This window comes from Benincasa hispida, chromosome 7 (assembly GCF_027475165.1).
Source record: "Benincasa hispida cultivar pf3 chromosome 7, pf3_genome.v1.1, whole genome shotgun sequence".
In the NCBI taxonomy this organism is placed as follows: Eukaryota; Viridiplantae; Streptophyta; class Magnoliopsida; order Cucurbitales; family Cucurbitaceae; genus Benincasa; species Benincasa hispida.
This window is the reverse complement of record NC_143484.1, coordinates 43,487,550-43,559,638: the sequence shown is the minus strand read 5'-3', so window position 1 is coordinate 43,559,638 and position 72,089 is coordinate 43,487,550. Positions and strand designations below refer to the sequence as shown.

Here is a 72,089-nt window from a genome sequence, read left to right as displayed (position 1 = left end):
GCTAAGAAAACTTGTTGCACAATGCATTTCTCATCACCACAATTCCTTTCAAAAAACCACCACATAAAATAACGCATCAAGTTTTTGGCACCATTGCTGGGGACTTCAGAAATTCAGTGTGCTAACAGTAATTTTTCTGATTTCTTTGCAGCTCTCGATCTCTAGCGAATTACGACCCAGAGATTGAGAGGACATTTCAACAAAGACTGAGAGATAACCCCTAACAACAACCACCAGAGAAAGACAATATGGCAGAGCAGCTTGGAAATGGAGCACCAAACGAAAACAATGTCATGGCGAATCCAATCTTACTGGCAAACGATCGCAATAGGCCCATTCGAGACTATGCATCGCCCAACCTCTACGATTTCTCCTCAAGAATCATGAAGCCTGCTCTTGATGGATCTCGATTCGAAATGAAACCGGTGATGTTGTAGATGATTCAGACTGCTGGACAATTTAGAGGAAGACGTGGCAAGGACTCGCACACCTACCTTCGGAGCTTCATAGAAATCTACAACACTTTTGTGTTCCCGAATATCTCCACGAAGAAGTTCGACTAACGTTGTTTCCATTTTCTTTGTGTGATCAGGCACAAAAATGGGCGTACTCTCTCGAATCGGGGGAGATTACTTCTTGGGAACAAGTGGTAGAGAAGTTTATGAAGAAATATTTCTCACCAACTGAGAATGCCAGGAGAAGGAAATTAATAACCAATTTTGAACAGGACATGGACGAATCGCTCAGCGATGCTTGGGCGAGGTTTAAGAGGCTGGTAAAAGACTACCCGCACAACGGATTATCAGACTGCTTGCAAATGGAGATTTTTTATCACGGATTAAATCCCACTTCGCAGACCGCTACCAATGCGGCAGTCGCTGGAGGTCTGTTAGACAAAACGTATGATGAGGCCAAGAACATCCTTGATCGTATCTCTAAAAATCACGAGGACTGGAGAGAGAGCGATCGAAGATTGTAAATAAAGGATAATGATGCAAACAATGGTGCTATCACATCACTTCAGAGTCAGATGACTGCGATGATGAACTTGATATAAGGAATCGCAATCAACAGCCCAACAACGCAAAGTGGGCAAGTGAACGCAATCAACCAGACCATCGCAAGGTGTGTTACTTGCGGTAAATGACATGCAATGGAGGAATGCCCGCAAAACCTACAGTCTATTTATTTTGTGAAGAATAATCCATTCTCTAACACGTACAACCCTGGGTGGAGAAACCACCCCAACTTTGCATGAAAAAATCAGCAGCAAAATTTTCAATCAGTGGTGCAAAAAGAAGGGCCACCCGGATTTTTCCCACGAAATAACGATCAGGCGAGTAATCAAGCCAGCAGTTCGCAGGCGCCGCAATATTCCTCTTTGGAAAGTTTGTTCAAGCAATATATTAAGAAGAACGAAGTTGTGCTTTAAAACCAGGCGACGTCTATCCGCAACCTGGAACTACAAATGGGCCACATTGCGAGCGAGCTCAAGAACAGACTGCAAGGGGCCCTGCCGAGTTCAACGAAACTCCCACGCAACCCAAGGGGTACGGGTAAAAAGCAATGTCAAGTCATGACATTGCGAAGTGGCAAGACTGTGGTAGGGGAGAAGAAGAAGCCTAGCCGGACTGCTCCAATTGCGTTGGAGCCTGAGATTGCGGTGACTTGAGAAGAAGAAGAAGAAAAAAAAGCGATAGAGCCAAAGATTGCATCCACCTCAGAGCTAAAAGAATAGGGGACCGTGAAAGTACAGTTGCCACCTTTTCTACAGTGACTCAGAAAGAAGAAAAATGATGAGGTACAGTACCAACGCTTCATGACTATGTTAAAACAATTGCATATTAACATTCTATTCATTGAAGCAATTGAGGAGATGCCCGCATATGCGAAGTTTCTAAAGGATATGGTGACCAAAAAGAGAGGCACTGGTAAGTTTGCCACGGTGACTTTGACGTAGAGCTTAAAATTTATAATCCCACTGAAGATGTGCAATCCTGGGCGTTTTACTATACCTTGCTTCATTTGAGGATTGTACATCGAGCAGACGTTATGCGATCTTGGAGCCAGCATCAACTTGATGCCTCTATCAATTTTTAATTAGCTGAATGTGGGGCAACTTGTGCCCACGACAGTGACTCTCCAACTAGTCGATAGATCTCTGGTGCATCCAGAAGGAAAGGTGAAGGACGTGCTGGTCACAATCGACAAATTTATATTACCATTCGACTTTATCATCTTGGACTACGAAGCCGACAAGGATGTGCCCATCATTCTGAGGCGACCATTTTTATCAACCGGTCGTGCCTAGATTGATGTGCACAAAGGAGAGATCACCTTGAACGTGAATGGACAGAAGCTCAAGTTCGACATTATCCGTGCCATGAAATATCCTGATGAAGAAGAACTTAATGAATCTAACGATGAAAAGAGTTTGAATGAAGAAGAAAAGCTTGAAGATGAAAACGAAGATGAGGATGTGATCGCATCCATTGTTGCATGCAATACGATCATAGAAAAAACAAACAAGGAAGATGAGATGATCGCAACCCAAGAAGAAGAGCCGACAATAAATGAAGAAAGAAAAACAACGCAACCGTCCTTAAAATAACCACCAAAAATAGAGCTGAAGACCCTACCTAACCACCTAAAGAATGCGTTTCTGGGGCAGAATAAAAATCTACCGGTAATCATTTCCTTTGCACTTAACGAATACCAAAAGAATGTGTTGCTGAGCATTCTGAGAAAATATGTGAGAGTAATTGGCTGGACGCTCATAGACATACGAGGAATTAGCCCCGCATACTGTATGCATGGAATTCGTCTCGAAGAAAACCACAAAGGATTGATCGAACATTAGCGCAGACTCAACCCTGCGATGAAAGAGGTCATGAAGAAAGAGATAATCAAGTGGTTAGACGTAGGCATCAACTATCCCATAGCAGACAGCATGTGGGTCAGCCCCGTGTACTGCGTGCTGAAAAAAGGAGGGATGACGGTAGTCCTTAACGCAAATAATGAGCTGATACCATAAAGAACCATCACCAGGTGGTGGATTTGTATGGACTACCGCAAACTGAATGCGGCAATAAAGAAAGATCATTTCCCTTTACCTTTTATTGACCAAATGTTGGATCGCCTAGCTGAAAATGAATTCTACTACTTTTTAGATAGGTATGCCGATTATAATCAGATTATGATTGCCCCTGAAGATCAAGACAAGACCATATTCACCTGCCCATATGGAACTTTCGCTTTTCGCCGTATGTCGTTCGGCCTCTGCAATGCACCGAGCACTTTCCAAAGGTGCATGATGGCCATCTTTTCAGAATATCTCGAAGACTCTGTAGAAATATTCATGGATGACTTCTCTGTATATGGGCACACATACGAAGTCTGTCTTGCCAACTTAGAGAAGATATTGAAAAGATGTGTGGAGACGAACCTCGTGCTTAATTGGGAGAAATGCCATTTTTATGGTAAAGAAGGGCATTGTGCTGGGGCATAAGGTATCTAAGGACGAGTTGGAGGCGAACAAGGCAAAAATTGAAGCAATTGAGAAGCTCCCACCTCCAACAAGTGTAAAAGTTGTTAGGAGTTTTTTGGGACATGCCGGATTTTACAGATGTTTTGCCAAAGACCTTTCAAAAATAGCACAACCGCTGAGTGTGTTGATGGAGGCCGATAAAAAATTTGACTTTGATGAAAATTGCCTCAACGCATTCAGGATTTTAAAGAACGCATCGACAACCGCGCCCGTGTTGATCGCACCAGATTGGACACTTCCATTTGAATTAATGTGCGATGTGAGCGGGTATGTGATGGGAGCAGTGCTGGCACAGAAGATAAAAACAATATTACATCCCATCGTATATGTGAGTAAGACTTTGAATCCTACTCAAACTAAGTATACCACCACAGAAAAAGAGCTGCTTGCGATAATTTTTGCGTTGGAGAAATTTAGAGCATATTTGCTGGGAACAAAAGTACTCATCCACACTGACCACTCAGCGATAAAATATTTGATGACAAAGAAGGACGCGAAGTCGAGGTTGATTAAATGGGTTCTCCTCCTCTAGGAATTCGATATAGAAATAATTTATTGCAAGGGGATGGAGAACCAAGTTGTGGATCATTTATCCAGATTGGAAAACCCAAAGGTTGATCGTAATCAGTCAGAGGTGAGTGTGGTGCTCCCAGACGAGCAGATATTTCATATTGAAGAATTTTCATGGTACGCAAACGTGGTAAATTATCTAGTTTGCGAGAAATTTCCCGAAGATTACACCGACCACCAAAAGAGGCGGCTCAAGCATGAATGCATATCATATTTTTGGGATGATCCAAATCTGTATAAGAGGGGGGCAGACCAGATTCTGCGACTGTGTGTACCGAATGCTGCTCAACAATGCATATTATCGCAATGTCATGATTCACCATATGGCGGGCACTTTGGAGGCCAACACACCATAGCTAAAGTATTACAAAGTGGATACTATTGGCCAACACTATTTAAGGATGCAAATGACTATGCGAAGAAGTATGACCGGTGCCAGTGCACAGGTAATATTTCATGGAAACATGCGATGCCTATGAACACCATTTTGGAACTGGAGTTGTTCGATGTCTGGGGCATTGATTTCATGGGACCATTCCCACCATCGAATGGTAAAAATTATATTTTGTTAGCCGTCGACTACGTGTCCAAGTGGGTAGAAGCAGTGGCATGTGCCGCAAGTGATGTGGCGGTAGTCTCTAAATTCCTGAAAAAAAAACATTTTCACTCGTTTTGGCACTCCACGTGCCATAATAAGGGACAAAGGCTCCCACTTTGTCGATCACACTGTCAAAGAATGCGCAAATATAATATCCTCCATAAAATGGCCACTGCATACCATCCGCAGACGAATGGTCAAGCCGAAGTGCCCAACCGGGAGATCAAGCTGATACTGGAGAAGGTGGTAAAGCCTTCGCGAGAGGATTAGGTAACAAAGCTGGACGATGCATTGTGGGCATACCGGACTATTTATAAGACACCCATAGGCATGTCCTCGTATGTGTTGGTATTTGGTAAAGCATGTCATTTACCACTAGAGCTGGAGCACAAAGCGCTGTGGGTGGTGAAGAAGCTAAACTTTGACTTAAAGACAACAAGAGAAGCGAGAAAACTTCAATTGGTCGAGCTGGAGGAATGGAGAATTAACGCATACGAGAACGTAAAGATCTACAAGGAGCGCGCAAAGCGCTGGCACGACAAACAAATATGCGGCAAGAACCTCCAAGTCGGGCCAAAGGTCTTACTATTTAATTCGCGACTACGACTCTTCCCTGGGAAATTAAAGTCACGATGGTCCGGACCCTTCATAGTCAGAAAGGTATTCCCACATGGCGCGATCGAGTTATCTAATGATGACGGAACCAACATATTTAAAGTTAATGGGCAACGAGTGAAAGTGTATCGCGGAAAAGACTGGCATCACAAAGTCGACTCCGTGGACCTGAGAAACTCTGAATGAGAAAGAAGTGGGTGGTCCCTGCGCTATCAGGTGATTTAAATTCATCAGGGACGCAAGTTTTGTGAAGTATCCATTGAAATCCTGAATTCTTAAACTTATCTCTACTCCTTCTTAATATTATCATTTCACTATCTTTTTGCTTTAAAAAAATGCGATCGTGTTGAACGATTGCGGTAAGCGATTTTGTTAACTCTGTTTTTTAATATTATTTGACCCTTTCAATGTTTTCCTTGCAACGATCGAGGTGAACGATTGCGGAGACGCTACACGAAGATGCAACTACTTTATTCTGTCACCGTAATCAAAAGAAAGTAGATCGCCGCAAAGCAAGATGCGTCAATAAATAATGCGGGCGACAGTGAAAATTTGGGGGTTGTATCTTTCCTTGACTTTATTCCAAATTTCATTAGCACATCACATTTTAATTTTGAAAGTTTTTATCACCGCATCCTCTTTGGTTACCGCAATCATTTAACATTGATCAATTTAGTAAGTCACCGTATGATTTCTCTTTGCCAATTATGATTTCAATGATGAAACGCATGCTTCTATTTTTTCGTATACACTAGAGTCAACTTAATTTTAGGATAGTCACCTCATGAAATATTTCTAGAAGTTAGCGGTTCGCTAGCTTTCTTTCAAACTAACCATTTACGAAACTTCCTAAGAACATCGCATGACTTCTTTCAATCTATTGGCAATGAGGACATTGCCGCGTTTTAAATTTGGGGGTGCGATATTCATTTTTTGACCTTGCTATTGTTAGCCTTATAAAAGAAAATAATAATAACATTGCAATCGATACTACTCATAGTTGGATGTCCGCAAGACACATGTAGGGGCAAGCCAAAACGAAGGTAGGAATCGTGATCAACGCATAAAAAAAATGACTGCAACTCTGCTACCAGATGGGTATGAGTTTAGTCTGAGAAAGAGCGCCTTGCTCGTAGTTGGATGTCCGCATGACACACGTGGGGCAAGCCAAAATGAAGGCGAGGCACTTGGATCAGCGCAAGGTCAGAGAGAAAATATATATGTATATATAATAATAATAATGTCTAAAATAAGCAAGGATAAAAATCATTAAACACCCCAGTTAAAAAGTTTTTTTGAAAAAAATCATGCGATGTCCGGGAATCTAGTAAAGTCTTTTTGAAGGTTAAACTTGCAGTCCCTAAATTTTAGAAATATTTTAAGAAGAGATCTGAATAAGAATTAAGGAAATTTTGGTGTATAGGATTTGAATGAGGCATCCTTGAGAAATCTAGGAAAAGAGATTGCGGTCGACTTTCTAAAGGAATTCTTTAGCTTATGCTTGAGGACAAGCATTGTTTAAATTTGGGGGTGTGATAACGAGCAAAAATGCACGTTATTACAGTACTAAGTTATAAAACAATGCAGGTTTGTGTTGATAAAAATATACATTCTTGAGTCCAAAAGCATTAAGTTTACAATATTGTGGTTGCATGTATCCATCACATGAAAACAATTAACTTATGTATTTTTGTGCAGAATATGCGTTGACGCAAGGCGGAAAATGCGATCACAAGAGCGCATCAAAAGATTGCGTTACCGCAAGGCTATGAGGTGGTTTGCACTCACAAATATCTGCTCAAGAAGGTCGCCACATAGAGCCGGCGTAACTTGGTGGGCGCATCCGGGTGAAAAGCTTAATAAATTACGATGGGACAGAAAGCTGATGACGGTCGATTCCGAATTAAGTTGACAAGCCGATAACGAACCACTGTAGCAAGTACACTCAAATTTTCGGTGACAAATATTCGGGCCATCAAATAGAGAATTAATGCCATCTCATCAGTGCAATAATAAAAGAGAAGCAGCCTTTCACCCTGCAACTCTATAAATACCAGAGGCCACCTTCAGTGAAGGAGTTTGGACAGTTAGATAATTTTCCCTTAGATAGAAGTAGCCTTGTTCATAGTTTTTCTTTTACTTCGAAGGCGGAGCAAGAGAAGGGAAGAGATGCCGGAAGATCGCTCTGGTCAGCTCGAGAGAGAACCCAGAGGCATGGAAAAGCAGAGAGAGGGCCGACTCTCGCGAGAGTGAGACTATCTTTTGAGCAAAGTAGAGAAGAACGGTGTAAAAGCCTTAGGAAGCAAGAGATTGCTACCAGGCACTTTATTCTCATTTCGCATTCTTATTCTGTATTTCAATTCTATATCTATAAAATGGAACTTGCTTATCTACATCTGTTCACTCTCTTAAAAGCACGCATGAGTAGCTAAATCCATCGAATGGGTTGAGAAGAACTAAGCTAACATGACCTAGGATCCTCATTGTATACGATCATCTTGTCTTATGTTGCGTCCAACACCCCTTTAAAACTACGCGAGAGAGAGTCTAAAGAAAGAACCTAAGACTTGAGAGAGCTAGGTTAGAATCTAGACTCGAGAGAGCAAGATTAGATCTACATAAGCAAGAGATAGGGACTTAGAGATAAGCTCTATTTGCAAACATGCATCGCATGCACCCTAGAGATAGGTTATGATATTATGCGGTCACCTTGTTTGTGTGTGTGTCATTTTTCATCGCATAAACAAGAATAGAGGCTTATGTGTAGGTCCTATAGACTTTATCGCATATATCGCATGCATTCTAGAACTAGAAGCCGTAGCATTTGCGTTGAGAGATGATTTTTCATTGTATGTGTGTTGCATGATCGCATAACATGAACGCAATCCTAGGAAGTGTTAGCTGAACCCCTTCTCAACCTGTTCCCCGCATATTCATCGCATCTTCCGTATTATCAACTCTTGTCTTAACTCCGCTGAATACTTTTTATACCGCAAACAACAACCCAAAAACAACTCTTTGATTTAGTGGTTACCACAAAGTCTTCTTAAAAATAATTACCGCATACTGTTTTCCTTAGTCCCTGAGTTCGACCCTAGACTTACCAGGAAACTCAGTTGGATTTATATTTGAATTTTGCTGAGAAAACTTGTTGCATAACGCATTTCCCATCACCGCAATTCCTTTCATAAAACCACTGCATAAAATAACGCATCAGCATGTTCCTAAGTATTTATGGGGGGAAGTTGTACTCAAGGTTACCTATTTGATAAATATAATGTCCAGTAAAGTCTTGAATTTTAGAACCCCTCTTGAATGTCTTAAAACAATTTTTCTAACTTGTCGCATACATTCTGATTGCCCATAAAGTTTTTAGTTGCACTGCATACGTTCACATGCCTAGCCATTATATAATATCGTTAATAATAGAGACTTGCATTTTACCAGGATGACCATAGGTGACATGTCCTGAATCCTAAGTGAGTTGTGAATTCTTGTTTATGAAAGCAGTCCTTTGATTTCTATGGGTGAGAGTGGCCAGATTGCCAACTCAATATGCCTACCATTTTGGGGGTTCATCTGATTGGGGAGTTGGGAACACAGCTACACAAGATGGAATTCACGCTTTCCTTGAATGTCAGGGTAAGTAGATAAATTGCTCTCTTAAGAGTTGATTCTAGAGCTTGAACAATGTGGTCACACCCTCTCTTCGCCCGAGAGAGACTTGGTCATAGTTCGACTATGACTTATTGTTCATTAGAGGAATTAGTGGTACTTAAGGAGTTAGATGTAACTATAGGGGCAAAACGTAATTTTTGCCTGGTTGTACTTACAAGCAATTTGTGAAAGGACATCATAATATTGACTGGTTATATCCAATAGACACAGAAATATATCTGTAAAGCAAATAGTGCAGCTTCGGTCTTTAGTGGAATGACCGGCAATTAATGGAAGTTGGTTAATTTAATTAAAGAGTTTAATTAATTATCCAAGTACCATTGGAGCTTCAATTTACAGGTCTATAAGGTCCCCTCTATAGTTCAACAGGAATTTAATTGAGAATTAATTTTGGATTAATTTGAATTGTTCAAATTAATTGAGAAAAATTAATTATATATGATATAATTATTTAAATTAATTATATGTGATATAATTATTTAAATTAATTATATGTGATATAATGTATTAGATACAATATATAAAGTTTTTTAGAGAAATTTGAATATAATTCAAATACTGATTATATGAATGAGATTCATATAATTAAATTTAATATAAATATGATTTATGTTAAATATCATAAATAGTTGAGATGAATTAAATATTTTAATATGATTCCAATATTAATAAATCATTTAGAATAAATGTGATTTATATTAAATGTCATGCATAGTTGTGAGAAAATAAAACTATAGATTATATTGTTTATGTGTTATATTTGATATAACATATAGTATATATATATATATATAATAAGGTAGTTATTATTATTATTATTATTATTATTATTATTATTATTATTATTATTATTATTATTATTATTATTATTATTTTAATTAAAGGGAGGGAGTTACAACTCCCTCCCCATATTTTCTCTCAAAAAGTAGACGTGCAGTGTGGACAGTTTAATATGTTGAACGAATTCTCCATCTTCTTCCTCTGGATTACAGAGAAGAGAGCTCTCTGAGAAAAAAACTTCCCATCCTCTCATCCCTCTTCCAAAAATTGTGCAGAGCCCACTACTCATGCCCAATTCTCATCCAAAGAGAACACTGAGGGTTCTCATATGGTGGTGTCTTGATATGGAGATTGGATTGTGATCGTGGACCGAGGGTCGACGGAGAAGTTTGGCTTCAAGGGTAAGTATTACTTCTTCCCCTCTTCTTCTCCCTATAAAAACATGCTGTAAATTTTAAGTTTTGATGCATAATCTTCGTTGTTTTGATTATGTAATTTTATCAATTCTGTGAAACTAAAAATGGGACTAATCCCCGCTTCCATTGTGAAAGTTTTGATGGTTTCCCTTCAATTGGTATCAGAGTCAAGTTGTTTCAATTCCCAATTTTTTTTTATTCCAAAATTTAATTATAGAATTATGGTGGGTTGCATTCTATAAATTTCATGTTGATGAATGTTTTATGAATGTGGTTTGCAATTTAAGATGTTTTCGGGATTAGGCTTTTAGTTTTACCACTTTCTTTTTACAAATTTGATTTGTAAAGGCATGTTGTTTTGGGCGTTAAATGCTATGGAGTCTGTATTTCTTAAGTCTTGAGTCGATTGTGCTGTTCCCGACGACGTTCTGGTGAAATTGGGGATCAAATCAGACAAAATTCGAAGAAGATCAAATCTGTACAATAGGCGACTGTACAGTGATGTCGTGACGCTACGATGTGGTGGACGGAGTTCTTCTCCACACATCGCGACGTTAAGGCACAGTGTCGCGATGCTCCGAGACGGAGAAGAAGTGCACTTCAGCGTAGGTTCGCGCGTGATTCAGTTTGTAGCAAACGTATCTATAAGGGACCTTTTGTCTAAGGCTAGTTATGTCTAAGCTAGGGTATTTAAGTTGACGGAAACATAACACCCCTACCTGGGAACTGACATGGAAAGGTGAATTAGATAGATTTGCTACAAGCATGCAATTTTTTATTAAGGTTTGTTAATGAAAGGAAACCAGTGATGGTTTCTGTGTGGAAGCGAGGATCGATCCCATTTTTAATTTTCACAGAATTCAGAAATTACTTAATTTTGGATTAATTTGAATTGTTCAAATTAATTGAGAAAAATTAATTATATATGATATAATTATTTAAATTAATTATATGTGATATAATTATTTAAATTAATTATATGTGATATAATGTATTAGATACAATATATAAAGTTTTTTAGAGAAATTTGAATATAATTCAAATACTGATTATATGAATGAGATTCATATAATTAAATTTAATATAAATATGATTTATGTTAGATATCATAAATAGTTGAGATGAATTAAATATTTTAATATGATTCCAATATTAATAAATCATTTAGAATAAATGTGATTTATATTAAATGTCATGCATAGTTGTGAGAAAATAAAACTATAGATTATATTGTTTATGTGTTATATTTGATATAACATATAGTATATATATATATATATAATAAGGTAGTTATTATTATTATTATTATTATTATTATTATTATTATTATTATTATTATTATTATTATTATTATTATTATTTTAATTAAAGGGAGGGAGTTACAACTCCCTCCCCATATTTTCTCTAAAAAAGTAGACGTGCAGTGTGGACAGTTTAATATGTTGAACGAATTCTCCATCTTCTTCCTCTAGATTACAGAGAAGAGAGCTCTCTGAGAAAAAAACTTCTCATCCTCTCATCCCTCTTCCAAAAATTGTGCAGAGCCCACTACTCATGCCCAATTCTCATCCAAAGAGAACACTGAGGGTTCTCATATGGTGGTGTCTTGATATGGAGATTGGATTGTGATCGTGGACCGAGGGTCGACGGAGAAGTTTGGCTTCAAGGGTAAGTATTACTTCTTCCCCTCTTCTTCTCCCTATAAAAACATGCTGTAAATTTTAAGTTTTGATGCATAATCTTCGTTGTTTTGATTATGTAATTTTATCAATTCTGTGAAACTAAAAATGGGACTAATCCCCACTTCCATTGTGAAAGTTTTGATGGTTTCCCTTCAATTGGTATCAGAGTCAAGTTGTTTCAATTCCCAATTTTTTTTTATTCCAAAATTTAATTATAGAATTATGGTGGGTTGCATTCTATAAATTTCATGTTGATGAATGTTTTATGAATGTGGTTTGCAATTTAAGATGTTTTCGGGATTAGGCTTTTAGTTTTACCACTTTCTTTTTACAAATTTGATTTGTAAAGGCATGTTGTTTTGGGCGTTAAATGCTATCGAGTCTGTATTTCTTAAGTCTTGAGTCGATTGTGCTGTTCCCGACGACGTTCTGGTGAAATTGGGGATCAAATCAGACAAAATTCGAAGAAGATCAAATCTGTACAATAGGCGACTGTACAGTGATGTCGTGACGCTACGATGTGGTGGACGGAGTTCTTCTCCACACATCGCGACGTTAAGGCACAGTGTCGCGATGCTCCGAGACGGAGAAGAAGTGCACTTCAGCGTAGGTTCGCGCGTGATTCAGTTTGTAGCAAACGTATCTATAAGGGACCTTTTGTCTAAGGCTAGTTATGTCTAAGCTAGGGTATTTAAGTTGACGGAAACATAACACCCCTACCTGGGAACTGACATGGAAAGGTGAATTAGATAGATTTGCTACAAGCATGCAATTTTTTATTAAGGTTTGTTAATGAAAGGAAACTAGTGATGGTTTCTGTGTGGAAGCGAGGATCGATCCCATTTTTAATTTTCACAGAATTCAGAAATTACAGAATAACAAGAAGAAGATTATGCATTAATAAATCTAAATTTACAACATCCATTTGTATAAGAAATAGGGAAGAAATTGCTTACCTTTGAACCCAATTTCTTCACGTTTCCCTCAATCTAGATCAAGCTCTCTTCTCTGATCAGGACATTACCACAAACGAACCTTCTGTATTCTCTAGAGTTGAGAATTGGCAAGAATTGTGGGCTCTACCCTAAATTTGGAAGAAGGAGGAGAGATTGAGAGGGAGGAGAAGAACCTTTCTTCTCTGTCAATTTTTTGGGAGAGAAACTAAGAGAGTTTTTCAGTTCCTCAAAATGGTAGAAGAAGACGACTGAACTCCCAACCCACACACTGCACGTTTTTCCTAAGAGAGTTTAGGGGGAGGGGGTTAATTAAATTAAATATAAAATTAATTTAATTAATATATATATATATATATATATATACTATATACTATATGTTATATCAAATACAACATATAACCTATATCTATCAACAATGCATGGTATTTAATATAAATCATATTTATATTAAATTTAATTATATAAATCTCATTCATATAATTAGTATTTGAATAAAAAAAGTAGTCAATCCTAACTGGCTCCGTACTAAGCTAAGAAGGATCGCCTTTGATAGCTCGTTGCTCGGCTAAGTGCTCCGTTCTATTCTCCTTTCTTTACAGAAGCGGATTAGACATGAAAAGCTGCTTAAACAAAGTGTAAACGCACAATCAATGGAAGGTGTAGAAGAGCTCAGATTCCAAATGAATGAAAATGTGACTGAATTGGTCCCGGTCACTCTTCGAAACGGAATGGAAGAAGGGAGGAGATTCTCGAACGAGGAAAAGGATCCAATGACTTCGGTCACTGCTAACCGCTTTTGGTCTCAAATCTTTGGGGTTGCTTTTTCCAATAAATGTTGGTTACATTTTTTTTATGTTATTTGTACCAGTAACTGGTTTATGGATGAGTGCTCTTGGAGTAGTTGGTCTGGCCCTGAACCTACGTGCCTATGACTTCGTTTCTCAGGAAATCCGTGCAGCGGTATTTAATATAAATCATATTTATATTAAATTTAATTATATAAATCTCATTCATATAATTAGTATTTGAATCATATTCAAATACCTCTCAAAATACTTTATATTATAATGTATCAAATACATTATATTGATTATATTACATATACTTAATTTAATTAATTATATCGTATATAATTAATTCCCTCAATTAACTTGAACATTTCATATTAATCCAAAATTAATTCTCGATTAAATCTCTGTTGAGCTACAGAGGGGACCTTATGGACTCGTAGATTGAAGTTCTAATGGTGCTTGGATAATTAATTAAACTCTTTAATTAAATTACCCAACTTCCATTAACCTATTAGTCACTCCATTACAACATACCGACAGCGGCACTCTTTGCACTACAGATAAATTTCTGTATTCATTGGGTATAACCAACAAACAGCGCAATGACCCTTCACAAATTGCTCATAAATACGGTTGGACCAAAAATACCGTTTTGCCCCTATGATTACATCTAACTCCTAAGTATCATTGATTCCTCTAATGAACAATAAGTCATAGTTGGACTATGATCAAGTCCCTCTCAGGCCAAGAGATGGTGAGGCCACATTGTTCAATTTATCTACTTACCCCCGACATTAGGAAAAAAGTGAATTTCGTCTTGTGTAGTTGTGTTCCTAGCTCCCCAATCAAAAGAATCCCCAAAATGATAGGTTTATTGAGTCAGCAATCTTGCCATCTCACCCATACAAATTAAAGGACCGCCTTCATGAGAAGGTGTTCACAACTCACTCAGGATTCAGGTCATGTCACCTATGGTCATCTTGGTGAAATTTAAGTTTCTACTATTAACAGCGTTATATAATGAGACTAACCATTTCGTGGTCCGGTCTTATACAAACTCTTTGTATAGGATACCCCCCCATCCCACATGTCTCCACATGAATAATCAAGATCTGATCATTTGTAGCACTTTACAACACTTGCAACATCTACAAAGTAGGTCGTATCCGTAATGTCACAAGAATGGGGTACCTAACCTTATCCATCTACTACAGACCGTTTCGGTTATTATTTAAACAAGATCCACCTGTATGTCTCTTCATACTTGTTTAAATTAAATAAAATAACCTAGGATCATAGTTTATTGGATTGAGTGTATGCTCATAAAATAACAATTAGTTTATACAATGTTTACAAACTACGAGAATCCAAGAGATTTAGGACACCAATCCCAACAATCTTCCACTTGTCCTAATGCTTATGGAGCCTAATGTACAATAGAAATAAAGTACAAAATACAATAAACTAGGGAATACATTATACCCCAATAACATCTCCCACTTGCCCTAGACAATATGTCGCATATCCCATAGACCCAGATTTCTAGATGACCCTCGAACACTTTAGCCATGAGAGACTTTGTAAATGGATCAGCAATGTTGTGCTTCAAAGTAATCTTCATGACAATTACGTCACCTCGATGCACAATCTTCCGAATCAAGTGATATTTCCGTTCAATGTGTTTGCCTCTTCGATGTCTCCTAGGTTCCTTAGAATTTTCCACCGCACCACTGCTATCATAATAAAATGTGATGGGCAAAGACATATTTGGAACAGTTTCCAAATTATTAAGGAACTTCTTAAGCCAAACAGCCTCTTTAGCAGCTTCACAAAGAGATACGTATTCGGCTTCCATAGTGGAGTTTACAATGCATCCTTGCTTGATGCTTCGCCAAACTATAGCTCCTTCATTTAGAGTAAACACTGACCCTGATATGGATTTCTGAGAATCCCGATCAGTCTACAAGTCAGAGTCCGTGTATCCTTTAAGGATCAAATCCTTATCTCCATACACAAGTATAAGTCCCTCGTTCTCCGAAGATACTTGAGGATTGTTTTAACCACTGTCCAGTGATTTAATCCTAGATTGGATTGATATTGATTGGCAATCTCTACTGCATAGCAAATGTCAGGTCTCGTACATAGCATTGCATACATAAGGTTACCAACAGGCGATAGGGAATTCGTCTCATTGCCTCAACCTCTTAAGGAGTCTTAGGACTCTGTTCCTTAAACAATGCAATTCCATACCTGAAAGGAAATAAACCCTTCTGGAATTATACATCGAATATCGGACAAGCATCTTGTCAATATACGATGCTTGAGACAAGGCTAACCTTTTGTTCTTACGATCCCTGATAATCTGGATCCCTCGAACAAATTGCGCTTTTCCCAAATCTTTTATTTGGAATTTGGTGGCCGGCCATTTCTTTACATCAGTCAGAAAACCTATGTCATTCTCAATGAGTAGGATATCATCCACATACAACACAAGGAAAGCTTCTGAGTTGTTGATGATTTTCTTATAAACACAAGGCTCATCAACATTTTGATCAAAGCTATAAGATTTGATCGCAGCATCAAATCTTATATTCCAAGATCGAGATGCTTGTTTCAGTCCATAAATGGATCGACTAAGCTTGTAAACCTTTTGCTCTTGATCTTGTTTAATGAATCCTTCTAGTTGTTTCATGTAGATGGTCTCTTCACGATTACCATTTAGAAAGGCAGTCATGACGTCCATTTTCCATATTTCCTAGTCGTAATATGTGACTATGGACAAAATAATTCTGATAGATTTTACCATGACAACAGGTGCGAAAGCTTCTTCATAGTCCACTCCCTCAACCTGGGTATAACCCTTTGCCACAAGTCTAGCTTTAAAGATCTGTACCTTTCCATCTACACCTCTTTTTCTCTTGTAGATCCATTTACAACCTATAGGTTTTACCCCATTAGGTTGATCTACAAGCTCACAGACAATAGTAAAGTATATGGACTCCATTTCTTGATTCATGGCTTTAATCCATTCATCCCTTTCAACATTTTCTATTGCTTATTTATAAGACAATGGATCCTTAATTCCATCATCAGCTATGATGTCTTAGGCTTCTATTAAACCCATGTAACGTACAGGTGGGTTCATAAACCTCCCACTACATCAAGGCAACCTCAACTCTTGAGATGGATGTGTATGACTACACGAACATATATCAACAACTCTTGTTAATGTATCAGCCACTTCAACAACCCTTGTTGAAGTCTCGGTAGATTCATTAGAAATTTCACTTAAAACAATTTTTCTCAGTGGCTTATGATCCTGCATGTGGTCTTCTTCTAAGAAGGTAGCGTTTTTCGACACAAACAATTTATTTTCAGTTGGATCAAAGAAGTATCCACCTCTCATTTCTTTGGGGTAGCCTACAAATAGGCATACTTTTGAGCGAAATTCCAACTTTTTGGGGTTTGCCATTAGCATATGGGCTGGACATCCCAAATTTTGAAGTAGCGTCAACTACCTTTACGACCTCTCCACAACTCAAAAGGTGTTTCAGAAATACTCTTTGAAGGAACGTTGTTCAAAATATAAACCGCAGTCTCTACTGCATATCACTAAAACGAGTCAGGAATTAAGCATAGCTCATCATCAACCAAACCATGTCCAATAGGGTTCTATTTCTCCTTTCCAATACACCATTTTGTTGAGGTGTACCAGGGGCTGAGAATTAGAACGTAATTCCATGTTCTATCATATAGTTTTGGAATTTTAAGTCCATATACTCTTCACCACGATCAAATCATAGTGTTTTTATCTTTTTACCTAACAAGTTTTCAACCTCAGTCTTGTACTCCTTGAATTTTTCAAGAGCTTCAGACTTATGTTGCATTAGGTATAGATACTTAATTCTATGAAAGAGATGAAATATTCATACCCTCCTCGTGCTCTTCAATTCATCGGACCACAAAGGTCATAATATATAAGCTCCAAGGTTTCTTTGGCTCTATAACCTTGTCTAGTGAAATGTCATTGTCATTTTGCCTTCAAGGCATAACTCACACACAGGTAAAGAGTTTTCTTCTAAACCATTTAGAAGTCCACTTTTTACAAGTTTCTAAATCCTATTGAGATTGATGTGACCTAACCTTAGATGCCAAAGATGGACATTTTCTTTAGGAGAAACTCTCAATCTTTTAACAGTTGTTGAAGTTTTCAATAATTCAGTATTTAGCAAGGCTTTGGTAACTAGCGACCTTAGTACATATAAGTTATTTTTCATTGAAGCAAATCCTAATTCCATTCCATTCTTAAAAATAAACACTTTATTTTTAGAAAAGGATAAGGAATACTTTTGTTCAATCGGATAAGAAACTTAAATTAAGTTCCTCTTGATTTGAGGTACTACATATACGTCATCCAATAACATATATCGTTTCTTGTCCAAAAATAACTTAAGCCTGCCTATCGCAACAGCTGAAACAGCCTCACCAATACCGACTTTAAAAGTCATCTCTCCAACTACCAATTGTCTTCAGTAATTAAATCCTTGAAGAGAACATACGTGACTAGTAGCTCCTAAATCAACTATCCAGGCAGAATCATCATACTCTATTAAACATGTCTCCAAGACAAATAAATCAGATTTATTTTCTTCGAAGTTCTTTCTTTTCTTGAGAGTAGTGGGACCAGCTCCACAACTCATATCATAAACTCCAAGTTTCATCTTTGAGGAAGATCTCGTTGATAAACTTTATTAGATTTAGCAACAATTGCTTTCTCTTTTTGTCCCTTGACATTCAATATGGACTAAAGTTTATCTAAGGAGCTAACATTACTGGTTGTATTGTCATCAACCCATTTTGTTTGAATTGTGAGAATTTTTGCTCAAACAATTCTTACATTGATTGCATGATTTCATGTGCAGTGACCATGCTCTTAAATCTTTTGACTAATGCATCAGGTATGCTTGCCAAAATGTAAACTCGAGCCTTAGAATTTTCCTTTGTCCACTTCTCGTATGCATCACGAACATTTCATGTTGCATTAGGGGTTGGGACTTGAGGACAATCCTCATTCCTCAATCATGACAGTGTTTAGGTTGTTAACCATGAAATAGGTTTTAAGTGATTCTTTCCACGTCATAAAATTAAATTCGGTGAAACTAAAAAAGGAAACTAACGGAAAATACTATTTGAAATTTTTGCTGAAAATAAACAAATTGATCTACATTAGATTTTAGCATAACTTTAAAACATCCAATCAGTTTAGCAAAATATAAATGAACCCCATTTAACATCTAATTTTGCAATGATGCTTCAGTTATTTAGGACAAAAACTACCGAAGGGTAGTCAGTTGTCCCTTCACTCTCTCAACCAATCATTACACCAGAATTACTCTTATTCCTATAATAATCAGTCATCATTTATTTGGTTAAGAAATCATTAGCTAGTTTAACAATTCTCGTAAGTGTGACCCTTCATTTTAAACCCTAGAGTTCCGCCCCAATGAGCCAACCGAAGGGAAAAACCAATTGGGGAAAAACTAAAGCGATCCTATCCATTTCTGGAGTTCACTTTATATTGACTTACTATACAAACCATCCAAAGGGGGACGTTCCCAGGGCGCCTCGAGGCCGTGCAAGAAGATCTCACGATGCAAACCAATGAAGAAGATCGCAAGACATGTTAACACACATCCCTCTCCCACTTACTATAATTACTCTCTCCATTCACCTTGATATTGACCCATGCAAACACCATCCGAAGGGCGACACTCCCAAGGCGCCTCAAGGCCAAGCATGAGTCTCACGGTGTGAACATTAAGGGAGAAACGTGAGTGGAAAAATTTGACGTATCATATACATCTTTTTCCTCTCAATGAGTATTTTAATAACCTAGGGTTTATTTTACTTAGGAAAAGTACGGCTATTTGTTTTTACTAAGTAATTGTTTAAGTTTGCCCAAAAATAACATTTACTTTGGATAGTTAGACAATTTTGATTAATGTTCATTAAGCACTTTAACAAATCTTAATCAACAATTGCATGCTTGTAGCAAATCTATCTAATTCACCTTTCTAGGTCAGTTCCCAGATAGGTGTGTTCCATTTTCGTCAACTTAAATACCCCAGCCTAGACAGAACCAGCCTTATACAAAAGGTCCCTTATAGATACGTTTGCTACAAATTTAATATTTTATTAAAACCAATTTAATCCTATTAAATTGATTAAAAAGATTAATCTAATTTCTAATCTCATTAGAAATTTGTGATCTTAGGTCTATATGAATGATATTTTAAAACTATTTTAGAAAACGATTTTACCTAGGTTTGCATGTAATTTTAAATTATTGATTTTAATTTCTAATTTCATTTAGTTATAACTATTATAAACAAAAAAAATGAAACAAATTAAAACCAAACATTGCATCGAAGGACATACTTTATAAAATTATAACGTTTATAAAATTATCTATAGTACTGTCATGCATCATGCAATTCCCATTTCATTTCTATATATATATAACACTTATATACTAAAGTAATGACATAAATAATATAAACTGCATCCATACATCCAAACTATATATTTTTACTATTATAATATAAATGATGCATGAGCATGCATAAAATTAAATCATGTAATCATATATTATAACATTTATAATATAAATGATGCATGAACAATGTATAACCTATGGTGGAGTTTTACTATATGACATACTTTATGATATATGTAAAAAAAATTAAATCATACATCATATGCATAATTTAAACAACAATTATGGATCGAGATTAGACTCTTAAAACCATTAATTAAATTAATATAACCTTTATATTAATTTAATTAATTAAAAACTACCTATTACATTAATAAGAGGCTAAACCAGTTCGAAACAGGTGAATCGGGTCTTGAACTGCTCAACCTGAACTACCTAGCAATAAACTCTCAGGAGCAAATGACCAAAGCCAACGCCCAACACGTAGTGCCATCGCCTAGCAATGATCGCCCAATGCTATCACATAGCATCGATCGCCTAGTGTTATCGTATAGCAACGATCTCTTAGTGCTATCACATAGTAATGACGCATTGTGTTATCGCATAGCAACGATCTCTTTGTGTTATCGTGTAGCAACGATCGCCTAGTGCCACGCCTAACGATCACCTAACAATCACCTAATATACATTCAAGCGATCGACCAGCAACAAGATCTTCCTCCTAGTAGCGTTGCTTTCTTTTTCTTCCGAAAGACACTAGGAATAGCACAAGCAACTCAAAACTTCAAATTTACAGACTCAATAACATTTAACGCCCAAAACAAAGGGCCTTTTACAAATCGAATTTGTAAAAGAAAGCTGTAAAACTAATAACCCAATCCCGAAACCATCCAAATTGCAAACCACATTCCATAGAACATTCATCATATGAAATAAAATATAGAATTCACCCACCATTATTCTACAATTAAATTCTGGAAGAAGAAAAAAGGATTGCAAGTTGGGTATGATACCAATTGAAAGGAAACCAATGACGGTTTTTGTGCGGAAGCAAGGATCGATCCCAATTTTCACAAAATTCAGAAATTATAAAATAACAAGAAGAAGATTATGTATTAATAAATCTAAATTTACAGCATGTATTTGTATAAGAAATACGGAAGAAATCGCTTACCCTTGAACCCAATTTCTTCACTTTTCCTTCGATCTAGATCACGGTCTCTTCTCCGATCAGAACACCATCACAAATGAACCTTATGTATTCTCTAGGGTTGAGAATTAGCAGGAGTTGTGGGCTCTGCCCTAAATTTGGAAGAGGAATGAGAAGAACCTTTCTTCTCTATCAAGTTTTTTGGAGAGAAACTAAGAGAGTTTTTCAATTCCTCAAAATGGGGAAGAAGACGAATAAACTCCCAACCCACAGACTATACATTTTTCGTGAGAGAATTAGGGGGAGTGAGTTAATTAAATTAAATATAAAATTACTTTAATTAAAATTATATATATATATATATACTATATGTTATATCAAATACAACATATAAACTATAGTTTTATATTGTATCAAATACAATATAACCTATAGTTTTATTATCTCTCAACAATGCATGATATTTAATATAAATCATATTTATATTAAATTTAATTATATGAATCGCATTCATATAATTAGTATTTGAATCATATTCAAATTCCTCTCAAAATACTTTATATTATAATGTATCAAATACATTATATTAATTATATCACATATAATTAATTCTCTCAATTAATTTGAACACTTCATATTAATCTAAAATTAATTCTCAGTTAAATCCCTGTTGAGCTACATAGGGGACCTTATAGACTGGAGATTGAAGCTCCAGTGGTGCTTGGATAATTAATTAAACTCTTTAATTAAATTACCAAACTTCCATTAACTATTGATCACTTCACTAAAGACCGACAGCTGCACTCTTCACACTACAGATATATTTTGGTGTCCATTGGATATAACCAATCAACAGTGTGATGACCCTTCACAAATTGCTCATAAGTACAGTTGGGTCAAAAATGCAGTTTTGCCCCTATAATTATATCTAACTCCTGAAGTACCACTGATTCCTCTAATGAACAATAAGTCATAGTCCAACTATGACCAAGTCCCTCTCTGGCCAAGAAAGGGTGTGATCATATTGTTCAAGCCTTGAAATCAGCCTTTAAGGGAGCAATTTATCTACTTACCCCGACATTGGGGAAGGAGTTTCGTCTTGTGTAGCTATGTTCACAGTTCGCCAATCAGACGAATCCCTAAATGATAGGCTTATTGAGTTGGCAATCTAGCCACTCTCACCCATATAAATCAAATGACCACCTTCTTGAGCAGGACTTCACACACACTCAGAATTCAGGTTATGTCACCTATGGTCATCCTGGTGAAATGTAAGGCTCTATATTAACGACGTTATATAATAAGAATAATCATTTCATGGTCTAGTCTTATACAAACTCTTTGTATAGGATACCCCTACTCACATGTCTCCACATGAATGATTAGGATCGGATCATTTGTAGCACTTTACAGTACTTGTAACATGTACAAAGAAAGTCGTATCCATAGTGTCACCAGGATAAAGTACCCAACCTTATCCATCTACTACAGACCATTTAGGTTATTATTTAAACATGATCCACCTGTATGTCTCTACATACTTGTTTAAATTAAACAAAATAACCTAGGATCTTAGTTTATCGGATTGAGTGTATGCTCATAAAATAACAATTATTTTATTGATAAAAATTTGTTTATACGATGTTTACAAACTACGAGAATACAAGAGATTTAGGACAGCAATCCCAACAGTTAAAGTGTTTAACGATTATTAATAAAAAAAAAATTGTTTAACTATCCTAAGTGTTACTTTTGGGAAAACTTAAACAATCACTTACTAAAAATAATTAGCCATATTTTTTCTAAATAAAATAAACTCTAGGTTATTAAAATACTTAATGGGAGAAAAAAAGATGTATATGATATGTCAATTTCCCACTCACGTTTCTCCTTTAATATTCACACCGTGAGACTCATGCTTGACCTTAAGGCGCCCTGGGAGCGTCCCCCTTTGGTTGGTGTTTGCATGGGCTAATATCAAGGTAAATGGAGAGAGTATTTATAGTAAGTGTGAGAGGGATGTATGTCAACATGTCTTACAGTCTCCTTCGTTGATTTGCAACATGAGATCTTCTTGCACGACCTCGAGGTGCCCTGGGAGCATCCTCTTTCAGATGGTTTGTGCAGTAGGTCAATATCAAGGCGAACTCCAGAAATAGATAGGATCATATTAGTTTTTACCCCAATCGGTTTTTCCCTTTGGTTGGCTCAATGGATCGGAACTCTAGGATCTAAAATTAAGGGTCACACTTACATGAAATTGTTAAGCTAGTTAATTATTTCTTGACAAAGTAAATGATGACTGATTATTATAGAAATAAGAGTTATTCTGGTGGAATAATTGGTTGAGAGTCTCTCAATTCAGTGAAGGGGACAACTGTCTACCCTTCTATTTCTTTTGTCCTAAATCACTGAAGCATCATTGCAAAATTAAATGTTAAATAGGGTTCATTTAGTTTTTACAAATTGATTGGATATTTTTTTTTTCAGATTTATGCTAAAATCTAATGTAGATTAATTTTTTTTTTTTCAGCAAAAAGTGTCAAACTGTAATTTTTCATTTGTTGCCTCTCATAATTTGACAATTTTTAATTATTCAACGTGGAAAGATTCAATTAAAACCTTTTTCATGGTTAACGACCTCAACATTGTCATGATTGTGGGTTGTCCTCAAGTCTCAACCCCTGATGCAACACAAAAGGTTCATGATGCATACGAGATGTGGACAAAGAGTAATACTAAGTCCCAAGTTCACAATTTGGCAAGCATATCTAATGCATTAGTCAAAAGATTTGAGAGCATGGTCACTGCACAACAGATCATGCAAACAATGCAAGAATTGTTTGAGTGAAAGTTCTCACAATTCAAAAAAAATGGGATTGATGACAATGAAACCAGTAATGTCAGCTCCCTAAATAAACTCCAGTCCATATTGAATCTCAAGGGACAAATAGAAAAAGCAATTGTTGCTAAATCTAGTGAAGTTAATCAACGGGTATAGTCCTCTGGGATGAAACTTGGAGTTTATGGTATGAGTTATGGAGCTGATGTAAAATCCGAACCCTAATTACTTCAAGTAAGAGTAAGTAATGTGATGTCTTCTAATGAGCTAAATGAAGCCATGTCTTAGGAAGGGTAGAAGATGTAAGTAAGAAGAAATAGGCTCTTGGATAGTTAAGTGTAAAAGTAGGACAAAACTCGGCTAAGGAAGGTCATCCTTGATGATGGAATGCATAATAAGCATATGAATGAGACCATGACATCTAATGAGGTATGGTGCTAAAGTAATATTGTGAGTGAAGTTAGCAAAAGGAAATTTGCTAAATCCTAGCCCTTCATCACCAATAGTGGATTTTAGGCGGTAAAATAAGCAAGAAGGTCGAGTTAATTGAGTCGGTTTGGACAAACTACTTAGGCTATTTGTGTAATTCCAGTGGAATTCAAAAGCTCTGTGAAAACTCGCCGGAATAAGGCCGGAGGGGCAAAATAAAAACGAAGGGTTCGTTTCTCGAGTGAATCTAGGCCATCAGTGAAGAATTGAGCTCCAAGATGAATTACGAATCGTTTTGAGCTAAAAATTTGAGGAAATGTTGTTAACTCAGTTATAAACAACCTTGTAGAATGAAAATTTTTAAGATGAGGCCTGGAAATCGAGTTATATAATTTTGAAGTTTGAACTGAAAATTGTTAAACAAGCAGGCAGCTGCTTGAATTGGGACCAATGATAAAGTTTTGAATCTCCAGATTAAACGACGAGAAATTTTGAGCTGAAATTTTAAGGTAATGTTTCTAACTTAATTCTAAACATGTTTGTAGAAGAAATTTTCTTCAAAAGAGGGCTAGATTTTGAGTTATGAATTTTTGAAATTGTAATAGAAAAGTTGTGCATAAGCAGACAGCTACTTGGGAAGAACAAGCAAACAGCTAATATGGAGAAAGAGGATCTCGTTAATGAAGGAAATCTCGCTAATTTTATGCTGAGGATCTCGCTAATTTTGTGATGAGGATCTCGCTCTAGAAGAGAATCTCGCTAGAAATTGGGTTGAATCTCGTTGGTAAGATTAGTATTGCTAGGATGACAGTTTGCCAGGAAAAGCTTGATCTCGCTCATGAGGATCTCACTAATCTCGCTCATGAGGAGGATCTCGCTAGTAAAGCTATCTTTGTTGATGAAAGTTCCTTTAGTAAATGAACTATTTGAGGTATTTTGCTAAGAATTCTGAGTAATTTAACCGGGAATTATGTCCTTTCAGGCCAAGAAAAGCTAGGAGAGGCGTATAACCCGTTAAGAGGCCAACGAACTGTGAGTGACTATGTGATGACTTACTGTTTTAATGATTAGAAACTGTGATTTCTTGAAGATATTTCCCATGCTAAGTGTTTAAATGGATTGTCAAGCAACATATTTGTGAAACTGTTTCTAATGTTAAGTAAAGCATGTTTTTCATGGAATTGACATGATTTAGATATGTTATCTTGTCCAAATACTATCAGTATGTTTAAGTAACTCTATTTTTATGGTGAACCAGTATGATGGATGAACTAGTATGATGATTTGAGCACTAAACCTTAGTGTTCAACTAAATGTTTATGACGGATACTGAAGGACAATGAGAAGGTATCCTGTCAACTAAATGTTTATGACTAGTTATATGACAGATACTGAAGGACAATGAGAAAGTATCCTGTCAACTAAATGTTTATGACTAGTTATATGACGGATACTGAAGGACAATGAGAAGGTATCCTGTCAACTAAATGTTTATGACTAGTTATATGACGGATACTAAAGGACAATGAGAAGGTATCCTGTCAACTAAATGTTTATGACTAGTTATATGACGGATACTGAAGGACAATGAGAAGGTATCCTTTCAACTAAATGTTTATGACTAGTTATATGACAGATACTGAAGGACAATGAGAAGGTATCCTTTCAACTAAATGGTTATGACTAGTTATATGACGGATACTGAAGGACAATGAGAAGGTATCCTAGTCAAGTACCTAAGGTATGACGGTACTCAATTATAACCACGTGCACGTAGGTAATACGACGTTGAGGGATTGAGCAAAAGGGTTCTCCTCGACCAAGGTTGACATTGAGGGTTAGATCTAATAGTTCACTCTCAACTAAGGATAAGGGCAGTCATATCTTCTCCTAGGCTAGAAGGATAGTTTGGAATTGCTAATGCTTATGAATGTTTATCAACGCATGATGTTCTAATGTATGAGTTTTCCAAGTATGTATTCCATATCTAACGCATGCTAATAGTTTTTACAAGCTAGTTCAACATGATTTAAGTCAACTTATTTTACAAAATATGAAGCATGCGTTAGGGTTAAAGCTAAGGTTGAATGAAGCTTGATGTACTATGTTTTAAATACCTAAGATTGTCAAAGTACATGCGTTGGTATTCCTAAACATAATGAGAAGGGATACTGAAGGTAAGGAAGGTATCTTAAAGAGTTTTCTATGCTATATTCGAGAAATTGAGAGCTTAAGTGAGCCGGATACTGAAGGTAAGGAAGGTATTTGAATAAATGTACCTAAGGTATTGACGGTACATAGAAAACTCCATGTGTCGTAGATAGTTCCGAATGAAAGGCCGAGGTATGGGTCTCCTAGGCTATATACTAGCAAAGGGAGGCCTAAGTATGGGTCTCTTGGCCGGTAACAGAAGTTGGGAGCTAGAGCGATGTATGCTCGTTCTCAACTAAGGAATAATGATGTTTAATGGTATTTTAAAGGTTATATATACATTTTTGCTTGGTATACTTTAGTTTCAGTATTATGGTTTCAAGCTTCCAGTTTTGAGCATGAGATTTATATTTTTATTAAGTCGCTCACTGGGCTTCTAGCTCACGTTTTCAAATGTTTTCTTTCAAGTAGCGGTTAGTTCCCAAAAGACTATTCTGTTGCTGCTTTGCCACTCAAAGAAACAGGTTGAAGAAAGTGTAACTAAAGACCTATGTTAGTTAGTACACATGTGTCTGTCTAGTGATTAGTATACTAGATGGGGCTCACTAAGTTGTAATATTCATGTATGAACAATGTTGCGAAACCCTGTAATGTAAATGTGTTAAGTTCCAAGTTAATATGTTGGTATATTGATGATATGTATGTATTCAGGGTTTGAGTAAAGGTTAATAGGATAGTTAGGCGGTAAGCGCTAGCAAAGGGATTGGTAACTGCTGCAGTCACCATTCTATCCAGGTTTAGAGGGTAATCTGGGGTGGGATGTGACAACTGATCTCACTTCTCTCCAGAAGAAAAAGAACTCTAAATAAAATAAATCTGATTTATTTGTCTTGGAGACGTGCTAGGTAGATAATGATGATTCTGCCTAGATAGTTGATTCAGAAGCTACTAATCACGTATGTTCTTCTCATCAAGAATTTAATTCTTGGAGAGATGACTCTTAAAGTCGGAACTGGTGAGGCCGTCAGCTATTGCGATAGGCAGGCTTAAGTTATTTTTGGACAAGAAACGATATATGTTATTGGATGACGTTTATGTCGTGCCTCAAATCAAGAGGAACTTAATTTAAGTTTCTTATCTAATTGAACAAAAGTATTCCTTATCCTTCTCTAAAAATAAAGTGTTTACTTTTAAGAATGAAATGGAATTAGGCTTTGGTTCAATAAAAAAAATAACTTATATGTACTAAGGTCGTTATTTACCAAAGTCGTGCTAAATATTGAAATGTTCAAAATTGCAACAACTGTTAAAAGATCGAGAGTTTCTTCTAAAGAAAATGTCCATCTTTGGTATCTAAGATTAGGTCACATCAATCTCAATAGGATTGAGAAACTAGTAAAAAGTGGACTTCTAAATGGTTTAGAAGAAAACTCTTTACCTGTATGTGAGTCATGCCTTGAAGGCAAAATGACGAAACCTTGGAGCTTATACATTCAGACCTCTGTAGTCCGATGAATGTAAGAGCACGATGAGTGTATGAATATTTCATCTCATTTATAGATTATTATTCTAGATATGAGTATCTATACCTAATGCAAAATAAGTCTGAAGCACTTGAAAGTTCAAAGAGTAAAGACTAAGGTTGAAAACTTGTTAGGTAAAAAGATAAAAATACTACGATCTGATTGTGGTAGAGAGTATATGAACTTACGATTCTAAAACTATATGATAGAACATGGAATTACGTCCCAACTCTCAGCCTCTAGTACACCTCAACATAATGGTATATCGGAAAGGAGAAACAGAACCCTGTTGGACATGGTTCGATCGATGATGAGTTATGTTCCTGACTCGTTTTAGGAATATGCAGTAGAGACTGCAGTTTATATTTTGAACAACATTCTCTTAAATAGTGTTTTTGAAACATATTTTGAGTTATAGAGAGATCATAAAGGTAGTTTACGCCACTTCAAAATTTGGGGATGTCTAGCCCATGTGCTAATGACAAATCCCAACATGTTAGTTCAAAAGTATGCTTATTTATAGGCTACCCCAAGGAAACAAGAGGTGGGTACTTCTTTGATCCAAGTGAGAATAAAGTGTTTGTGTTGACAAACGCTACCCTCTTGAAAGAAGACCACATGTGGGATCATAAGCCACGAAGCAAAAATATTCTAATGAATCTACTGCGACTTCAACAAGGGTTGTTGAAGTGGTTGATACATCAACAAGAGTTGTTGATGTATGTTCATCTAATCATACACATTCATCTTAAGAGTTGAGATTGTCTCGACATAGTGGGAGGGTTATGAACCCACTTGTACATTACATGGGTTTAATAGAAGCCCAAGACATCATAGCTGATGATCAAGTTAAGGATCCATTATCTTATAACAAGCAATGGAAGATGTTGACAAGGATGAATAGATTAAAGCCATGAATCAAGAAATAGAGTCCATGTACTTCAATTCTGTCTGGGAGTTTGTAGATCAACCTGATGTGATAAAACCAATAGTTTATAAATGGATCTACAAGAGAAAAAGAGGTGTATATAGAAAGGTACAAACCTTTAAAGCTAGATTTGTGACAAAGGGTTATACCCAGGTTGAGGGAGCGGACTATGAAAAAACTTTCTCACCTATTGTCATGTTAAAGTCTATCAAAATTCTCTTGTCCATAGCCACATATTATGACTATGAAATATGGTAAATGGACGTCAAGATTTCCTTTTTGAATGGTAATCTTGAAAAGCCCATCTACATAAAACAACCAGAATGATTCATTGTACAAGATCAAGAGCAAAAGGTCTGCAAGCTTAATTGATCCATTTATGAACTGAAACAAGTATCTCGATCTTAGAATATAAGATTTGATGTTGTGATCAAATCTTATGGCTTTGATTAGAAGATTTATGAGCCCTGTGTTTACAAGAAAATCATCAACAGTTCAGTAACTCTCCTCGTGCTGTATGTGAATGATATCCTACTCATTGGGATTATATAGGTTTTTTAACTGATGTAAAGAAATGGTTAGTCGTGCAATTTCAAATGAAATATTTGGGAGAGGCGCACTTTATTTTAGGGATCCAGATCATCAGAGATCGTAAGAACAAAAGGTTGGTCTTGTCTCAGGCATCATATATTGACAAGATGCTTGTCAGATATTCGATGTACAATTCTAAGAAGGGTTTATTACCTTTTAGGCTTGGAATTGTATTGTCTAAGGAACAGTGTCCTAAGACCCCTTAAGAGGTTGAGGAAATGAGGCGAATTCCCTACGCATTGGTTATTGGTAGCCTTCTGTATGCAATGTTGTCTACCAGACCTGACATTTGCTATGCAGTAGGGATTATCAGTCGATATCAATCCAATCCAGGATTAGATCACTGGACTGCGATCAAAATAATCCTCAAGTATCTTCGGAGAATGAGGGACTATATGCTTGTGTATAGAGGTAAGGATTTAATCCTTATAGGATACACGGACTCTGACTTTTCAACGGATTGGGATTCTCATAAATCCACATCAGGGTCAATGTTTACTCTGAATGGAGGAGCTATAGTTTGGCAAAGCATTAAGCAATGATGCATCGTAGACTCCACTATGAAAGTCGAATACATAGCTACGTGTGAAGTTGCTTAAAGAGGTTGTTTGGCTTAAGAAGTTCCTGTTGGGATTGGTGACTTCATTCTCCCAGAGTCTCGTAGTTTGTAAACATTGTACACATTGTTATGAATAAAATTTGAGTTCTTTTATTTTGCATTTACTCGTGTCCAGTAAACAAAGATCCATGGTTATTGTATGTAAACTTAAGCATGTATATGAGATATACAAGTGGATCATGACTTAAGTGATAACCTAAAAAGGTCTATAGTATAAGGATGAAGGAGGGATACCTTATCCTGGTGACACTACGGATACGGCCTGCTTTGTAAAGGTTCACAAGTGTTGTGAACTACTACAGATGGCCTGATCTTGACCATTCATGTGGAGACATGCGAGCGGGGGTGTCCTATACAAAGAGTTTGTATAAGACCGAACCACGAGATGACTAGTCTCTTTATATAATGTCATTAATACTTGAGACTTACATCTCACCTAAACAACCATAGGTGACATGACCTTAATCCTGAGTGTTTTGGGAACTCCTGCCTTTGAGGGTGGTCATTTGATTAGTATGGGTGAGAGTGGCTAGATTGCCAACTCAACTAGCCTACCTTTTGAAGGATTTATCTGATTAGGGAGCTGGGAACTCAGTTACACAAGATGGAATTCACTCCTTCCCCTAAGCAGGGGTAAGTAGATAGATTGCTCCCTTTAGGGTTGATTCCGGGTCTTGAACATAGTGGCCACAGTCTCTCTTTGGAAGAGATGACTCAGTCATAGTAGGACTATGACTTATGTTCATTAGAGGAATCAGTGGTACTTAAGGAGTTAGATGTAACTATAAGGGCAAAATGGTAAATTGGCCCATTTGTACTTACGAGCGATCTGTAAAGGGTTATCACATTGTTGATTTGTTGATATGGACACAGAAATATATTTGTAGTACAGAGAGTGCAGTTGTCGGTCTTTAATGAAGTACCCAGCAGTTAACGGATGGTGGATCCCATGATTAAAGAGTTTAGTCAGTTATTCACGTACCGTTGGAGCTTCAAGCTACAGGTCCATAAGGTCCCCTTGGTAGCTCAATAGATTCAAGTTGACAATCAGTTCTTGGGGTTGATTTGAAATGTTCAAATTGACAAGAGGAAATTCAATTATATAAGATATAATAGGTGTAGTGTATGTGATACATCAAGTAGAGGATTAATGTAAATATGATTTATTTAATAGAAAAAGAACTATGGTTTGTATGTTTCATGAGATGAAATATTAAAACTATAGGTTATAAATATAATATGGTAAGTTGATTGTCATATTTATTTATAATAATATTAATTATATGATAATTATCTCTTATTCTCTAATAACCAATTGAGTGGGAGGTTATTGGTGGTTTTGTGGTAACTGTGAGATAAAAGGAAAAATGTTTTCCTAAAATTAAAAGTTACTTGATTAGGAAATTTTCTCATAGACAAGGCTATCAAGTGAAGTTGTTTCACTAAGTAATAGCTTTATAGAGACTAGACGATTGTGGAGTTTGACTACACGATAGTTCACCAGTTGATCGTAGCTAAACGATCGCGTGGCATTTTTTATACAATAGGCTGTCATTTACTACACGATCGAGCATTCGTCTATATGATAGACAGCTTCCTATCTCCCACTTGCTCGATCGTTGTCCTCCTGTCTTTTCCTCAAGCCAAGTTCATACATGATCACCTGGTATGCGATACTTTGTGTTTGCTCGGTGATCGTTGAGACGATTATGCTTCACCGCATCGTTGTCGTTTAGTCGATTGCTTAATGCTTGCGTTGATTGTTGCGCGCTGCACGATCGCGTACCTCATGCTTCATCGCATAGTCAAAGGTACACGATCGTTGCTAAACGATCATTTATCTCAGGAAGCGTTGGTAAACCATTGAGTAAAGCATTTACTCTTTCATGTAGGCGATGACAAGGAGTTTGGTAAACGATCAAAGGAGACGCGTTACTTTTCCCGAACGGTTCAAGACCCAATTCGCTTGTTTGAACCGGAGACTCTTTGCTATTTGTAATAGTTAACTTTGGTTTTGAGAATTTGAAGTTAATTATCCCGGTTCATTAACTTTTATTTAATATACATGAGATGTATGTTGGTTTATATGCCATAGCGTATGACATATAGATTTGAAACCCACCTTAGGTTATGCAATTATTCATGCATCATGTATTATAAGTGTTATAATATGACATGATGAAATTACAAGAGAGCATGTGTATGCATCATGAAATATAAGAGTTATATTTATGCATGCAATAAGCATTTTCATGCATCATCTTTATATTATAAGAATTATATAGTATAAGGGTGAATGGAAGCATGTGTGCTTGGTTCATTGCTTGGATAAGTGTTATATAAAAGTAGCAATGAATGAACAATGTATAGAGCATGACACTTAGGCTAATTTGTAAATGTTATGAATGCCTTGTATGTGTTTGCTTCGCGTTGTGGATGGTTTTGGTTGTTTCTGTTATAAGCGTTATAATGGAAATTAGAACTAAAACCGATAAGAAATAGTCGCATGCGGATTTAGGGTGACTCATGTTTTAAAAGGGTTTTAAAATTGGATTGAGATAGACTTAAGTTCAAGGTTCTAATGAAATTAGATACCTTAGTTTAATCTTTTTAAATCAGTTAATAGGATTAAATTGATTGGCATAAAAGATTAAAATTGTATTAAATCTATCTATAAGAGACCTTTTGTCTAAGGCGGGTTTTGTCTAGGTTGAGGTACTTAAGCTGACGAAAACGGAATAGCCCTACCTAGGAACCTACTTGGAAAGGTGAATTAGACAGATTTTCTACAAGCATGCGACAGTTGATCAAAGACTCCATTAAAGAGTTTAATGGGTGATGATCAAAAGTTGTTCAACTTTCCAAGGTAAAAGTTACTCTTGGGCAAACCTAAAAAGTCACTTAGTTAAAATCCTTAGTCGTATTTTTTCTAAGTAAACTAAACCCTAGGTTATAACATACTCAGTGGGAGGAAGAGATATATATGATATGTCAATGATTCCACTCACGTTTCTCCCTGAATGTTCACGTCGTGAGATTCATGCTTGGCATCGTGGTGCCCTGGGAGCATCCCCCTTCGGATGGTGTTTCCATGAGTTAATGTCAAGGTGGATGGAAAGAGTATTTATAGTAAGTGGGTGAAAGGTGTGTGTCAACACGTCCTGCAGTCTCCTTCATTGGTTCACACCGTGAGATCATTCTTGCATTCCCTCGTGGCGCCCTAGGAGTGTCCCCCTTCGGATGGGTTTTGTGCAGTTGGTCAATATCAAGGTGAACTCCAGAAATGGATAGGGTCACTTTAGTTTTTGCCCCAATCGGATTTTTTCCCTTTGGATTGGCTGCTTGGGGCAGAACTCTAGGGCCTAAAATGACGAGTCACAATTATGGGAAATTGTTGAACAAGTTAATGATTTCTTGACCAAATCAATGATGGCTAGTCGTTATAGGAATGAGAGTTGTTCTGGTATTAATGACTGGTTGAGAATGTAGATTCAAATGAGGGATGAATTGACCACCCTTCGGCGGTTTTTGTCCTAAACCTTTGAAGCGTCATTATGAAACTAGATGTTACACGAGGTTCATTTGAGTTTTGCTAAACCGTATTGGATGTTGTATGTTTTTTCAATGAGTATTTTCTTAAAACCTAACGTAGGTCAATGTGTTTGTTTTTTCAGCAACATGTTTGATTTTTCGTTAAATGCCTCTAGTTTGACCGATTTCATATAGTGGAAAGAGTCCGTTAAAACATATTTCGTGGTAAACGACCTCGAGTTTTTCATGGTTGAGAAATGTCCTCAAGTCCCTACCCTTGATGCACCACGAAGTGTTCGTAATGTATATGAGGTGTGGATGAAGGCTAACTTGTTGGCCCGAATTCACATATTCATATCGAAAGGAACTTAATCTCGGTTTCTTGTCTCAACAAGGCTATACCGTCTTCTTTTCTGAGAGTAAAGTATTTATTTTCAAGAATGGTATGGAGATTAGTTTTGGTTCAATGGAAAATAACTTATATGTACTAAGGTCGTTAGTCACAAAAGCATTGCTTAATATTAAAATGTTCGGTACGGCGACAACAGCTAAAAGACCAAAAATTTCTCCTAAGGAAAAAATCCATCTTTGGCATCTAAGATTAGGTCACATTAACCTCAATAAGATTGAGCAATTGGTGAAATGTGGATTTCTAAAGAGTTTAGAAGAAAACTTCTTGTTGGTGTGTGAATCATGCCTTGAAGGCAAGATGACCAAACAACCTTTTACTGGAAAAGGTTACAGAGCCGAGGAAACTTTGAAGTTTATACATTCTAACCTCTGTGGTCTGATGAGTGTGAGGTCTCGAGGTAGGTAAGAATATTTAATCTCTTTCATAGATGATTATTCAAGGTACGGATATTTATACCTAATGCAACGTAAGTCTGAAGTCCTTGACAAGTTCAAAGAGTATAAGGCTGAAGTTGAAAAATTGTTAGATAAGAAGATAAAAACACTACGATCTAATCGTGGTGGAGAGTATATAGACCTCGAATTCCAAAACTATATGATAGAACATGGAATTACATCCCAACTCTCGACCCCAGGTACACCTCAGTAGAATGGTGTATCAGAAAGGAGAAAGAGAACCATGTTCGACATGGTTCGGTCTATGATGAGTTATGCTCATCTTCCAAACTCATTTTGGGATTTTGCAGTGGAGACTGCATGTTATATTCTAAACAACGTTCCCTCGAAAAGTGTTTCTGAAACACTTTTTGAGTTGTGGAGAGGTCGTAAAGGTAGTTTACGCCATTTCAGAATTTGGGGATGTCCAACCCACATGCTTGTGACTAACTCGAAGAAGTTGGAACAGCGTTCGAAAGTTTGCCTCTTTGTAGGCATGCTTGTGACTAACTCGAAGAAGTTGGAACAGCGTTCGAAAGTTTGCCTCTTTGTAGGCTACCCCAAGGAAACGAGGGGTGGATACTTCTATGATTCAAGTGAGAACAAAGTGTTTGTGTTGACAAACGTTGTCTTCTTGGAAGAAGACCACATCAGGGATAATAAACCACAAAGTAAGCTTATTTTACATGAAATTTCTAGTGAGACTATTGAGGGTTCGACAAGAGTTGTTGAACAGACTGACATATCTGAAGGATCTCATATCTAAAAGTTCCATGAGCACGTTCGGATCGCTCCGATCTCATAGTGACCGAAATACATAAATATACATTCAACACATACAGTTGTGCAAACAAATACTAATTATCGGCATGCTTTGAACAACAAAATAATAAGGGAAAGAGTTCCATACTAGTTGAAGACGATCTTCACACTTCGGAACTCCAAAGCAGCGAAAAACCTCCACGCGATCTACCAACACTCAGCAGCAGCGTCAACAACAGCAGCACGAACAACGCACGAACACGAACGCCACGGAGACGACACCACCACTAAAGAGCCCCGGGTATTCTCAGAGTGAAAACCCAAAGGGTGGGCTTTGGTGAATTTGATAGAGGAAGGAGGAACACAACTCATGTAGGCGATAAGTAAGTAGGAGGGAAGAAAACGCTATTGCATAGTAGAAATGCTTATCGTTTAGGAGGAGCTACACAATCGTGTAGGATTTACTAAATGATCATTTAAGAAAAGGTACACGATCATTTAGTAAAATCGGCACACTATACGATCATTTAGAGAAGCTATCCGATCGTGTAGGCGACAATGTGCAATCGTTTAGTGCGAGGTGGACAATCGTTTAGGCGGAGAAGAGTTATTGTATAGTCTCTCGATTTTCTTAAGCGATCGTTCTCTATTCTCCAGCACGCGCTATCACGAATTCTCTTCGAGCGATCTGACGACCGACCATCAAAATGAAAACCTTTTTCATTTTAATTTATCGGTTACATTAACCGATGCTCCCCACTAACCCACGTCCGAACGTGAAATTTGGATTAATTATCATATAATTAATCAACTAATTAATTAATTAATATAATCATATTATATTTTTATCCTATAGTTTGATATCACATATCTACTATACTATTTTCTCCTCTACTTGATATAAATCATATTTATATCTAACTTCCTCCAAAATAATGTATCTAATACATTTAGCCAATTATATCATATATAATTAACCAGTCCAATTATATCATATATAATTGAACTTCCTCTTGCCAATTTGAACATTTCAAATTAACCCAAATACTGGTTCTCGACTTTATCCAAGCTACCCGGGGACCTAATGGACCTGTGGCTCGAAGCTCCAACAGTACATGAATAGCTTACTAAACTCTTTAGCCCCGAGATCCACCATCCATTAACTGTCAGGCATTCCACTAAAGACCAACAGCTGAACTATTCTTACCATAGATATATTTTTGTGTCCATCGGATATAACCAATCATGAGTACGATGACCCTTCACAGATGCTCGTAAGTACAGCTGAGCCAAATTACCGTTTTTCCCCTGTAGTTACATCTCACTCCTTAAGTTCCACTGATTCCTCTAATGAACAATACAACATAGTCCAACTATGTATGAACATCTCTCGGGCCAAGAGAAGGTGTATGGCGCCACATCGTTCAAGCCCCGAAATCAACCCTTAAGGAAGCCATCTATCTACTTACCCCTGCCTCGAGGAAGGAGTGAATTCCATCTTGTGTAGCTGAGTTCCCAACTCCCAAATCAGAAGAATCCCCAAAATGGTAAGTTTGAATCAACGAACTAGCCACTCGCACCCATACAAATCAAATGACCGTCCTCAATGGCAGGAGTTCCCAATTCACTCAAGATTGAGGTCATGTTACCTATGGTCATCCTAGTGAAGTGAAGTCTCTGTCATGAACGATGTTATATAACGAGATGTTAACACTTCGTGGTCAGTTCTTATACAAACTCTTTGTATAGGACGCCCCCACTCGCATGTCCCCAACACGAATTATCAGGATCAGACAATTTGTGACAAGTCACAACACTTGTGACCATTCCATAAAGCGGGTCGCATCTGTAGCGTTACCAGGATAAGGTTTCCCTCCTATATCCATATACTACAGACCATTTTGGTTATCACTCAAGACATGATCCACTTGTATGTCACCACATATATGCTTGAGTCACATACAGACAGGGATTTTATGTTTATTGGTTTTTGGTAAAGCAAATAAAACAAGCAACTAAGCAAAATACAAGATGTGAAGTAAATATCATATATTAACAACAAAAATGTTCGTACAAACTGTTTACAAACTACAAGACATGAGACTTTAGGGCATTAACCCAACAAGATCAATTAGAGTTGTTGAGGTCGGTTCATCTAGTCAACCATCTCAAGAGTTGAGACTGTCTCGACGTAGTGGGAGGGTTGTGAATCTACCGGAATGTTACATGGGTTTGACTGAAGCCCAGAACATCATTTTTGATGATGGGGCTGAGGATCCATTGTCTTATAAGCAAGCAATGAAGGATGTTGACAAAGATGAGTAAATTAAGGCCATGAACCAGGAAATGGAGTCTATGTACTTCAATAGCATATAGGAACTTGTGGATCAGCCTGATGGGGTAAAACCTATAGGGTGTAAGTGGATCTACAAGAGAAAACGAGGTATAGATGGAAAGGTGCAAACCTTTAAGGCTAGACTAATGGCAAAGGGTTATACCCAGGTCGAGGGAGTGGACTATGAGGAAACTTTCTCACCTATTGTCATGTTGAAGTCTATCAGGATACTCCTGTCCATAGCTATTATGATTATGAGATATGGCAAATACACGTTAAGATTTCCTTTTCGAATGGTAATCTTGAGAAGACCATCTAATGGCTCAACCAGAGGGGTTCATTGTTCCAGATCAAGAGCAAAGAGTTTGTAAGCTTAATAGGTCCATTTATGGGCTGAAACAATCATCTAGATCATGGAACATTAGATTTGACAGTACGATCAAATCGTCTGGCTTTGATCAGAACGTTGATGAGCCTTGTGTTTACAAGAAAATCATCAACAGCTCAGTAGCTTTCCTGGTACTGTAGTGGATGATATCCTATTCATTGGGAATGATGTAGGCTTTCTGACTGACATTAAAAAGTGGCTAGCCGCCCAATTCCAAATGAAAGATTTGGGAAAGGTTCAGTATGTTCTAGGGATCCAAATCATTCGGGATCGTAAGAACAAGAGGTTAGCCTTGTCTCAGGCATCGTACATTGATCAAATGTTGATCAGGTACAGGATGCAGGATTCCAAGAGGGGTTTATTACCCTTCAGGCATGGAATTGTATTGTCTAAGAATAAATGTCCTAAGACACCTCAAGAGGTTGAGGAGATGAGACAAATTCCTTACGCTTCAGCTGTTGGAAGCTTAATGTATGCAATGTTATATACCAGACCTAACATTTGTTATGCAATAGGGATTGTTAGTTGTTATCAGTCCAATCCAGGATTAGATCACTGGACGGTGGTCAAAATAATCCTCAAGTATCTTCTAAGAATGAGGGATTACATGCTCGTGTATGGAGATAAGGATTTAATCCTTATAGGATACACAGACTCTAACTTTCAGACTGATAGAGATTCTCGTAAGTCAACATCAGGGTCAAAGTTCACTCTGAATGGAGGGGTTGTAGTGTGGCAAAGCATCAAGCAAGGATGCATCGCAGACTCCACTATGGAAGCTGAATACGTAACCACTTGTGAAGCAGCTAAAGAGGTTGTTTGGCTAAGGAAATTCCTTACAAATTTGGAAATTGTTCCAAATATGTCTTTGCCGATCACTCTCTATTGTGATAACAGCGGGGCTGTGGTAAATTTGAAGGACCATCGGAGTCATCGTAGAGGCAAGCATATAGAATGGAAATAACATTTGATCAGGAAGATTGTGCATCGCAGTGACGTGATAGTCACGAAGATCCTAGTGACACTACGGATATGGCCCGTTTTGTAGAGGTTCACAAGTGTTGTGAACTACTACAGATGGCCTGATCTTGACCATTCATGCGGAGACATGCAAGCAGGGGTGTCCTATACAAAGAGTTTGTATAAGACCAAACCACGAGATGACTAGTCTCTTTATATAACATCGTTGATACTTGAGACTTACATCTCACCTAAACGACCATAGGTGACATGATCTTAATCCTGAGTGTTTTGGGAACTTTTGCCTTTGAGGGTGGTCATTTGATTAGTATGGGTGAGAATGGCCAGATTGCCAACTCAACTAGCCTACCTTTTTGAAGATTTATTTAATTGGGGAGATGGGAACTCAGTTACACAAGATGGAATTCACTCCTTCCCCGAAGCAGAGGTAAGTAGATAGATTACTCCCTTAATTGTTGATTTCGAGTCTTGAACATAGTGGCCACAGCCTCTCTTTGGAAGAGAGGACTCAGTCATAGTAGGACTATGACTTATGTTCATTATAGGAATCAGTGATACTTAAGGAGTTAGATGTAACTACAAGGGCAAAACAGTAAATTGGCCTAGCTGTACTTACGAGCAATTTATGAAGGGTTATCGCACTGTTGATTAGTTGATATGGACACAGAAATATATCTGTAGTGCAAAAAGTGCAGCTGTCGGTCTTTAGTCGAGTGCCCAGCAGTTAACGGATGGTGGATCCCTTGACTAAAGAGTTTAGTCAGTTATTCATGTACCATTGGAGCTTCAAGCTACAGGTCCATAAGGTCCCCTTGATAGCTCAATGGATTCAAGTTGAGAATCAGTTCTTGGGGTTGATTTGAAATGTTCAAATTGACAAGAGGAAATTCAATTATATAAGATATAATTGGTGTGGTGTATGAGATACATCAAGTGGAGGATTAATGTAAATATGATTTACATTAAATACCATAAAGTAAAAAAAGAACTATAGTTTGTATGTTTCATGAGATGAAATATTAAAATCATAGGTTATAAATATAATATGGTAAGTTGGTTATCATATTTATTTATAATAATAATTATTATTATATGATAATTATCTCTTTTTCTCTAATAACCAATTGAGTGGGAGGTTATTGGCGGTTTTGTGGTAACCGTGAGATTAAAGAAAAAATATTTTCCTAAAATTAAAAGTTACTTGATTCAAAAATTTTCTCACGGACAAGGCTATCAAGTGAAATTGTTTCACTAAGCAATAGCTTTATAGAGACTAGACGATCGTGGAGTTTGACTACACGATAGTTCATCAACTGATCGTAATTAAACGATTGCGTGGCATTGTCTATACGATAGGCTGCCATTTATTACACGATCGAGCATTCGTTTATACGATAGATAGCTTTCTATCTCCCACTTGCTCCATCGTCTACACGATCGTTGTCCTTCTGTCTCTTCCTCAAGCCAAGTTTATACAGAGCCCACAACTCCTGGATTCTCACACCGAGAATACCAAGGTAACCATTATAGTGGTGTCCTCACTCAACTCAATTGGTTTCGAGGAGCCGAAGGCCGTTCGTTGGGTTCGTGATCATTGTGTTCGTTGTGTTCGTGTTGGTGATCGTGTTGCACCGGTCATTGTGTTCGAGGATTGTGTTGTTGTGGATGCTTGTAGATTGATCGAGGGAATTTGAAGAATGTTTCTTCAAAGGTATGCATACTCTATCCTTTTATCCTCTTATAAGCATGATGTAATTTCTTGTTGTACATGACCTATTTGTTTCCATTCTTGTACTGTAATTGTTGATGTTCGATTTCGAATGGAATTTGAAACAATCCTTCCGCTACTCATAGAAATCCTCATGTTTGATTTCCTTCAGTTCCTTACTGATTTGAAAGTTGTCCCAAATATATTTTTGCCTATCACACTTTATTGTGATAACAGTGGTGCTCTAGCAAATTCTAAGGAACCTAGGAGTCATCGAAGAGGAAAACATATTGAACTGAAATATCGCTTCAATCAGAAGATTGTGCATCAAGGTGATGTGGTTGTCATAAAGATTGCTTCAGAGCACAACGTTGTCAATCCGTTTACGAAGGCTCTCACGGCTAAAGTGTTCGAGGGTCATCTAGAAAGTCTGGGTCTATGGGATATGCAGCATATTATCTAAGACAAGTGGGAGAAGTTACTGGGTATAGTGTATGCCCTAATTTATTATTTTTTATACTTTATTTGTATTGTACATTTGGCTACCTAAGCTTTAGGACAAGTGGGAGATTTTTGGGATTGGTGTCCTAAATCTCTATTGTATTCTCGTAGTTTGTAAATATTATATAAACAAATTATTATTAATAAAATAATTGTTATTTTATAAGCATACACTCAATCCAATAAACTAAGATCCTAGGTTATTTTATATAATTTAAACAAGTATGTAGAGACATACAAGTGGATTTTGTTTAAATAATAACCTAAACGGTCTATAGTAGATGGATAAGGTTAGGTACCTTATCCTGGTGATACTATGGATTCGGCCTGCTTTGTAGATGTTATAAGTATTGTAAAGTGCTACAAATGATCTGATCCTGATCATTCATGTGGAGACATGTGAACTGGGGTATCCTATACAAAGAGTTTGTATAAGATCGAACCACAAAATGGTTAGTTTCATTATATAATACCATTAATAATAGAGACTTACATTTCACCAGGATAACCATAAGTCATGACCTTAATCCTAAGTGAGTTGTGAACTCCTACTCATGAATGCGGTTCTTTGATTTGTATGGGTGATAGCGGCCAGATTGCCAACTCAATATATCTACCATTTTGAGGATTCGTCTGATTGAGGAGTTGGAAAAACTACTACATAAGACGGAATTCACTCCTTTCTATCGAGGTAAGTAGATAAATTACTCTCTTAAGGGTTGATTCCGAGGCTTGAACAATGTGGTCATACCCTCTCTTGGCTCGAGAAGGACAATCATAGTTGGACTATGACTTATTGTTCATTAGAGGAATCAATGGTACTTTAAAGAGTTAGATGTAACTACAGGGGCAAAATGGTAATTTTGGCCCAGCTGTACTTATGAGCAATTTATGAAGGCTCATCGCATTGTTGACTGGTTACATCCAATGTACACAGAAATATATTTGTAGTGCAAAGAGTGCAGCTTTGGTCTTTAGTGGAATGACCGGCAGTTAATGGAAGCTGGGTAATTTAATTAAAGAGTTTAATTAATTATCCAAGTATCATTGGAGCTTCAATATACAGGTTCATAAGGTCTCTTCTATAGCTCAACAAGGATGATTGAGAATTAATTTAAATTGTTCAAATTAATTGAGGAAAATTAACTATATATGATATAATTATTTAAATTAATTATATGTGATATGATGTATTAGATACATTATAATATAAAAAAAAAATTAGATGAATTTGAATATGATTCAAATACTAATTATATGAATGAGATTCATATAATTAAATTTAATATAAATATAATTTATGTTAAATATCATAAATAGTTGGGAGGAATAAAATATTCAAATATAATTCGAGTATTAATTTTATAGATGAGATTCATATAATTAAATTTTAGTATAAATGTGATTTATATTAAATGTCATGCATAGTTGAGAGAAAATAAAACTATAGGTTATATTGTGTTTGATACAATATAAAACTATAGGTTATGTGTTATATTTGATATAACATATAGTATATATATATATATATATATAATAAGGTAGTTATTATATATGTGTGTGTATTTTTAATTATTAATTTTTATTTATTTTTATTTGATTAAAGGGTGGGAGTTACAACTCCCTCCTCCTATTTTCTCTCAAAAAACAGATGTGCAGTGTGGACAGTTCAATGGGCTGAATGAATTCTCCATCTTCCTCCTATGGATTACATAGAAGAGGGCTCTCTAAGAAAAAAAATCCTCTCGTCCTCTCGTCCCTCTTCTAAAGATTGTGCAGAGCCCACCAATCCTGTCCAATTCTCATCCCAAGAGAATACAGAGTGTTCTCAAGTGGTGGTGTCTTGATTTGGAGATTGGATCATGATTGTGGACCGAGGGTCGACGGTGAAGTTTGGCTTCAAGGATAAGTTTTACTTCTCTCTTTTCTTCTCCCTGTAAAAGCATGTTGTAAATTTTAAGTTTTAATGCATAATTTTCTTTGTTTTGATTATGTAATTTTATCAATTCTGTGAAACTAAATGAGAATGATCCTCGCTTCCACTATGAAACATTTGATGGTTTCTCTTCAGAAATACTACAAACTGACCCTACAGGTCAAACTCCTGAGTTAAAGTTTTATATTAGTAGTTAATCAAAGGAACCAAGACCAAAGAGTTGATTCCACACAAAACCAATTTGAAATTCCGATAAATGATGCTAGAAATCCCTCTCCAATTCCAAATGTTGAAAGGTCTTGTAATTTTTCTTCTATTGCTAATCTTTTGAATGTTCAAAATACCTTACTCATTATTTTTTATCTTGATATTCTCATTGCTATTAGAAAATGTACTATAACTTGTACTAGATATCTCATTACAAATTACATCTCATATGAAAAATTGTCAACTAGTCATAAAGCCTTCACATTTAGGATAGGCAACTTATTTATTCCAAGAAATATACAAGAAGCCCAGGATTTGAAATGGAATTTGGAAATAACAAATTTTGCAAATTAAAGAAATCATTATATAGTCTCAAACAGTCTCCAAGAGTTTGGTTTGAATGCTTTGAAAAAATAATTACTAGTTATGGATACCAACAAAGTCAAGCAGACCATACAATCTTCTATAAACACTCTGAGAATTATAAAACTGCTACTTTAATTGTCTATATTAATGATATTATTCTCACAGGAAATGATGTAAAAGGTTTGGTTGATCTTAAGAACAAGCTTGCAATTGAGTTTCAAATCAAAGACTTGGAAACCTTAAAAAGAAAATTAGGGATGGAGTTTGCAAGATCTAAGAAAAGGATTTTTATTAATCAAAGGAAATGTGTTATTGACTTACATCGAGAGACGGGTTTACTTAGCTGTCAAACAACAGACACTCCTATCAAATCGAATCTAAAATTACAAGCTGCAAGTCCTAAAGAAGTAAAGGACAAAGACAGATACCAAAGACTTGTAAGTTAATTGATCTACTTATCTCATACACGTCTAGATATAGCATTTGCAGTTAGTATGGTGAGTCTATTTATGCACTCACTGGGACCTACTCATTTTGAAGCAATGTAAAGAATCCTGAGATACTTGAAAGGAACTCTAGGCAAAGGTTTATTATTCCATAAACATGATCATTTCAAGTTGAAGTGTACAGTGATGTAGATTGGGCTGGAAGCACTACTGACAGAAGATCTACTTTGGCTATTGTTCGTTTGTTGGAGGAAATTTAGTATATGACGCAGATAAAATCAAAATGTAGTAGCCAGTAGTGCTGAAGCGAAATTTAGAGTCTTAGCCCATGGAATTTGTGAATGTATATGGATCAACAGGATCCTTGAAGAACTGAAAATGTCTCAAAAGAGGCCTATACGGATTTATTGTGATAACAAGACTACCATCACTATAATTCATAATCCAATTCTACATGATAGGACAAAACACATTGAAGTTGACAAGCATTTCATAAAGGGGAAGATTGACGCATGTGTAATATGCGTATCTTATCTCCCGACAACAGAATAAATGGCAGAAATGCTAACTAAAGCTCTTTTGAAAATATAATTTAATAAACTTCTCAACAAGCTGGCTATGGATGACATTTACAAACCAGCTTAAGGGGAAGTGTTGGATTTCCTTTTATTTCTCTTGTAATATTGGATGTTCAATATGTATATATTTATTATTTATGTCTCTAATATTTTATCCTTTTTTTGATAGTTGGTCGTTCTATATAAGAAGACCTTGTATTTGATTCATAAGTAGGAAGAATAATATTATACTCTTTTCTTCTAATTTTCAACAGATATAAAGAGTTTCTTTTTTCTTTTTCTTTTCGAGTTCAACAATCAACATATGGGTAGAGGACTTGAACATCTACCTTTTAATTAAGAATACATACTTTATATTAATTGAGTTATACCTAGGTTAGTGAAAAGATGTGAAGAGCTTGAAAAAAAACGTGTAAAATAAGAAACCAACCATGTAACAACTTGAAACTTTGAAAACAATGAACAAAAGAAATTATTTTAACCTAATAAGTAAAGCTGCAAAAGAATATTTTGGAGGCAGCCATGAGGATGAAATCATGGAGCAAAGAGAAGGAATAAGAAGTTCAAAAAGCATTTAAAAATCCAGCTGTCCATTTGAATGGCTGTCTCTGTCTGAAAAAGTGACCGTTGAAGCTTCAACGTTAAGCTGACCGTTGGATGGAATTTCGAGGATATATATCAAACATAAAGCCTTCAAACATACACAAAAAAAATACCTTCAAGAATAAGCCTAGTTCCTTCGTCTTCTCCTTTATTCTGTATATAATCTCATCTCACACACTTTCTTCATTCCATTCAACTTTATCTCTTTCTTTGCTTGTGATCAGATATGGGTTTGGTGGTGGTGATTTCTCTGCCATTGATTTTCTTCTGCTTGTTGCTCGGTTTCGGGTGTTACTTTCTAGGCCGAGCGAAAGGGAGACAAGACATACGGACTAATGCGCAGATATTCGGTGTGCCCACGCCACCCCCTGGTAGCGGTGCAGCTCATTCACCATCTTCACAGCAGCCGGTTTTCAAACCTGATAATTCCACCAATGTTTGATTAGTAATCAGATCTAAGTTCAATTCTTCACTGTACTGTTTGTTTACCTACTGCAAAAGCCGAATTGGCTCACATGGTTCTTTTTTCTGTGTGTAAATTCTGTACTATTCAGTTTAAACTTCAATACTCTATGGATGAATCGTTTTCCAGTTATTGCCCGTCCTACAAGTTTTTGTGCATTCAATCAAATGAACTGTCCTTCGAAATTGGCCACCATGATGATTCCTTAATCCTTCTGCAGCTGCAATGCTTGATTAAAAGAACTCCATAAATAATATTGGTATTGAGATGAAAGAACAAAATAACATACTCGAAAGCGATTGCATAATTTCACAATTGGCACAATGTATTATACAATGAAGAAAGAATAGTTGTTTATCTGCTGTTCTTTTCTCACTCCTAGCAAGCCTTGGTAGCTAAGGTATTGTATGAAGGAAGTAAACGACAATCCACACCACAAACTGGAGACCAAGCGGCTGTTTTACAACAATCAAGTGTACCTCCTACCAGGTTTAGAGTTGTTTCGTAGTCTCTATTCCTGGAGGAGATTGCGGTGGGACGGCGGATTCATGCTGCTGCTCATCAGCTTCAATTGCTTGGTACTTCCTTGCAGTTGCTTGGTACTTTTTACTTCTGCCTAGCCTCCTAGATGGAAGAGATCGAGATGCAACGGCTTTGCTCGAGTTACTGCTAGTGATGGATGATAAAAATTTCTCCTTTGATTGAGTTTTAGAAGCAGATGCAATAACAGAATCGAAGACACCACTCTCCCTTAAACCCTGTGCAATCACCTGAACCAAAAAGAGACGGGAGAATTTTCAAACTGAGCGCAATATGTAGATACTAATCCAAGGTCACTAGGCATCTGAACACCTATTTTTTTTTTTTTGGAAAATTTTACAAAAGGACCCAAAAACCAAAAACTTTTCTACCAATGACCATTTCGAACTTTTCTACTATTGACTTTTTTCCCATGTGAAATTCCAAAATTACCCCAGTTTTAAAAAATCTTCAGAAGATCAAAGCCTTCCACGGAAAATTTCACAAAATGGCCGAAAAACCAAAACTTTTCTACCAATGACTTTTCCTAAAAACTTTTCTACCAGTGACCTTTTGTCCATGAAAAATTCCAAAATTACCCCCAGTTTTAAAAAGCCTTCAGACCATTTGATATCCGCGCGCCTCTACGAATACTTTACCACGATAGGTTCCTTCATTTCCTTCATTTCAAAGCATTTCTTTTCAAAAATTTGCCTCTCAAATTTGCTCCTGTTTTCTCTCTAAACTTTCGTCGAGAACCCCTCGCAGGTTTCTCGCCAGTCGTCTCTACGCACTTGCCATCATCGTCATCTGAAAGGTATAAGACTCTTCTCTTTGGAGAATGCATGTTGATATTCGAGGTTTGACTATTTTTTAGAGTTTAATCATGTATTTCATCGTAATCGATCGTTGAGAGAATACTAAGCGATCGGTAGAAAATACTAAGCAAGCGTTTAGAGAATATTAAGTGAGCGTTTAAATATTATTAAGCGATCGGATAAAGATTACTAAATGATCGAATAGAGAATACTAAGCAATCGTTTAGATATTTATTGTGTGATCGTTTAGGTTTATATCGTGTGATCGTTTAAGTTTATATCGTGCGATCGTTTAGCTAACTGTTACGTGATCGTTTAGATATTTATTGTGTGGTCATTTAGCTAATTGTTACACGATCGTTTAGATATCTCGTTGGACGTTCTCATTACAGTATATATTATTTTGATTATTATTATTTAAAATTATTAAAAAATATATTCGGGGCGGGGATACCGTCCCCGTCCCCGTCCCATTCCCATCTCCGGTTGGGGACCCGTTTTTTATCCTTGGTCAAACCGGGGATTTCCCACCCCGGGGCAGGGACCCGACTCCACGGAGATTTTTGTCAACCCTGCTTATCGCGCTAGAGAGTACGAATTGGTGTTCACACGAAGGTCGCCGAAAGGATGATATGCTATTGTTAGGACATATGACGAGGCACTTAAGCTTGCAAATCCAGGTAAGATATTTGAGGTTGAAGTAGAGAACGAGTAATACTTTGAGTACGTCTTCATGGCACTTGGTCAGTGTATTGGGGGTTTTTTGAACTGCATCCGCCCAGTAATCGTTGTTGATGGGATCCGTTTGCACGAGAAATACAAAGGTGTGTTGTTAATAGCAACGTGTATTGATGACAGTAATAACATATATCTTATCACTTTCAGTATTGTAGATGGTGAGAACGATGCATCATGGACTGGTTTATGACTCATTTGAAGGCTTCGATAGGAAACATTCTGAATTTAATGATTATATCAGATCAACACATCCCAGTTGCAAAGGCTGTTACAAGTATATTCCATGATGCATTTCATGCTCTATGTATGTACCATATTTGGAACAATTTCGTTAACAAATTCAAGAATAAGGACATAATCCCACACTTCTACCTAGCAGCGAAAGCTTATAGAATGTTTGAGTTCCAAATGTATTAGGCTAAGCTCCATCAATATCCTGGGGTGTGACGGCCTATCTTGAGGAGGTTGGATTACAACGGTGGGCAAGGGTTTATCAAGTGCATTGTAGGTATGACAAGATGACGAAAAATATAGTAGACCCTATGTATTTGTCGTGCCTCCTTTCCATTAGAAGGTATCCTGACGGTTTGACGTCGACCTACACTTGCTACCTTTCGTGATGGTATAAGTTCAAAATCTTCAAAATCTGTACTTTGACTCCATTCTTGTCTATGTTCAACTGGGAAGATTGGTTCAGCATAAGCAGTAAGCACACACCCAACGGTAAACCATTTTGCACATAATATTTGAACATACCTACAAGGGTTTATCATACCTACAATGGACTTGATAAACCCTTGCCCACCGTTGTAATCCAACCTCCTCAAGATAGGCATCTTGAGGAGGTTAGATTACAACGGTGGGTAAGGGTTTATCAAGTCCATTGTAGGTATGACAAGATGACGAAAAAATATAGTAGAATGCCTCAGTGGAGTGTTGAAAGATGCACGAGAACTACCAATCACAAAGCTATTAGAGCATATCCGCGGTGGCTATAAGGTTGGTTCTATATCCGACGTATAAATGCAATGGCATGCACAAAAATTGTAACTGATTAAACAATGAGTATTCTTAAGGAATCGAAATTGATGTCTAGAACATAGTGTTTCCCCGGTGGATATGCATATAATTAATGTGAATGATGGATATTTTGTGGTTGGTTGATCTTCGTTCACGGACATATACTTATATGGAGTTTAATTGCGTTGAGATCTCGTGCTCCCATGCAATATCAGCAACAACTCTTAGAAACATTAATGTTCAAATATATGTGCAAAATGGTTTACCATTGAGTGCGTGCTTGCTGCTTATGTTGAACCAATCTTCCCAGTTGGACATAGACAAGAATGGAGTCGAAGTACAGATTTTGAAGATTTTGAACTTATACCACCACAAAAGGTAGCAAGTGTAGGTCAACATCAAACCTGGAAAGGAGCCACGACAAATACATAGGTATACACGATCTAGTCAGAGAGGACATAACAAGAAAACGTACAGACAAACATCGATAACACCTGCATTGGCCCATCTATAATTTCTATGCGTGATCGCTTAGTTATTTGTGCACAATCACTTAGTTAATTATGCATCATTGTTTAGATTTTTATTAAACGATCGTTTAATGTTCTAAACGATCGGTTAGAATTTTCTAAACGTTCGTTTACATATTTTTGAACGATCTTACACATATTCTTAAATGATCTTTTAGTTAGTTTGGGCGATTACTTAGTTATTTATTTTCTTAGTTATATATAGTCAAACATCAATTCTATTTCCATAAATATTTATTTGCCCACAACTGGGCAACATACTGTTTCCTATACAATTCCATATTAGTCTGTGTTAAGTCAACCCTATTAGCACCAGTTACACAGTATTCTACAAATTTAGCACAAAAAATGTCACAGTCTAGAGACTTGCCCTCTTGGAGGGTCACCTTCGATCTCTTCACTTTCCATTGCCCGTACTTGAACATCTTATATTGTTTGTCAAATTTGACAAAAATCAACATCGAAGGTATACTCTGACCACAAGCTTGAGGTAACCATCAAGTATGTCGCCATCGATGTAGTTCGGCATGGAGTCAAATATAAAGATTGTGCACCTCTCTAGATCGATGGCCAGCATAAGCTAGTGTTGTTTGATGTTTGATTGGCCCAAATACGAAGTCAACATCTGTCCACGCTGGCTTGTATTCTTCATACTGTCCAAGCACGTAGTCAATAAAGAAGTGAGAGTTCGCCCAAAACCTCATGTGTGCTTCATGATCCAACCAGCTTGCCATTTTACCACCTTCCATTTCAATACCTCCTGACTGGATCTTAGAAGTAATACCTTCTAGCTCTATCCAAGCTTCCTAGGACAGGCAAGATGGTAAATACATGGTTGAGTGAAGAATAGTTTTAACAAATATGTGAAATTTCCATATCGTGAAGCTCGAGTCAATCATCGTGAATCGATACTTGCACAAGTCAGGTTTTGAGTGCAACTTCTAATGCATGTGCATCAAAAGGAGATCCATAGTCTGATCCAACAAAAAAAATATATATAAGTCATTTGTGCGATAGCTTAAGAAACTTCTGAACGATTGATCTTGGTTAATGAATAAACAGAAATACTCACGTCTCCAAGCACCCATGTGTTCTGCTCAAGCATTTTGAAGAAATCCTTGGTCTTGAAGGTTGTATACAATCGTCCACTCCTCGTTTTTGGTTTTAGGATGGCTTTTCCATCTTTTGTATGCGTTCCACAGAACATTTGGGACTGGGAAGCATGGGTCATAGGAACTAACGGTCCTTATGGGGAAGTCAGGTACAGGGACCAAGGGGTTGGGATTGAGTGTGGCCGATTGAAGCTAAGAAGATTGGGGCTGAGGAGATTGTGGCTGAGAAGATTGGGACTGAGAAGATTGAGGCTGAGAATCTCCTGTCTTCCCCCTTTTCACCAACTTAGGTGTGAACTTGGCTGGTTTTTCCTTTTCCAAAGCTCTCGATCAATTTTTTCCTATATTTTAATTATAAATCAGTGACAGTACAATATTAAGAAAACTAATTCATGCAATAGTCGAACCTCAACTTCAGTAGCATCCTTCTGAGTTGATGTCCCCACAACCTTGGCTGAATCCGCAATGAAATGCCCCTAAGACTAAACGCTTGAGTAGGGAGTTCATTGACATCACTAATTGTCCCAACTGGTTGTTCATTGACTAGTTGTTCACTGACATGTTCTTCTACATCGGTATGAGGGGTATCTTCTACACTGTGAGTTTATTGGTGGGTACCTTGGGGATCTTCTGCATCGGTCTGAGGGGGATCATCATTATTACGAGGTCCCTCATTATTGTTACTATCACCATTATTATCATCACGAGGTCCCTCATTATCATACCTCTCATCATGATGAGTCCTTGTATTATTATTATCCTGAACAAATCAAACAAACTATTCTGTCAAGGGAGGTAATCGATCGTTTAAAAATATGTAAACGATCATCTAGAAAATCTAAACGATCGTTTAATATGATCTAAACAATCGTGAAAGAATATTTAACTTATCGTCTATAAAATATAACCGATCGTTTAGATAGTCTTAAACAATCATTTAGATTATCTAAACAACCGTTTAGATTTTCTAAACAATCGTCCATTTGGGAATATCTAAACGACTGTACAGAAATGCATGCCCCATTCAGACGATGGACCATCATCTTTATTTCGTTCAATTGTTGGCCCATCAGATGATGTTGGACAATAAATGTATCTCCCATCTGACGGACCATGGTAGTCAAGTTCGCCAAATCTTTACGAACTTCTTTAGTTTCCTCCCTAAGAATCTTGTATGATTTGGAATGAGATGTCTTGAGGACTTTTGTTCCCTACGTGGTTCCGACACTATTGGGTTAGCCTGAACCGGCATACGTGATTCTGGCTCTATACCTTGCACATTTACAGAGTTTTCTACATGGGGTTCATGCTCTTCGTGCCCCCCAAAGGACTCATGAGTGTTGATGGAGTGTTCAACCCCTTCAATCCTTCTTGCTCCAACAACAAGAACCACATTAAGTCCTTCCAAGTGGTCCTTCTTGTACCTTATCTCCTCTGTGCTAGGTACAAGTCTCGACACAACAATAATCTGTACGTAAACAAATGAGCAAGTCAAAATGCATGAAACTATAAACAAATGAGCAAGTCAGAAGTGATCGATTACTTACTTTTCTTGGGTGAAAAACTTTATTGCTCAATGATTTATAAGGTGGAGCACAAGAACAAGTTCATCTAAGAATTATAGGAATTTCAAGCTTGCTGACTTTGGTGGCTATGAACTTACTTGATGTGGATAAAATTTCGTAAGCCCAAACCTACGATATGGAAACTTTGATACACGTACATAACACACAAGTTCAATATATATTAAAGTGAATCAGAAACAAAAGTACATATCTGGAAAGCAAGTACGAATCCCTTTATATAGTAATGTGAGGCATGGTGATCACCTTCTGCTTTCTTTGAATCATATGTCTCATTCCCACGCATGATAGTCTTCATATTATTCAATGTATGTCGATAAAAGAGAGAAGACCAGTCGTAATGTACGAAGATGTCGTGGTCATCGACAATCCCAAATATATTCACATGGAACTGGGTTTTTTGTCTTTTCCAATCATCACCGTTTTAATAAACAGTGCCAATGCAATCTTGACAGCATCTTCGTCATTAGTAAAATTGATGTTCTCGAATGCAGTCTCCACATCCTTGCAAGATCTATCCTTTCTATTTGGGTCCTTCGGTCCAAGAATGAGTTCTCGCAGCCTTTCAACGCTTGTTTCTCTTTCCACTATTTCCCTGGTCGGCCACAACTCAGTTATCAAGTTAAAATTCTCTTGGGAGAATGTTACCTTCTTCCCTAGAATGTTGAATGATATAACGTCTGGGTTTGCATCTGCTACCTCCCTTAACAGAAAATGGTGCAAAAATTGTCCATTAAAAATAATATTTATATCCAACAATGGACCAAAGGTCATTTTCCTATACAGTCTCATTTGTTCTTCTGTTAACTTATTCTTAATCACAAGGGCAATTTTGTGGACTTGACAAGCAACTGTAGTAGGAAAATATTTCTCAATAGAGACGGTCATCTTACCAATTTGACAATCGTGTACTTTACAAGAAAATCTAAACGATCACATAACAAAAACTAAACGATCGCATGATGATAACTAACCGATCACATAACAGATATCTAAACGATCGCGTAACAGTTAGCTAAACGATCGTACGATATAAACCTAAACGATCATACAATAAATATCTAAACGATCGCGTAACAGTTAGCTAAACGTCGCACGATATAAACCTAAACGATCACACGATATAAATCTAAACGATCACACGATATAAACATAAACGATCACACGATAAATATCTAAACGATCGCTTAGTATTCTGATATTCTCTATTCGATCGCTTAGTAATCTCTATCTGATCGTTTAGTAATATCTAAAAGCTCTCTTAATATTCTCTCAACGCTCGCTTAGTATTCTCTATCTGGTCGTTTAGTATTCTTTCAATGATCGATTACGAACGAATACACAATTAAACCCTAAAAGATAGTCAAACCTTGAATATCAACATACATTCTTCAAGGAGAAGAGTCTCATACCTTTCAAATGACGACGACGGTGGCAAGTGCGTAGAGACGACCGGCAAGTAACCTGTGAGGAGTTATCGGCTGAAGTTCGAAGAGAAAACGGGAGCAAATTTGAGAGAAAATTTTTCGAAGAGAAATGCTTTGAGAAGGAAATGAAGGGACCTATCATTGTAAAATTTTCATAAGGCTTTTTAAAATTGGGGGTAATTGAAATTTCGCATGTGCAAAAAGTCAATGGTTGAAAAAGTTTTAGAAAGAGGTCATTGGTAGAAAAGTTTTTTAATTTTGAGTCATTTTGTGAAATTTTCCAATATAATCGAGGTGGAATATGACGTTATAATTATGAGTGAGGTAAGGATTCAAACCAACTTAAAAGGGAAAAGATCATTGATATCTTAGCTATGCTCATGTCGGATATCAGCACTTGCACTTCACTTACATCAGTGCTTATCCTCTTTAGTTCCCAAAAACTAAACTTTGGAGTTTGGACAATCCAGATTCTGACTGATTCTGACAGGATATCTGGATGTCCCCAAAGCCAATTCGCCAGTTCTACTGTAGACCTATATAACTTTCTCTATCATGAACTTCTAAATCCTCATTCCCTAGGCAGTTCAAGCTATAAGAAAATAGGGTAAAAACATAAATAATGGGAAAGCTATTATTACAAAAACCCAATGCTTCGGACACTTTATGAAAATAGTTTTCCAAAGTGAACTTTGTAACTGAATTGTTTTAATAAACAAAGGACTTTTTAACTCTTTCTAATTTGTCAATACAGACATCAAATAAAAGTCTTACCATAGGAGCATTAATTCGTGTTAAAATCCCCTTCCTCAACAACTTGATTTTTACATCTTTGTCACCCCACACTACGTGTTCTCGGTACCTAGTAAAGAAGCAAATCTATCACATCCAAAACATAAATAGAGAAAATATTTTCTTCATAAAGAGAATACCAGTTCATCATTTCCTCCTGGGTTGCAGTAGATGCCACTATGAATGCCTGCAAGATATATAGTTGGTCATACATTTAAAAATGATGGGACGGGGTCATCAAAAAGTAAAACATAAAAGAAACTCCAAGTTCTCGATGACTTCTTTCTACCATTGGAAATTTGTTCTCAAATATAGGAAATTTTGGACCAATATAGTGTACACACAAAAAAGAAAAGAAAATTAAACAATTACCTCATGCAAAGTGGCACTAAGAAAGGGGATAAAAGTTGTTCAATTATCTCATGGAAATAACTTGTCGTTACTCAGAATGAAAAAGAGTAGTTTTACTAGCAATCCATAACCACTTCTTTAATTTATAGCACAGCATATATAAGCAGTAACTAATGAAAATATCTCTACATCCACATCAAATTAAAATATTGGTTCAAACTGCTTTATGACTGTTGCATAACCCTGTTCAAGAAGCTTTTGTTGTGGACAGAAGATTATATGTTAAACAAGATCAGGAAAAACTGAACTCACAGCTCTATCGAATTCCAACATGAAGCATCTTTTAACATCATCTTTGGTAGGTTTACAGCTGCAGCGGTCACGTCTAGAGGTCAAATCAGAATATTTTGCATATGTGTAGTGTAATACGGCAGCTTCCTCCAATTTAATCTCACTGGAAGATATTTAACCGCGAACATATTATTTCTCTTAGGAGGAAAGGACTTCTTAAATAGAAGAAATATCCAAGTACAAATAAGGAAAGAATAAAAATCAGCAAATATAATACAATAAATACAATATAAAATTTCTTAATAAAGGAAATAATCAACACTCCTCCTCAAGCTGGTTTGAAGATATCATTCATGGCCAGTTTGTCAATCAACTTGTTAAACTGCCACTTTGGAAGACCTTTAGTTAATACATCCGCAATTTGTTCTGCTGTCAGAAGAAAGAGAATGCATATTATTCATGCATCCATCTCTTCTCCTTTATGAAGTGTTTATCAACTTCAATATGTTTTATCCTATCATGAAGGATTGGATTGTGGGCAACGAAAATTGCTGACTTGTTATCACAATAAATGCGTATCGGCGTTTTAGGAAAGAAATTCAATTCTTCCAATAGTCTTCTTATCCATATACCCTCACAAATAACATGGGCTAATGCCCTAAATTCTGCTTCAGCACTACTTCTTGCAACCACACTTTGTTTTTTACTTTGCCAAGTAACCAGATTTCCTCCAATAAAAGCGCAATAATCCGAAATGGATCTTCTATTAGTTGTGCTAAATGCCCAATCAGCATCAGTGTAAACCTCAATATTTAGGTGGTCATGCATCGTGAATAATATATCTTTTCCTAGGGTACCTTTCAAATATCTCAAGATTTTATAAACTACTTCAAAGCAGACTGACCCGAGGGCATGCATGAATTGGCTTACCACACTAAATGCGAAAGCAATGTCAGGACGTGTGTGAGAGAGGTATATAAGCCTCCCCACAAGTCTCTGGTACTTTTCTTTTTCTTTTACCTCTTTTTCAGTTGCAGCTACCAATTTTAAATTTTGCTCAATAGGAGTCTCTGCTATCTTGCAACCAAGTAAATCTGTCTCATTCAGTAGGTCAAGAATATACTTCCTCTGGTTGACAAGAATACCACTTTTAGACCTGGCAAACTCCATATCTAGGAAATACTTTGAGGTTCCCAGGTCCTTAATTTGAAAATCATTAGCAAGATTTTTCTTCAAGATATTTAGTCCTGTCTCATCATTACCTGTAAGAATGATATCATCAACATACACTATCAAAACTACCAACTTACCACTTCCAGTATGTTTATAGAACATAGTATAATCAGCTTGACTTTGACTGAATCCATAGCTTGTGACTACCTTTCCAAACCGTTCAAACCATGCTCTAGGAGATTGTTTGAGCCTGTATAATGATTTCTTTAACTTACATACTTTGTTAATCCCAAGATCTACCTCAAAACCAGGTCGCAAGTCCATAAAAACCTCGTCTTCAAGATCCCCCCATTGAGAAATGCACTCTTGACATCAAGTTGATAAAAAGGCCAATCAAAATTAACTGTAACAGACAACAGGATTCTAATAGAATTAATTTTAGCTACTAGAACAAATGTTTCTTGATAATCAATGCCATAGGTCTAAGTGAACCCCTTGGCAACCAATCTGACCTTGTACCTTTCAATACCACTATCAGCTTTACATTTTACGGTGAACACCCATTTGCATCCCACTGTTTTCTTATCTTTTGGCAGTTCAACCATGTCTCATGTGCAATTTTGTTTCAGCGCATTAATCCCTTCCATCACTGCTAATTTCCAATTAAAATCATTTAAGGCTTCCTGTATATTCCTAGGAACAAATAGGTTGGTTATTTTGGATGTGAAGGCTTTATGACAGTCGGACAATCTATGGTAAGAAAGATGGTTTTCAATGGGACATTTGGTGCATTTGCGAGTACCTTTCCTATGGGCAATTGGAATATCAAGATCAGAGACATCAGGTAAAGGATTAGGAGATGAAGAACTAGGAGAAATAGGAGTAGAGTGTCTAATACCTGAATCTTCAAGATCATTCATCAGAGTATTTGATTGGTCCTGTGATAAGTCAATTGTCTGATCTCGAACTCTGAGTCAAGTTTCTTCTAGTATAAACTTGAAGTTCAGGATTTCGACTTGTAGAGTCATTTTGTGGTATTTCTCCCCCTGAAGAAGAACTCTCCATACTTGGCATCAAAGGACTAGAACTCATAATTTCAAGACCACTAATGTTTGGGAGAGATAGAGTGTCCTAAAATTATCTTCAAGGTTAGATGTCTCCCCTAAAGAGAATTTGGGCCAAAAAAAGGTTGATCTTCCAAAAAAGACACATCCATACTCTCAAAATACTCGTTGGTCAAAGGAGCAAAACATTTGTAAGCCTTCTTATGAGAGACAGCCCACAAAAATGCATTTAGTGGCTCGAGGATCAAATTCAAGAAAGTGGAGAAGTATGGACATAAACAGTACACCCAAACAATTTAATTGGTAAATCAAAAAACAGTCGGTTATTAGAAAGAAAAAAAACTCATTGAAGTGATTCAAAGGAGTTTTAAAATTCAAAACCTTAGACGGCATTTGATTGATCAGATATGTAGCGGTAAGAACGGCATCGCCCCACAAATATTTTGGAACATTCATAGAGAACATAAGGGCACGAGCAACTTCAAGTAAGTGTCTATTCTTTCACTCAGCAATGTCATTCTGCTGCAGCGTATCACGACACGTAGCTTGATGAAAAATACCCTTATCTTGCAAAAAATTGGTTAATTGTTCATTGAAATATTCAGTACCGTTATCAGAGTGAAGAATTCGAATTTTAGTTTGAAATTGAATCTGGATCATATTGTAAGAACGAACAAACACCTCTTTTATTTCAGACTTTTGTGTTAACAAATAAAGCCAAGTTAACCGAGTAAGGTCAACTATAAAGGTAACAAACCAACGCTTACCACTATGAGTTAAGACTTTAGACGGACCGCAAACATCAGTGTGAATTAAGGAAAAAGGTGATGAAGCCTTGTACGATTTAAGCAAATAGGTGGATCAATGATGTTTGGCAAAAATGCAACTCTCACAATGAAAAATTGAACAATCAAATCCTTTAAATAAATCGGGAAACAGATGCTTTAAATAAAAGAAATTTGGATGTCCTAATCTACGATGCCAAAGCATTATAGTTTCTTTAACAGAAGAAGAACAAACACTACTCAGGCCCTGAACTTTTTTATGGCTAGCTGAAACTTCATCAAAATAATAGAGACCATCAATCATCCTAGCACGTCCAATCGTCCCCCCGAGTCCTGATCCTGAAAGATACAATGAGTTCCACAAAAGATAACACGACAATTGGCATCCTTAGAGATTTTACTAACAGACAACAAATTACAAGCTAATTTTGGAACATGAAGGACAGAACGTAACACAAGTTTTGTAGATAAAGGAATAGTTCCTTTTCCTGCAATAGAGGTGAAGCTACCATCGGCAATGCGAATTTTTTCATTGCAATACACAGGAGAATATGATTCAAAAAAGCAACAAGAACTGGTCATATGATCAGAGGCTCCAGAATCTATAATCCACGGAGATGAATTAGGGCAAGAGAGAGTTTGAGGACAGGTACCTGATTGTGCCAAGGAAACACTAGGATTACCAGATGATGAATTGTTCTTTAGCAGCTTCAGAATTTGATTAATTTGCTCTTTGTTAAACGGGTTGGAGTCTTCAACATTAGCATGAGAGGTATGCTTATGGGAATTTCGCTTACCTTGCTTAGAATTTATCCAATTTGCAGGTTAAGTTTTCCATGAAGTTTCCAACAAGTTTCACGTGTATGTCGAGGTTTGTTGTTGTGGTCACACCAGACACGAGGCTTTTCATGTGGCTTACTGGATTGATCAGAAGCCTTCTTTGCAATATTTCCAGTCACCAACACAGAGCATTCGACTGAATCAATAGGTTTTTTGCAAATCATAACATTTCTGTGACTTTCTTCCCTGCGAACTTCAGAAAAAATATCATTAATAGTCGAAAGAGTAGTTTTTCCAAACATTCTACCTCTAACTTCATCAAACTCAACATTGAGTCCGGCAAGGAATTTATAAATATGATCATCTTCAACAGTTTTCCTATAGTGCTTTTGGTCCTCTGTAGACTTTCACTCATACGTATCAAAGAGGTCCAGATCTTGCCAAATCCTTTTTAAGGAGAGAAAGTATGGTGTAACTGAGTTAGTTCCTTTTCGTATATCACCCAATTTCAAGTATTAGTTCATTGTCGTATATCACCCAATTTCAAGTTCAACTCAAACACTTGTGACTAGTTGTCCAAATCAGAATACATCTGAGTTATACTATCCAATAATTCCTTGACAGTAGTGTAACACATGTAGTTACAACCTATGTCTTCAACCATGGAATTGACAAGCCAAGTCATAACCATGGAGTTTTTAGTGTCCCACCCGGAAAATGGAGGGTCATCGGAACTAGGGACAGTTTTTTCTCCCGTGATGTAACCAATCTTCCCTTGTCCACAAATATACATCTGAACACTTGGGACCAACGAAGAAAATTATCCCCATTAAGTCGAATGGTAGTTATTTGGACAGTGGGACCGGTTGGATGGATATGATAGTCGAAAATTTTAGCATTAGGTGCCTTAGTGTCTGACATATTGCTGAAGAAGCAAAGACCCAAAAATAAAAGCAATAGATTTGGAAAAAAAAACACACCAAAAAGAGGCTAAACAAGTATCAAACAGAGGCTAAACAGAGCTGAAAAGATCTAGAAAAAACACACCAAAAAGAGGCCGAATGCCAGCGACAGACGGCGGCAACGAACGGCAGGACAGACCCAAGAAAACGTGAAACAACCCCAGAAAAAATTCGCAAAAAAAAAGACTGAGACGTGGCGTCCGGCGGAGGGGCGATCGACCGATGGTAGAGAGCGCGACGTCCGGCGGTGGAGTGGCATAGAGTGGCGGCTGGTGTGTGACGACCGCCGGCTGCGGCAACAGATAATTAGGGTTTTTTTAGGTTTTCAGAAAATTAGGGTTTTTAGGGTTTCAGAAAACTTTGCTGCTCTGATACCAAGTGGAAAAATACAATTTCTCTCTTATTTCTCTTAGAAGGAAAGGGCTTCTTAAATAGAAAAATACCCAAGTACAAATAAGGAAAGAATAAAAATTAACAAGTATGATACAATAAATACTATATAAAATTTCTTAATAAAGGAAATAATCAACATATCCCAAAACCTCAAGTTCACAGTAAAAAACTTACTTTGGGGTTTTCATGTAATTATGCCATCTATGTGCACCATTGGGGCGAAGATGATCTTGAATTCGAGCAGCTGATTTCCCATTTCCATAAGTCAAAAAGTAATTTGGGTTACCACGAGTTGATTCTTTGTACATGCCAAAATATGTATCCTTGGGCAGGTGGTCAAAGTTTTTCTTGAACATCGAGACCTGAGTTCATAAAAAGAGTAGTCTTAAAATAGTAGGTGCATATTAATAACAAGCACTAACTAATGCTTTGCACAAGTTTCATCTTGATATACAAAAACAAAATACCAGACTCATTATAATTAAATGCTTCCTCTGTCTCTCTCTCTCTCTCTCTCTCTCTCTCTCTATATATATATATATATATATATATATATATACACACAACAAACAAACAACACAAATTTTGAAATGATTTAAAATTTGACCTTCTAAAGATTTTAATTATTCTAAACTGGGAGTTCAGCAACAGCTCCATGAACTTTCATAGTTTCTATCTATTCAAGAAAACCAATGTCAATAAGAAGAACGAGATAATAAAAGCATGCAGATTTTAAAGAAGAAAAACCGGCGGCATATATGCCGGTGGCAACGGAAAAGAAAAAAATATACATACACAAATATATATATACAAAAGATAATTACGTGTTCCATATATCATCAAGCAATAGAAACCAATTTTGCCCAACTATAGTAGTTGCATGCAGATTCTAAATTGCAATGTTTGTACAGCCCTTTACAAATGCAAGAGCAAATCATGGTGGATAAGAAATTGAAATTTCCAGCCAAACAGCTCAAATAAGTAAAATAATAAAATGGATAGTGAAAGAAACTACCTCAGTAAAAGGTTCCTTTATATCATCCCTTTCAACACTGCTTTCCTATGTAACACCAACGTTACAATTAGATTTCGGCTCACCACAATGTGGAAATGCAGAAGAAAATTAATGTTGACAAGTTCAAGTAGCTTCACCATTTCACAACAAAAAAAAAATTGCAAAACAAAAAGATAGTGCGAACACATACATAATTAGGAAAAATAACCATATCAACATTTCCAGGCACATCAAGCAGCAACTGCCTCAAGGAGTACTCCTGAGCACCGACTGGATGTACCAACTCATCAGTATCAAGATGAATTATCCAATCCATGCCAGCATCCTAATATTTAAAAAGGAGAGAGAAGAAACTAAACAGCACAAGTTAGTAGTCATACATTAGAGAATAAGTTAGCAACACAGTAATGCCCATAAGAAGAACATTTACCATACCCTTGCCATAATGATGGCCATCTCCATATTGAGAGATTGCTTCACAAATAGTTCATAATTGCAAGGTTTGTAAAAGAAACCAGAAAGCCATGTTTCATTCCAGATCCGACTGAGGATAGCAAAAAGAAACCAGACATCCACATTGAAAAACGAGTTAAGAAAGAATGGTATAAAACATTAATAATAATAACAATTCTCTTAAATAAATATGATCATGATTTCCCCCTCTATAGAAAGACAGCCTTCACTTGCCTATCCTAAGGCTAAATTGGTGCTATATATGCGGATATTCGGAGGAGCTGGATCACCTATTTGCCCACTGAAGGTCCTAATAGCTGGTGCAAGCTTCTCATTCTTAATATTTCCATTACAAATCTTCCTAGGAGAACTAAGGCAATTAGCACCAACCACTGTGAGGCCCCAGATTTTGTTTCCATTCTGTCTAATGCAACCTTCGCTCCTTTTTTTTTTTCTTTTTTTGGAAATTTTGGCTCAGAAGTAACAATAGACATGTTAAGGATTGAAGTTGTAGAAATACTTGGGATTGAGCAAAGTTTGAGTCTTCTAGTTGGAGCTCTCTTATTAAAACTTCTATAATTATGGTTCATTTTTGACAAATGCCGATTGAAGTTTTATTGTTTACTTCTTCACTTCAAGATTTCCTTTTCCATTGCACTTATCATGCATCAACAAAAAAAAGTTTGTGTATATTGTGTCTGTGTGTCCGTATTTGTGATAATGATTTAAAAAGAAATGTTATATCAGGACTCAAAAACAGATAATGATGTAAGCGACCTTCTAATCTTCATACTCATAAAAAATTGCATAAACTTATGTTCCATGAAACAAAAGTGTACCCGAGTTGGTTCAGACTTGGTTTTTTATTAATTAATACCAGCATCAAATAAAAAACGGAAATTGACTACTATAAAACCAAATCAAATGTCAAAGACTGGTCAAAATTAACAGAAATGACTCAGCTTGATTGGTTTCGTCAATCCTACAAGTGGTTCAGTTTTCATTTACACCCTTATTAGAGAAAATGATCGACAACTAATAGCACATCTTACAATAACTAGGTTCTAGAACTTCCAGTCAAGATACTATGACATTTCTAAAGAAAATCGAAGAAATGAGCACTTCCTTAGCCCTTCCATTCCCCTATATGAAATTGCTTCTGATATATTTTATTGTCAAAAAAAAATGGCAGAGGTTTTACACCTTTTTGCCTGCTGCTCCTCTAACTCTTTTGTTCTGAATATCAACTTCACTCCCTGAAAAGCCATGTCAAATTCATGCTTAATAAGTGCCAAAAAACTCAAATACAATGAAGATTGGCTCCAACTAGGGGTAACTAGAGAGCAATTGAACTCACAGGAATTGACTCCAAAACTCTAGTCACATCAGGAGATGCAGCTTTGCCCTCCACAAAAAGAAGGAAGGTTGAAACTCCAATGACCTTGTGATAGAACATCCAGGGCAAGATTTGCTCTAATCCTGCTGACGTACTTGTTGTAATGCATATCTACCAGCGAGAGGAAGAAAGAAAGAAGTACTCGTTTCCATCAAAATCAGCATAAAGAAGCCTCAAAATTCCCATCAGAAAATAAGAATTGTTATCTCAAACAAACTCCTTTCCCCTTCTCATCAGCCATCATAAGACAAACAAAACAACCACTTTCATAATCATTTCCCAATTCTTAGCTCCATTCCACATACCAATTAATTACTAACACAACTCATAAATCAACTTCATGACACTAAGTAAAAGCGAAATTCCATAGAAGAAGAAGAAGAAAAAGAGCATTAGACCTTGGGCTTCAAATTTGATCCGCGATCGAACTTCCAGTCCTGATAGTACGGGAACGAGGGCGAAACACTCCGACCAAGATTGAGGCAATCAGAGGCAGAAGGCGTGGAGTGGCGCGAAATCGGGGAGAGTGGCGAGGATTCCATGCCGGGGAACTGGTAGGAACCCGGCGGAGACCAACGGGTGGCGGGGTCGGTGAGTCCGCCGCGCCACTGGAGGACGAAAGCAAGGAATGCGAGAGTGAGAGGGAGGAAGGTTAGAAGAAGAAGGAGTCTGGAAGTTGAGGATGAAGAAGACGACTGAGTATGGCGAAGTGGAGTCTGCAAGTGATTGTAGTTTGGATTCGGCATGGCCGCCGGCGAAGATCCTTCGGAATTCCGGTTGTAACTCTCCGATGGCCGAAAAAATGACAAAAATGATTTTTGGTTTTATATATTATTATCAATTATGGTATGCAACTTTAACAACGTTACTTTATGGGAAAAATAAGTTTGATTTCGTGTTTTTAACCTATGTTTGAAAAACAAGTTTTTAAGTTTTTTTTACGATGAAAATTATGTAAGCGTAGTAAATGTTGGTTATATAATTAGATTTATGTCTCTTATTAAATTCTCACTTTAAATTTAAACCACCAATCTATCAAATTAATTCACATTTCCCATCTAAATTTATTCACAAGAAATTAATTTATCTAAAAATTATTAACAAAAAATTACACAAAAAAACTCAATTACTCTTATGCCCTTATTAAATTCTCACTCTCAATTTCAACAACCAACCTATCAAATTAATTCACCAAAAATTCTCCACCTAAATTTATTCACAAAAAATTAATTTATCCAAAAATCATTAACAAAAAAATATTCACACAAAAAAATTCTTCACCAAATTTAATTTGTTTACAACCACAAAAAGTTCTCTTCACCAAATTATCTCCGTAACAAAATTCGTCAAAGTCCAAAACTTGTATTTCACAAAGTTATAATTTTGTACACTCCATAATAAAGTATGTATTTCATTTTGTATGTATTCAATGGTTCAATAATTTATGGAGAAATTGACAAAAATAAATGACATTTTTTTAATTTGATTTATGTTTGTTTTGTTGATTGTTTCTTTTTTTTATAATGCCCATTTGACATTTCATATTTTTATAATACCCTAAACACTAAAATTATAAATTTATAAAAAAAAAAAAATAGCAATTTTTTTAGATACCCGATCGGGCTTCACTGGGTAGAAAGGAAATGAGTTAAAATTACCTGGTCGGGCTTCACCGGGCACGGAGCAATTGATGAAATAAGTTGGATACCCGGTCAGGCTTTACCGGGTAGAAGGCAAATGAGTTGAAATTACCTGGTCGGACTTCATCGGGTTCAAAATAATTGTTGGAATAAGTTTGATTCCTGGTCGGGCTTCATCGAGTCTTTAGCGGGTATGAAATAAATTGATTGACCCGATGTTTCTGGATATGGGATAGGAACCAAGCTAGGATTGGTCCGGGACCTAGTAGAGTTAACCTAGCCCGACCGGGCACACAAAAAATAAAGATTCTGTTTTTTGGCCCAGTGTTGTACCCAACCGAGTGGACGACCAGGCCCATTCTTTTTCTTTTTTTTTTTTATTTTGTTTTTTCTGTAACTACATTACGTTAATACATTTTTGTTATAAATGGTAGGAAAATGTCTCGTGTTTGGATTTGTTTCGATGGCGTTTGGAATGAAAGGGAAAGGGATTATGATGGAGAAGAGTTGTGGAGGTTTGACATTACGGTCGACACGACCTATAATGAATTCCTAACCAAAGTTTATAGGATAAGTGGTATAATGTCATATGAGTATAATCTTGTTATAAGATGTATACTTCAATTGAGATCTATAGCCCCTGCATTTGTAATGATAAAGATCTACACGCATTCCTCACATGGGAAGAGATCTCAGTAATACCTCTTTACTTATCCACGCTTCCCCAATGTTCAAGTAATCAATGATTTCTTTCAAAAAATTCATATATCCGATAAACTAAAGAAATTCCTTCAACATCTAGGCTAGTAAATTGCAAGATGGAGTCATGTAGTCCATTTTCCTCCACATATTTTAACCCATCGCTTACTTCGTCGCCACGCCAGTAATTTGGCGACTTATAACTTAGGGGATGATGTAGACCAAGGTCAACATTTCAATGACTGGTTTTGAAGGGAGAAGGATGATGGAGAGGAACCCAAGATTAATACCCACCATACACCTCATGCAACGAACAAACAATTGAAGACTATGGAGGTTCATCACATGCAACGAGTCGTGACTTGTCACATCCATCTAGTAGCACGATCGTCATGCCAGGTTAGTCTTATTCTTCTGAAGACGTGCAAGTTGGTGACATATTTATATCTAAGAAGGATTTAAAAATGCAGTTATCTGTGTTAACAATTAGAGATAACTTTCATTTTAGGGTGAAGATGTCGACCACAACATTATACAAAGTTATATGCTTAGTTGAATAATGCAAATGAAGACTTCGAGTCGTTAAATTGAAAAATTGTGAAATATTTAAGATTTCTAAATATGACAATGTCCACACATATAGAAATGAAATATTGACTAACGATCATAGACAAGCTTCTAGTTGGATTCTCATATATTTAATTTTGTCGAAGTTTGAAGATGTTAGTCATTCATATAGATTGAAAGACATCATGAATAATATAAAACAAGAGTATGGTGTGAGTTTAAGTTACAACAAGGCATGGAGGGCAAAGGAAGAAGCATTCGTGCTTGTTTGAGGGTCACCAAAAGAATCCTACAAGAAGTTACCTAAATTTGGTGAAGCCTTACAAATTGAAAATCTTGGTTCAACATTTAATATGATTTGCAGGAAAATAAATATTTCAAGCACGTCTTCGTAACTCTCGATGCTTCCATTAAGGGGTTTCTAAACTGCATTCGCTCTGTTTTAATTATAGATGGAACACATTTAAGGGGTAAGTATAGTGGTAAACTCCTGCTTGCAACTGGGGTCAATGGAAATAATCAAATATATCCAGTCGCGTTCGGTATATCTGATGGAGAAACTGATGAATCTTGGATGTGGTTTTTTCAGCAATTAAGATGTGTAATTGGGCAAGTTCGTGATTTGGTTTTCGTATCAGATAGACACCCAAGCATAAAAAAGACAATCATCACGGTCTTCCCATAAGAATTTCATGGTATTTGCATCCATCACTTGAAAGCTAACTTATTAATTAATTTTAAGAATATAGATATTTTGGATATTTTCAACAAAGCAGCCAAGGTAAGTCATGAGTCTCTGTTCAACTACCACTAGAGATAATTTGCATAGAGATAATTTGCAGGGTATCTAGGTCTACGCAAATACCTAGAAGATATTGGTCTTGAGCAGTGGGCTAGAGTGTACCAACGTAACAGAAGGTACAATCAAATGACGAAAAACCTCATAGAATACAAAAAACATATGTTAAGAGATGCACGACAGTTACCAATCACGTCATTTCTAGAACATATTAGAGGTTGGTTATAGGACTTGTATTACAGACTTCGAACAAATGCATCAAACAGTACTCAAAACTGTCAGACTATGCAATGACAATAATTCGTGACGCGACAGATAAAGCAAGCAGACATGAAGTTGGGCCAATTGACCAACATGAGTTCGAGGTGATAGATGGAGGTTTAGCAGGTCGTGTAAATATTCACACAAGAACATGCACTTGTCGCAAGTTTGATTATTATGAAATCCCTTATTCACATGCGATTGTTGCACGCAAGGTTCAGAATATTGATCCTATATCTCTTTGTTCACGAGTATACTTTGTTGGATCAGTGTTGGCTACGTATGTTGAACCTATTAACTGAATCTATTCCTTAGATGGAATGAGTTGCAATGTGATCCTTATCTACAAAAGATTGTAATCATTAATAAATAAACTAATAAGCTATAATCATGGGAAAAATTTTAACTCAAAAAAGTTAAAAAGGAACATACTGCATCTGACCCAAAGACTTCGTCTCTAATCACTCCATATGGAAAAGAATATGAGCACGGCCATTTCAAAATGCATGGTATTGCATTGTCATTCAATCTATTTGCAATGTGACTAGATAATGATGAAATCGTTTCGTATGCCCATACCTATAGGAAATGCAAAGGTGTATTAGTGGTGTAGTTCAATGATTTCATTAAATCAAATTAACTAAATTGCCTGAAAAGCATGGGGAAACCCATAGAGACTGTATGTCTGTTGTTTTCCATCTGCATTGCCCTTATACACCAGTGCTTTATCTTTCGATCCTTGTTTAAATCGTTTGATTGTATTTCCAGAAATTTTCTTGCTTCAGTCCTCATTGCAAAATCTATTCCAATCATCTATGATCGCTAAATTTACAAAATCTATTTGTTTTTTCCTCTCTCTACCCATCATAGCAATCTCAATAAAATAAAACAATGTAATTTTCACTGCATTAACATCATTTTCAAACTCAAGTGTTGGAAAAATATAGTCTAACTCACATGCCTTCATACCCTCATTGTCATTTAGATACTTAGCTCTGAGTCTAACAAAATAATTTTCTTCCCTCAAAGTTCTAGTTTGATGTTTTAGTCCTGTAATAAGGTCAAACTCTATTTGGCTGAATGATACCTTATTCCCCATAAGATTAAAACTAATAACATCTCTCCTAGATTCCTCTACCTCTCAAAAAAAAAAAATATAATGAATTAGTGATCCATTGAAGATGATGTTTGTGTCAAGGAGAGGACCAGGACATGTTTGTATAAACATGGCTAATTGTGTCAAAGTTGGTTTTTTTTCTTAATTTTAGGGATAGTCTTTCCTAAATGAGAACAATAGGAAAGGGTTGTAGGAAAATGATCATTAGGATGAACCTTCATTTCTAGTTCTATATAACAACCTACATTTTTCATCAAATAGATAAAATAGAAGTCAACACAACACGACATTTCGTCATGATATTTAAAAATACAAAAAAAAAAAAGTAAGCTACTAGTTTTTGGCCCGACCCTACACCTGTTTGCGCCTAAGACCGGGTAAAAAACCAGTAGCCAGCTTCGAAGATTACCTGGTCCGGCCCCTTTCCAGTCTCGAGTCACCCCGTCCCAACCTTATAACTACTAGTTTTTGGACCGACCCTGGGACTGAGCCAAAAACTAGTGGTGGTCCCACCTGCCTCTTCACCCCCTTCTCGTCCGATCCCGCCCCTTTTCCCAAGTCACCCTGCCCCATACCCGGCCAGTTCCGAGATCGGGCCAAAAAGGAAAGTCCCCTCCCCTTTTCGCCCGATACCCCCCATTCTCACCCACACTTCCCGATCCCCTCCCCTTCTCGCCCAGTCTCGCCCCATCTCACCCGCCCTGCCCCCTTCTCGATCTCAATTTCCCATAACACATCCTGCCCGGTTGCCTGTCCGGTCAAGATCTAAAGAAACCTAACTGGGCTTTATTGAATTGGAGATACTCAAAATTCGAAAATCAGAGTTTAAAGCAAAAAATTGGTTTCTAATGTACAAATCAACTCATATACTATCTATAGGCCCTAAAATCATTCTAAAATGCAACGTTTTTTTACAAAAAAAAAAAAAAAAAAAAAAAAAAAATCTAAAAGGTTATGAAATTTATGAAAACCCATAAAATCAAGAACAATGCTAAAAAATCCAAAACCAGAACCCTCCTAAAATGTGCATAAATAATGACTTGACGAAGATGAATCGGTGAACTTGAAGATGATGAACCGAAATGTTGAAGAAAAACTGAAAGAATGTGAGGAGTTTTGAAAGGAATTTGAAGGGTGGCAAGAAAACGGTCATGGAGGGAGGATTGGGGTTTTGAATCTTTTTCCTACAAAAAAGGTATAATAGTCTTTTCCTACCTATAAGAGGTCAAAATTACATTCTTTTTAAAAAGGGTATTTTTTTCCAAAGAAAAACTTTCAATAGGCCATTTCCCCCAATTTAAAATTTATTTAGTTTTCTTGCCAATAGTTATATTGTGTGTATATATTTTACTGTAAAATTGGTGCTACTATCTATCTATCTATCTATCTATATATATATATATAATATTGGTACCATTTAATTTAATTTTTAATAAAATTAAATTTAAAATATACAATAATATACTTATTACTTTTTTCATGAATTTTTCTTTTAATATTAAAAATATAAACTAAAAAATCCATAATGAATGAGCTCATAAACTCTCTCGATTTTGATTGGTTGACATTTCAAATTTATTAACCTTTTATCTTTTTATTCACAATTTTTTTCAAATTTATTTAAAATCCCAATTATTAATATAACTCTTTCAAAACTCTCATAAGTTTACGTTGGGAGAGTTGAAGACCTTTCATAGTTCTTTATTTATTTATTTTTTAAAAAACTAAAACTCTTTCAGTTTCCCTCGTAAATATAGTACGTATGGTATGTTAGGTTAGATTATTTTAAGTTGAATTTTCTCCCTCACTCTAAATCTCTCCCCATTCTCAAATTTTCATCGATATTTTGTGTGGCCTCACGAGTCCAAAATTGATTATCAATTGCAAGAGCAGAAATCATTTCTTTAACTCAATATAGCTGCTTCAAGTTTCAGGGTTTTTTCGTTCAAATTCTTTTACTTTTTTTTTTTTTAAGAAAGTATTTCATATTATTGATTGTTCAATTCCTTAACATCTAAGATTTGTTTATATTTACATACTTAGAATATCAATATGTATATTATAAAATATAAATCTGGATATGAAAAGCTCAAGAAGAAAAGAATAGAAGAAAAATTGATTGAATCTAAAAAAATATACTCTCGATAAATTTGTTATTGGAAGTAAAAGTAATAAAATCGATGAAATAATATAGAGATGATAGGTATAGACAAATTGATGGATGAAACAAAGATAGTAGATAATATATGGTTGAAAATGAAGCTTGTAATCAAATAATTTTAAATGGGAGGAAAAAAAACTAGAGGGGGGAGGAAAGCGAAAAAAGAGAAACAAGGATGATATTAGTAATGATAACGATACATGTATGGTGCAGTCTAAATATAATATATATGATCTAAGAAGATGGAGAAATATTGATTCTAAATTAACTGACTTATTGATAGAAAAATGTCTCATTAGAGAAAGTCATTTAATTTTTTCCAAAAATGAAAATTCTAGATATTTGTCTAATATTCGTTATACTAAAAAACTATCTAATGGTGGAAAACACGATAGAAATTGGGTAGTACTCAAAGGATTTCAATAAAGTTTATTGTTTTTGTTGTAAGTTATTTGGTACTAAATCTAATACAATTCAGTTGGCTAATGAAGAAGTTGATGATTGAAAAATCTTAGTTCTCGGCTTAAAAGTCATGAAACTAGTAATGAACACATGTCTATAATGAATATTTGTGTTGATTTACGGATTATATTATTAAAAAACAAAACAATTGACAAAGATGTTCAATAATTAATTGATAAAGAAAATGAACATTGGAATAAAGTATTAACACGAATCGTTGTTGTTATTAAAAATCTTGCTGAAAATAATTTAGCATTTTGAGGTAGTAATGAAAAGGGTGGGTCTTCTTGTTTGTGAGTTTAGAGTGTTGTCCAGTTGTTAATATATTTTTCTTTAAGTGTACCATAACCAAGTCTCCAACTTTAAATTCAATTGCTCTTCCGTGTTCGTCCGCTTTTGTTTTGTAAAGGTAAGTACTTGCTTCTAAGTGTTGGCGGACTTCTTCATGTATTTTCTCCACTTTTTCAACCATAATGTTCGCCTCAGCACTTAAGTCGATTGAATGCTACAAGTAGGGGTGATCATTGAAACCGCTGAAATTAAATTGAATATTAAATTAAACCGAAACTGAAGACTGAACTGAAACCAAACCAAAACAAAATTAATGTGGTTCGATTCGGTTTGACATATGTTGAAATCGATTTAATATGGTTCAGTTTGGTTTCAAATATGAAAATCGATTTGAAATCGAACCGAACCGCTTTTAAATAAATGTATTAAAAATATATAATTATATATAATATATTTATATCTTTTTAGTGCTTCACTTTCAGTCCAGTCTCTCTTATTTCTTAGACTCGCTCGACAGTCAACGCCACCAGGCTAAATCTCCTCTCTCAAACTCCGTCCTTCGACGAAGTTCTATGATCTTTGTTAGGTCGATAGTTGACGCCGCCAAGCTAAATCGCCGTCAGCCATAGAAACCTCCATCCTTCGTCGAAGTTTCTATAAATTTCAAAGTCCTCCAATCAACCGTCGAAGTTCTCCGATCTCACGTCTCAGCCTCATATCTCAGGTCCTCCGTAGATCTCAAGTCTTCAAACGATGAAAAACCTTTAAAAAAAAAAAGGAACCGCGAAACCGAACCGCGTAATGTGGTTTGGTTTAGTGCGGTTCAGTTCGATTTCATTAAAAAAAAAAACAATTTTTAAAAATTATCGTTCGGTTC

The 72,089-nt window shown here is 36.4% G+C and overlaps 2 protein-coding genes across 28 annotated transcripts; one reads left to right on the top strand and one right to left on the bottom strand.

Annotated features, from left to right (window-relative positions):
* Nucleotides 1-45,740: 45,740 nt before the first annotated feature.
* LOC120081295 (glycosyltransferase-like KOBITO 1) lies at nucleotides 45,741-64,087 on the bottom strand. Of its 27 annotated transcripts, XR_016530724.1 has the most exons (15): nucleotides 63,614-64,087; nucleotides 63,177-63,326; nucleotides 63,023-63,075; nucleotides 61,802-61,910; nucleotides 61,557-61,691; nucleotides 61,367-61,411; nucleotides 60,526-60,713; nucleotides 55,216-55,357; nucleotides 54,693-54,739; nucleotides 54,535-54,622; nucleotides 53,746-53,814; nucleotides 51,158-53,036; nucleotides 50,711-51,091; nucleotides 47,132-50,612; nucleotides 46,593-46,783 (listed from the first exon to the last, which is right to left on the bottom strand). XR_016530724.1 is itself a non-coding variant. In XM_090315643.1 (12 exons), the coding sequence occupies exons 1-11, from the start codon at nucleotides 63,959-63,961 to the stop codon at nucleotides 53,749-53,751; spliced, it is 1,371 nt and encodes a 456-aa protein (XP_090171769.1). In that variant the 5' UTR covers nucleotides 63,962-64,087; the 3' UTR covers nucleotides 45,741-46,233; nucleotides 53,746-53,748. The 27 variants fall into 27 exon arrangements, 10 of the variants coding, with proteins under 10 accessions (XP_090171769.1, XP_038891966.1, XP_038891968.1 ...); XR_016530723.1 differs by having other exon boundaries at nucleotides 47,132-51,091; XR_016530718.1 differs by lacking the exons at nucleotides 47,132-50,612; nucleotides 50,711-51,091; nucleotides 51,158-53,036 and adding an exon at nucleotides 45,741-46,241 and having other exon boundaries at nucleotides 46,348-46,783; nucleotides 53,746-53,797.
* Nucleotides 45,777-46,145, top strand: LOC120081297 (uncharacterized). Its single transcript, XM_039036044.2, has one exon. The coding sequence runs from the start codon at nucleotides 45,777-45,779 to the stop codon at nucleotides 45,990-45,992; it is 216 nt and encodes a 71-aa protein (XP_038891972.1). The 3' UTR covers nucleotides 45,993-46,145.
* Nucleotides 64,088-72,089: the final 8,002 nt, after the last annotated feature.

What these genes read in the sequence shown, in the direction of transcription:
- LOC120081297 (XM_039036044.2), top strand. Translation starts at nt 45,777, where the DNA reads ATGGGTTTGGTGGTGGTGATTTCTCTGCCATTGATTTTCTTCTGCTTG.
- LOC120081295 (XM_039036036.2), bottom strand. Translation starts at nt 63,961, where the DNA reads ATGCCGAATCCAAACTACAATCACTTGCAGACTCCACTTCGCCATACT. An exon ending in GATCAAATTTGAAGCCCAAG is followed by an intron (nt 63,327 to 63,613) that starts GTCTAATGCTCT and finishes TCTCGCTGGTAG; the next exon opens with ATATGCATTACAACAAGTAC. An exon ending in TGTTGGAATTCGATAGAGCT is followed by an intron (nt 54,740 to 55,215) that starts GTGAGTTCAGTT and finishes TATATCTTGCAG; the next exon opens with GCATTCATAGTGGCATCTAC.